Here is a 72,089-nt window from a genome sequence, read left to right as displayed (position 1 = left end):
CTGGCTCAGGGCAGTTGATTTCACTGTTTCATGATGTTTTCATTACAACCTGCTTACCCACCTTTACTGGTTTACGGTACATTCTCAGCCTTTTATGCTCTTAAAATACGTTTCAGGCTTGGAAGAGGCCAAAAGTGCATTTTCTGAAAGTCAACATAGTTTCAAAAAACTGGCTTAGGGCAGTTGATTTCACTGTTTCATGATGTTTTCATTACAACCTGCTTACCCACCTTTACTGGTTTACGGTACATTCTCAGCCTTTTCTGCTCTTAAAATACATTTCAGGCTTGGAAGAGGCCAAAAGTGGATTTTGTGAAAGTCAACATAGTTTCAAGGATGTTCTTCAAAAAACTGGCTCAGGGCAGTTGATTTCATTGTTTCATGATGTTTTCATTAGAACCTGATGCGTACCCACCTTTACTGGTTTAATGTAGTCTTTTATGTTGTTAAAATACGTTTCAGGCTTGAAAGAGGCCAAAAGTGGATTTTGTGAAAGTAAACAGAGTTTCAAAAAACTGGCTTAGGGCAGTGGATTTCACTGTTTCATGATGTTTTCATTACAACCTGCTTACCCACCTTTACTGGTTTACGGTACATTCTCAGCCTTTTCTGCTCTTAAAATACGTTTCAGGCTTGGAAAAGGCCAAAAGTGGATTTTGTGAAAGTAAACATAGTTTCAAGGATGTTCTTCAAAACACTGGCTCAGTCAGTTGATTTCATTGTTTCATGATGTTTTCATTAGAACCTGATGCGTACCTTTACTGGTTTAATGTAGCCTTTTATGTTCTTAAAATACATTTCAGGCTTGGAAGAGGCCAAAAGTGGATTTTGTGAAAGTCAACATAGTTTCAAAGATTTTCTTCAAAAAACTGGCTCAGGGCAGTTGATTTCACTCTTTCATGATGTTTTCATTACAACATGCTTACCCACCTTTGCTGGTTTAATGTAGCCTTTTATGTTCTTAAAATACGTTTCAGGCTTGGAAGAGGCCAAAAGTGGATTTTGTGAAAGTCAACATAGTGTCAAAAAACTGGCTCAGGTCAGTTGATTTCACTGTTTCATGATGTTTTCGATAGAAACTGATTCTTACACACCTTTATTGGTTTACGGTACATTCTCAGCCTTTTATGCTCTTAAAATACGTTTCAGGCTTGGAAGAGGCCAAAAGTGCATTTTCTGAAAGTCAACATAATGTCAAAAAACTGGCTCAGGTCAGTTGATTTCACTGTTTCATGATGTTTTCGATAGAAACTGATTCTTACACACCTTTATTGGTTTACGGTACATTCTCAGCCTTTTCTGCTCTTAAAATACGTTTCAGGCTTGGAAGAGGCCAAAAGTGCATTTTCTGAAAGTCAACATAGTTTCAAAAAACTGGCTCAGGTCAGTTGATTTCACTGTTTCATGATGTTTTCGATAGAAACTGATTCTTACCCACCTTTACTGGTTTACGGTACATTCTCAGCCTTTTCTGCTCTTAAAATACGTTTCAGGCTTGGAAGAGGCCAAAAGTGGATTTTGTGAAAGTAAACATAGTTTCAAGGATGTTCTTCAAAAAACTGGCTCAGGGCAGTTGATTTCATTGTTTCATGATGTTTTCATTAGAACCTGATGCGTACCCACCTTTACTGGTTTAATGTAGCCTTTTATGTTGTTAAAATACGTTTCAGGCTTGAAAGAGGCCAAAAGTGGATTTTGTGAAAGTCAACATAGTTTCAGAAAACTGGCTCAGGGCAGTTGATTTCACTGTTTAATGATGTTTTCATTACAACCTGCTCACCCACCTTTACTGGTTTACCGTACATTCTCAGCCTTTTCTGCTCTTAAAATACATTTCAGGCTTGGAAGAGGCCAAAAGTGGATTTTGTGAAAGTCAACATAGTTTCAAAGATTTTCTTCAAAAAACTGGCTCAGGGCAGTTGATTTCACTCTTTCATGATGTTTTCATTACAACATGCTTACCCACCTTTGCTGGTTTAATGTAGCCTTTTATGTTCTTAAAATACGTTTCAGGCTTGGAAGAGGCGAAAAGTGGATTTTGTGAAAGTCAACATAGTTTCAAGGATGTTCTTCAAAAAACTGGCTCAGGGCAGTTCAGTTTCATGATGTTTTCATTAGAACCTGATGATTACCCACCTTTACTGGTTTACGGTACATTCTCAGCCTTTTCTGCTCTTAAAATACGTTTCAGGCTTGGAAGAGGCCAAAAGTGCATTTTTTGAAAGTAAACATAGTTTCAGAAAACTGGCTCAGGGCAGTTGATTTCACTGTTTCATGATGTTTTCATTACAACCTGCTTACCCACCTTTACTGGTTTACGGTACATTCTCAGCCTTTTATGCTCTTAAAATACGTTTCAGGCTTGGAAGAGGCCAAAAGTGCATTTTCTGAAAGTCAACATAGTTTCAAAAAACTGGCTTAGGGCAGTTGATTTCACCATTTCATTATGTTTTCATTACAACCTGCTTACCCACCTTTACTGGTTTACGGTACATTCTCAGCCTTTTATGCTCTTAAAATACGTTTCAAGCTTGGAAGAGGCCAAAAGTGGATTTTGTGAAAGGCAACATAGTGTCAAAAAACTGGCTCAGGTCAGTTGATTTCACTGTTTCATGATGTTTTCGATAGAAACTGATTCTTACACACCTTTATTGGTTTACGGTACATTCTCAGCCTTTTATGCTCTTAAAATACGTTTCAGGCTTGGAAGAGGCCAAAAGTGCATTTTCTGAAAGTCAACATAGTTTCAAAAAACTGGCTTAAGGCAGTTGATTTCACTGTTTCATGATGTTTTCGATAGAAACTGATTCTTACCCACCTTTACTGGTTTACGGTACATTCTCAGCCTTTTCTGCTCTTAAAATACGTTTGAGGCTTGGAAGAGGCCAAAAGTGGATTTTGTGAAAGTAAACATAGTTTCAGAAAACTGGCTCAGGGCAGTTGATTTCACTGTTTCATGATGTTTTCGATAGAAACTGATTCTTACCCACCTTTACTGGTTTACGGTACATTCTCAGCCTTTTCTGCTCTTAAAATACGTTTCAGGCTTGGAAGAGGCCAAAAGTGGATTTTGTGAAAGTAAACATAGTTTCAAGGATGTTCTTCAAAAAACTGGCTCAGGGCAGTTGATTTCATTGTTTCATGATGTTTTCATTAGAACCTGATGCGTACCCACCTTTACTGGTTTAATGTAGCCTTTTATGTTGTTAAAATACGTTTGAGGCTTGGAAGAGGCCAAAAGTGGATTTTGTGAAAGTAAACATAGTTTCAGAAAACTGGCTCAGGGCAGTTGATTTCACTGTTTCATGATGTTTTCGATAGAAACTGATTCTTACCCACCTTTACTGGTTTACGGTACATTCTCAGCCTTTTCTGCTCTTAAAATACGTTTCAGGCTTGGAAGAGGCCAAAAGTGGATTTTGTGAAAGTAAACATAGTTTCAAGGATGTTCTTCAAAAAACTGGCTCAGGGCAGTTGATTTCATTGTTTCATGATGTTTTCATTAGAACCTGATGCGTACCCACCTTTACTGGTTTAATGTAGCCTTTTATGTTGTTAAAATACGTTTCAGGCTTGAAAGAGGCCAAAAGTGGATTTTGTGAAAGTCAACATAGTTTCAGAAAACTGGCTCAGGGCAGTTGATTTCACTGTTTAATGATGTTTTCATTACAACCTGCTCACCCACCTTTACTGGTTTACCGTACATTCTCAGCCTTTTCTGCTCTTAAAATACATTTCAGGCTTGGAAGAGGCCAAAAGTGGATTTTGTGAAAGTCAACATAGTTTCAAAGATTTTCTTCAAAAAACTGGCTCAGGGCAGTTGATTTCACTCTTTCATGATGTTTTCATTACAACATGCTTACCCACCTTTGCTGGTTTAATGTAGCCTTTTATGTTCTTAAAATACGTTTCAGGCTTGGAAGAGGCGAAAAGTGGATTTTGTGAAAGTCAACATAGTTTCAAGGATGTTCTTCAAAAAACTGGCTCAGGGCAGTTCAGTTTCATGATGTTTTCATTAGAACCTGATGATTACCCACCTTTACTGGTTTACGGTACATTCTCAGCCTTTTCTGCTCTTAAAATACGTTTCAGGCTTGGAAGAGGCCAAAAGTGCATTTTTTGAAAGTAAACATAGTTTCAGAAAACTGGCTCAGGGCAGTTGATTTCACTGTTTCATGATGTTTTCATTACAACCTGCTTACCCACCTTTACTGGTTTACGGTACATTCTCAGCCTTTTATGCTCTTAAAATACGTTTCAGGCTTGGAAGAGGCCAAAAGTGCATTTTCTGAAAGTCAACATAGTTTCAAAAAACTGGCTTAGGGCAGTTGATTTCACCGTTTCATTATGTTTTCATTACAACCTGCTTACCCACCTTTACTGGTTTACGGTACATTCTCAGCCTTTTATGCTCTTAAAATACGTTTCAAGCTTGGAAGAGGCCAAAAGTGGATTTTGTGAAAGTCAACATAGTGTCAAAAACTGGCTCAGGTCAGTTGATTTCACTGTTTCATGATGTTTTCGATAGAAACTGATTCTTACACACCTTTATTGGTTTACGGTACATTCTCAGCCTTTTATGCTCTTAAAATACGTTTCAGGCTTGGAAGAGGCCAAAAGTGCATTTTCTGAAAGTCAACATAGTTTCAAAAAACTGGCTTAAGGCAGTTGATTTCACTGTTTCATGATGTTTTCGATAGAAACTGATTCTTACCCACCTTTACTGGTTTACGGTACATTCTCAGCCTTTTCTGCTCTTAAAATACGTTTGAGGCTTGGAAGAGGCCAAAAGTGGATTTTGTGAAAGTAAACATAGTTTCAGAAAACTGGCTCAGGGCAGTTGATTTCACTGTTTCATGATGTTTTCATTACAACCTGCTTACCCACCTTTACTGGTTTACGGTACATTCTCAGCCTTTTATGCTCTTAAAATACGTTTCAGGCTTGGAAGAGGCCAAAAGTGCATTTTCTGAAAGTCAACATAGTTTCAAAAAACTGGCTTAGGGCAGTTGATTTCACTGTTTCATGATGTTTTCGATAGAAACTGATTCTTACACACCTTTACTGGTTTAATGTAGCCTTTTATGTTGTTAAAATACGTTTCAGGCTTGAAAGAGGCCAAAAGTGGATTTTGTGAAAGTCAACATAGTTTCAAGGATGTTCTTCAAAAAACTGGCTCAGGGCAGTTGATTTCATTGTTTCATGATGTTTTCATTAGAACCTGATGCGTACCCACCTTTACTGGTTTAATGTAGCCTTTTATGTTGTTAAAATACGTTTCAGGCTAGAAAGAGGCCAAAAGTGGATTTTGTGAAAGTAAACAGAGTTTCAAAAAACTGGCTTAGGGCAGTGGATTTCACTTTTTCATGATGTTTTCATTACAACCTGCTTACCCACCTTTACTGGTTTACGGTACATTCTCAGCCTTTTCTGCTCTTAAAATACGTTTCAGGCTTGGAAAAGGCCAAAAGTGGATTTTGTGAAAGTCAACATAGTTTCAGAAAACTGGCTCAGGGCAGTTGATTTCACTGTTTCATGATGTTTTCATTACAACCTGCTTACCCACCTTTACTGGTTTACGGTACATTCTCAGCCTTTTCTGCTCTTAAAATACGTTTCAGGCTTGGAAGAGGCCAAAAGTGGATTTTGTGAAAGTCAACATAGTTTCAAGGATGTTCTTCAAAAAACTGTCTCAGGGCAGTTGATTTCATTGTTTCATGATGTTTTCATTAGAACCTGATGCGTACCCACCTTTACTGGTTTAATGTAGCCTTTTATGTTGTTAAAATACGTTTCAGGCTTGAAAGAGGCCAAAAGTGGATTTTGTGAAAGTAAACAGAGTTTCAAAAAACTGGCTTAGGGCAGTGGATTTCACTGTTTCATGATGTTTTCATTACAACCTGCTTACCCACCTTTACTGGTTTAATGTAGCCTTTTTTGCTCTTAAAATACGTTTCAGGCTTGGAAGAGGCCAAAAGTGCATTTTCTGAAAGTCAACATAGTTTCAAAAAACTGGCTTAGGGCAGTTGATTTCACTGTTTCATGATGTTTTCGATAGAAACTGATTCTTACACACCTTTATTGGTTTACGGTACATTCTTAGCCTGTTATGCTCTTAAAATACGTTTCAGGCTTGGAAGAAAAAAAAAAGTGGATTTTGTGACAGTCAAAATACTTTCAAAGGTTTTCTTCAAAAAACTGGCTCAGGGCAGTTCAGTTTCATGATGTTTTCATTAGAACCTGATGATTACCCACCGTTACTGGTTTACGGTACATTCTCAGCCTTTTATGTTGTTAAAATACGTTTCAGGCTTGAAAGAGGCCAAAAGTGGATTTTGTGAAAGTAAACAGAGTTTCAAAAAACTGGCTTAGGGCAGTGGATTTCACTGTTTCATGATGTTTTCATTACAACCTGCTTACCCACCTTTACTGGTTTATGGTACATTCTCAGCCTTTTCTGCTCTTAAAATACGTTTCAGGCTTGGAAAAGGCCAAAAGTGGATTTTGTGAAAGTAAACATAGTTTCAAGGATGTTCTTCAAAACACTGGCTCAGGGCAGTTGATTTCATTGTTTCATGATGTTTTCATTAGAACCTGATGCGTACCTTTACTGGTTTAATGTAGCCTTTTATGTTCTTAAAATACGTTTCAGGCTTGGAAAAGGCCAAAAGTGGATTTTGTGAAAGTAAACATAGTTTCAAGGATGTTCTTCAAAACACTGGCTCAGGGCAGTTGATTTCACTCTTTCATGATGTTTTCATTACAACATGCTTACCCACCTTTGCTGGTTTAATGTAGTAGCCTTTTATGTTCTTAAAATACGTTTCAGGCTTGGAAGAGGCCAAAAGTGGATTTTGTGAAAGTCAACATAGTTTCAAGGATGTTCTTCAAAAAACTGGCTCAGGGCAGTTGATTTCATTGTTTCATGATGTTTTCATTACAACCTGCTTACCCACCTTTACTGGTTTAATGTAGCCTTTTTTGCTCTTAAAATACGTTTCAGGCTTGGAAGAGGCCAAAAGTGCATTTTCTGAAAGTCAACATAGTTTCAAAAAACTGGCTTAGGGCAGTTGATTTCACTGTTTCATGATGTTTTCGATAGAAACTGATTCTTACACACCTTTATTGGTTTACGGTACATTCTTAGCCTGTTATGCTCTTAAAATACGTTTCAGGCTTGGAAGAAAAAAAAAAGTGGATTTTGTGACAGTCAAAATACTTTCAAAGGTTTTCTTCAAAAAACTGGCTCAGGGCAGTTCAGTTTCATGATGTTTTCATTTGAACCTGATGATTACCCACCGTTACTGGTTTACGGTACATTCTCAGCCTTTTATGCTCTTAAAATACGTTTCAGGCTTGGAAGAGGCCAAAAGTGGATTTTGTGAAAGTCAACATAGTTTCAAGGATGTTCTTCAAAAAACTGGCTCAGGGCAGTTGATTTCATTGTTTCATGATGTTTTCATTACAACCTGCTTACCCACCTTTACTGGTTTACGGTACATTCTCAGCCTTTTCTGCTCTTAAAATACGTTTCAGGCTTGGAAGAGGCCAAAAGTGGATTTTGTGAAAGTCAACATAGTTTCAAGGATGTTCTTCAAAAAACTGGCTCAGGGCAGTTGATTTCATTGTTTCATGATGTTTTCATTAGAACCTGATGCGTATCCACCTTTACTGGTTTAATGTAGCCTTTTATGTTGTTAAAATACATTTCAGGCTTGAAAGAGGCCAAAAGTTGATTTTGTGAAAGTAAACAGAGTTTCAAAAAACTGGCTTAGAGCAGTGGATTTCACTGTTTCATGATGTTTTCATTACAACCTGCTTACCCACCTTTACTGGTTTAATGCAGCCTTTTATGTTCTTAAAATACGTTTCAGGCTTGGAAGAGGCCAAAAGTGGATTTTGTGAAAGTCAACATAGTTTCAAAGATTTTCTTCAAAAAACTGGCTCAGGGCAGTTGATTTCACTCTTTCATGATGTTTTCATTACAACATGCTTACCCACCTTTGCTGGTTTAATGTAGCCTTTTATGTTCTTAAAATACGTTTCAGGCTTGGAAGAGGCCAAAAGTGGATTTTGTGAAAGTCAACATAGTTTCATGGATGTTCTTCAAAACACTGGCTCAGGGCTGTTGATTTCATTGTTTCATGATGTTTTCATTAGAACCTGATGCGTACCTTTACTGGTTTAATGTAGCCTTTTATGTTCTTAAAATACATTTCAGGCTTGGAAGAGGCCAAAAGTGGATTTTGTGAAAGTCAACATAGTTTCAAAGATTTTCTTCAAAAAACTGGCTCAGGGCAGTTGATTTCACTCTTTCATGATGTTTTCATTACAACATGCTTACCCACCTTTGCTGGTTTAATGTAGCCTTTTATGTTCTTAAAATACGTTTCAGGCTTGGAAGAGGCCAAAAGTGGATTTTGTGAAAGTCAACATAGTTTCAAGGATGTTCTTCAAAAAACTGGCTCAGGGCAGTTGATTTCATTGATTCATGATGTTTTCATTACAACCTGCTTACCCACCTTTACTGGTTTAATGTTGCCTTTTTTGCTCTTAAAATACGTTTCAGGCTTGGAAGAGGCCAAAAGTGCATTTTCTGAAAGTCAACATAGTTTCAAAAAACTGGCTTAGGGCAGTTGATTTCACTGTTTCATGATGTTTTCGATAGAAACTGATTCTTACCCACCTTTATTGGTTTACGGTACATTCTTAGCCTGTTATGCTCTTAAAATACGTTTCAGGCTTGGAAGAAAAAAAAAAGTCGATTTTGTGACAGTCAAAATACTTTCAAAGGTTTTCTTCAAAAAACTGGCTCAGGGCAGTTCAGTTTCATGATGTTTTCATTAGAACCTGATGATTACCCACCGTTACTGGTTTACGGTACATTCTCAGCCTTTTATGCTCTTAAAATACGTTTCAGGCTTGGAAGAGGCCAAAAGTGGATTTTGTGAAAGTCAACATAGTTTCAGAAAACTGGCTCAGGGCAGTTGATTTCACTGTTTCATGATGTTTTCGATAGAAACTGATTCTTACACACCTTTATTGGTTCACGGTACATTCTTAGCCTTTTATGCTCTTAAAATACGTTTCAGGCTTGGAAGAAAAAAAAAACGTGGATTTTGTGACAGTCAAAATACATTCAAAGGTTTTCTTCAAAAAACTGGCTCAGGGCAGTTCAGTTTCATGATGTTTTCATTAGAACCTGATGATTACCCACCTCTACTGGTTTACGGTACATTCTCAGCCTTTTATGCTCTTAAAATACGTTTCAGGCACCTTTACTGGTTTAATGTAGCCTTTTATGTTCTTAAAATACGTTTCAGGCTTGGAAGAGGCCAAAAGTGGATTTTGTGAAAGTCAACATAGTTTCAAGGATGTTCTTCAAAAAACTGGCTCAGGGCAGTTGATTTCATTGTTTCATGATGTTTTCATTACAACCTGCTTACCCACCTTTACTGGTTTAATGTAGCCTTTTTTGCTCTTAAAATACGTTTCAGGCTTGGAAGAGGCCAAAAGTGCATTTTCTGAAAGTCAACATAGTTTCAGAAAACTGGCTCAGGGCAGTTGATTTCATTGTTTCATGATGTTTTCATTACAACCTGCTTACCCACCTTTTCTGGTTTACGGTACATTCTCAGCCTTTTATGCTCTTAAAATACGTTTCAGGCTTGGAAGAGGCCAAAAGTGGATTTTGTGAAAGTCAACATAGTTTCAGAAAACTGGCTCAGGGCAGTTGATTTCACTGTTTCATGATGTTTTCATTACAACCTGCTTACCCACCTTTACTGGTTTACGGTACATTCTCAGCCTTTTCTGCTCTTAAAATACGTTTCAGGCTTGGAAGAGGCCAAAAGTGGATTTTGTGAAAGTCAACATAGTTTCAGAAAACTGGCTCAGGGCAGTTGATTTCACTGTTTCATGATGTTTTCATTACAACCTGCTTACCCACCTTTACTGGTTTACGGTACATTCTCAGCCTTTTCTGCTCTTAAAATACGTTTCAGGCTTGGAAAAGGCCAAAAGTGGATTTTGTGAAAGTAAACATAGTTTCAAGGATGTTCTTCAAAACACTGGCTCAGGGCAGTTGATTTCATTGTTTCATGATGTTTTCATTAGAACCTGATGCGTACCTTTACTGGTTTAATGTAGCCTTTTATGTTCTTAAAATACATTTCAGGCTTGGAAGAGGCCAAAAGTGGATTTTGTGAAAGTCAACATAGTTTCAAAGATTTTCTTCAAAAAACTGGCTCAGGGCAGTTGATTTCACTGTTTCATGATGTTTTCGATAGAAACTGATTCTTACACACCTTTATTGGTTTACGGTACATTCTTAGCCTGTTATGCTCTTAAAATACGTTTCAGGCTTGGAAGAAAAAAAAAAGTGGATTTTGTGACAGTCAAAATACTTTCAAAGGTTTTCTTCAAAAAACTGGCTCAGGGCAGTTCAGTTTCATGATGTTTTCATTAGAACCTGATGATTACCCACCGTTACTGGTTTACGGTACATTCTCAGCCTTTTATGCTCTTAAAATACGTTTCAGGCTTGGAAGAGGCCAAAAGTGGATTTTGTGAAAGTCAACATAGTTTCAGAAAACTGGCTCAGGGCAGTTGATTTCACTGTTTCATGATGTTTTCATTACAACCTGCTTACCCACCTTTACTGGTTTACGGTACATTCTCAGCCTTTTCTGCTCTTAAAATACGTTTCAGGCTTGGAAAAGGCCAAAAGTGGATTTTGTGAAAGTAAACATAGTTTCAAGGATGTTCTTCAAAACACTGGCTCAGGGCAGTTGATTTCATTATTTCATGATGTTTTCATTAGAACCTGATGCGTACCTTTACTGGTTTAATGTAGCCTTTTATGTTCTTAAAATACATTTCAGGCTTGGAAGAGGCCAAAAGTGGATTTTGTGAAAGTCAACATAGTTTCAAAGATTTTCTTCAAAAAACTGGCTCAGGGCAGTTGATTTCACTGTTTCATGATGTTTTCATTACAACATGCTTACCCACCTTTGCTGGTTTAATGTAGCCTTTTATGTTCTTAAAATACGTTTCAGGCTTGGAAGAGGCCAAAAGTGGATTTTGTGAAAGTCAACATAGTTTCAAGGATGTTCTTCAAAAAACTGGCTCAGGGCAGTTGATTTCATTGTCTCATGATGTTTTCATTACAACCTGCTTACCCACCTTTGCTGGTTTAATGTAGCCTTTTTTGCTCTTAAAATACGTTTCAGGCTTGGAAGAGGCCAAAAGTGCATTTTCTGAAAGTCAACATAGTTTCAAAAAACTGGCTTAGGGCAGTTGATTTCACTGTTTCATGATGTTTTCATTACAACCTGCTTACCCACCTTTACTGGTTTACGGTACATTCTCAGCCTTTTCTGCTCTTAAAATACGTTTCAGGCTTGGAAGAGGCCAAAAGTGGATTTTGTGAAAGTCAACATAGTTTCAGAAAACTGGCTCAGGGCAGTTGATTTCACTGTTTCATGATGTTTTCATTACAACCTGCTTACCCACCTTTACTGGTTTACGGTACATTCTCAGCCTTTTCTGCTCTTAAAATACGTTTCAGGCTTGGAAAAGGCCAAAAGTGGATTTTGTGAAAGTAAACATAGTTTCAAGGATGTTCTTCAAAACACTGGCTCAGGGCAGTTGATTTCATTGTTTCATGATGTTTTCATTAGAACCTGATGCGTACCTTTACTGGTTTAATGTAGCCTTTTATGTTCTTAAAATACGTTTCAGGCTTGGAAGAGGCCAAAAGTGCATTTTCTGAAAGTCAACATAGTTTCAAAAAACTGGCTTAGGGCAGTTGATTTCACTGTTTCATGATGTTTTCGATAGAAACTGATTCTTACACACCTTTATTGGTTTACGGTACATTCTTAGCCTTTTATGCTCTTAAAATACGTTTCAGGCTTGGAAGAGGCCAAAAGTGGATTTTGTGACAGTCAAAATACTTTCAAAGGTTTTCATCAAAAAACTGGCTCAGGGCAGTTCAGTTTCATGATGTTTTCTTTAGAACCTGATGATTACCCACCTTTACTGGTTTACGGTACATTCTCAGCCTTTTCTGCTCTTAAAATACATTTCAGACTTGGAAGAGGCCAAAAGTGGATTTTGTGAAAGTCAACATAGTTTCAGAAAACTGGCTCAGGGCAGTTGATTTCACTGTTTCATGATGTTTTCATTACAACCTGCTTACCCACCTTTACTGGTTTACGGTACATTCTCAGCCTTTTCTGCTCTTAAAATACATTTCAGACTTGGAAGAGGCCAAAAGTGGATTTTGTGAAAGTCAACATAGTTTCAGAAAACTGGCTCAGGGCAGTTGATTTCACTGTTTCATGATGTTTTCATTACAACCTGCTTACCCACCTTTACTGGTTTACGGTACATTCTCAGCCTTTTCTGCTCTTAAAATACGTTTCAGGCTTGGAAAAGGCCAAAAGTGGATTTTGCGAAAGTAAACATAGTTTCAAGGATGTTCTTCAAAACACTGGCTCAGGGCAGTTGATTTCATTGTTTCATGATGTTTTCATTAGAACCTGATGCGTACCTTTACTGGTTTAATGTAGCCTTTTATGTTCTTAAAATACATTTCAGGCTTGGAAGAGGCCAAAAGTGGATTTTGTGAAAGTCAACATAGTTTCAGAAAACTGGCTGAGGGCAGTTGATTTCACTGTTTCATGATGTTTTCATTACAACCTGCTTACCCACCTTTACTGGTTTACGGTACATTCTCAGCCTTTTCTGCTCTTAAAATACGTTTCAGGCTTGGAAGAGGCCAAAAGTGGATTTTGTGAAAGTCAACATAGTTTCAAGGATGTTCTTCAAAAAACTGTCTCAGGGCAGTTGATTTCATTGTTTCATGATGTTTTCATTAGAACCTGATGATTACCCACCGTTACTGGTTTACGGTACATTCTCAGCCTTTTATGCTCTTAAAATACGTTTCAGGCTTGGAAGAGGCCAAAAGTGGATTTTGTGAAAGTCAACATAGTTTCAGAAAACTGGCTCAGGGCAGTTGATTTCACTGTTTCATGATGTTTTCATTACAACCTGCTTACCCACCTTTACTGGTTTACGGTACATTCTCAGCCTTTTCTGCTCTTAAAATACATTTCAGGCTTGGAAGAGGCCAAAAGTGGATTTTGTGAAAGTCAACATAGTTTGAGAAAACTGGCTCAGGGCAGTTGATTTCACTGTTTCATGATGTTTTCATTACAACCTGCTTACCCACCTTTACTGGTTTACGGTACATTCTCAGCCTTTTCTGCTCTTAAAATACGTTTCAGGCTTGGAAAAGGCCAAAAGTGGATTTTGTGAAAGTAAACATAGTTTCAAAGATTTTCTTCAAAAAACTGGCTCAGGGCAGTTGATTTCATTGTTTCATGATGTTTTCATTACAACCTGCTTACCCACCTTTACTGGTTTAATGTAGCCTTTTTTGCTCTTAAAATACGTTTCAGGCTTGGAAGAGGCCAAAAGTGCATTTTCTGAAAGTCAACATAGTTTCAAAAAACTGGCTTAGGGCAGTTGATTTCACTGTTTCATGATGTTTTCGATAGAAACTGATTCTTACACACCTTTATTGGTTTACGGTACATTCTTAGCCTGTTATGCTCTTAAAATACGTTTCAGGCTTGGAAGAGGCCAAAAGTGGATTTTGTGACAGTCAAAATACTTTCAAAGGTTTTCATCAAAAAACTGGCTCAGGGCAGTTCAGTTTCATGATGTTTTCATTAGAACCTGATGATTACCCACCTTTACTGGTTTACGGTACATTCTCAGCCTTTTCTGCTCTTAAAATACATTTCAGACTTGGAAGAGGCCAAAAGTGGATTTTGTGAAAGTCAACATAGTTTCAGAAAACTGGCTCAGGGCAGTTGATTTCACTGTTTCATGATGTTTTCATTACAACCTGCTTACCCACCTTTACTGGTTTACGGTACATTCTCAGCCTTTTCTGCTCTTAAAATACGTTTCAGGCTTGGAAAAGGCCAAAAGTGGATTTTGTGAAAGTAAACATAGTTTCAAGGATGTTCTTCAAAACACTGGCTCAGGGCAGTTGATTTCATTGTTTCATGATGTTTTCATTAGAACCTGATGCGTACCTTTACTGGTTTAATGTAGCCTTTTATGTTCTTAAAATACATTTCAGGCTTGGAAGAGGCCAAAAGTGGATTTTGTGAAAGTCAACATAGTTTCAGAAAACTGGCTCAGGGCAGTTGATTTCACTGTTTCATGATGTTTTCATTACAACCTGCTTACCCACCTTTACTGGTTTACGGTACATTCTCAGCCTTTTCTGCTCTTAAAATACATTTCAGGCTTGGAAGAGGCCAAAAGTGGATTTTGTGAAAGTCAACATAGTTTCAAAGATTTTCTTCAAAAAACTGGCTCAGGGCAGTTGATTTCACTCTTTCATGATGTTTTCATTACAACATGCTTACCCACCTTTGCTGGTTTAATGTAGCCTTTTATGTTCTTAAAATACGTTTCAGGCTTGGAAGAGGCCAAAAGTGGATTTTGTGACAGTCAAAATACTTTCAAAGGTTTTCATCAAAAAACTGGCTCAGGGCAGTTCAGTTTCATGATGTTTTCTTTAGAACCTGATGATTACCCACCTTTACTGGTTTACGGTACATTCTCAGCCTTTTCTGCTCTTAAAATACATTTCAGACTTGGAAGAGGCCAAAAGTGGATTTTGTGAAAGTCAACATAGTTTCAGAAAACTGGCTCAGGGCAGTTGATTTCACTGTTTCATGATGTTTTCATTACAACCTGCTTACCCACCTTTACTGGTTTACGGTACATTCTCAGCCTTTTCTGCTCTTAAAATACGTTTCAGGCTTGGAAAAGGCCAAAAGTGGATTTTGTGAAAGTAAACATAGTTTCAAGGATGTTCTTCAAAACACTGGCTCAGGGCAGTTGATTTCATTGTTTCATGATGTTTTCATTAGAACCTGATGCGTACCTTTGCTGGTTTAATGTAGCCTTTTATGTTCTTAAAATACGTTTCAGGCTTGGAAGAGGCCAAAAGTGGATTTTGTGACAGTCAAAATACTTTCAAAGGTTTTCATCAAAAAACTGGCTCAGGGCAGTTCAGTTTCATGATGTTTTCTTTAGAACCTGATGATTACCCACCTTTACTGGTTTACGGTACATTCTCAGCCTTTTCTGCTCTTAAAATACATTTCAGACTTGGAAGAGGCCAAAAGTGGATTTTGTGAAAGTCAACATAGTTTCAGAAAACTGGCTCAGGGCAGTTGATTTCACTGTTTCATGATGTTTTCATTACAACCTGCTTACCCACCTTTACTGGTTTACGGTACATTCTCAGCCTTTTCTGCTCTTAAAATACGTTTCAGGCTTGGAAAAGGCCAAAAGTGGATTTTGTGAAAGTAAACATAGTTTCAAGGATGTTCTTCAAAACACTGGCTCAGGGCAGTTGATTTCATTGTTTCATGATGTTTTCATTAGAACCTGATGCGTACCTTTACTGGTTTAATGTAGCCTTTTATGTTCTTAAAATACATTTCAGGCTTGGAAGAGGCCAAAAGTGGATTTTGTGAAAGTCAACATAGTTTCAAAGATTTTCTTCAAAAAACTGGCTCAGGGCAGTTGATTTCACTCTTTCATGATGTTTTCATTACAACATGCTTACCCACCTTTGCTGGTTTAATGTAGCCTTTTATGTTCTTAAAATACGTTTCAGGCTTGGAAGAGGCCAAAAGTGGATTTTGTGAAAGTCAACATAGTTTCAAGGATGTTCTTCAAAAAACTGGCTCAGGGCAGTTGATTTCATTGTCTCATGATGTTTTCATTACAACCTGCTTACCCACCTTTACTGGTTTAATGTAGCCTTTTTTGCTCTTAAAATACGTTTCAGGCTTGGAAGAGGCCAAAAGTGCATTTTCTGAAAGTCAACATAGTTTCAAAAAACTGGCTTAGGGCAGTTGATTTCACTGTTTCATGATGTTTTCGATAGAAACTGATTCTTACACACCTTTATTGGTTTACGGTACATTCTTAGCCTGTTATGCTCTTAAAATACGTTTCAGGCTTGGAAGAAAAAAAAAAGTGGATTTTGTGACAGTCAAAATACTTTCAAAGGTTTTCTTCAAAAAACTGGCTCAGGGCAGTTCAGTTTCATGATGTTTTCATTAGAACCTGATGATTACCCACCGTTACTGGTTTACGGTACATTCTCAGCCTTTTATGCTCTTAAAATACGTTTCAGGCTTGGAAGAGGCCAAAAGTGGATTTTGTGAAAGTCAACATAGTTTCAAGGATGTTCTTCAAAAAACTGGCTCAGGGCAGTTGATTTCATTGTTTCATGATGTTTTCATTAGAACCTGATGCGTACCCATCTTTACTGGTTTAATGTAGCCTTTTATGCTCTTAAAATACGTTTCAGGCTTGGAAGAGGCCAAAACTGGATTTTGTGAAAGTCAACATAGTTTCAGAAAACTGGCTCAGGGCAGTTGATTTCACTGTTTCATGATGTTTTCATTACAACCTGCTTACCCACCTTTACTGGTTTACGGTACATTCTCAGCCTTTTCTGCTCTTAAAATACGTTTCAGGCTTGGAAGAGGCCAAAAGTGGATTTTGTGAAAGTCAACATAGTTTCAAGGATGTTCTTCAAAAAACTGGCTCAGGGCAGTTGATTTCATTGTTTCATGATGTTTTCATTAGAACCTGATGCGTACCCACCTTTACTGGTTTAATGTAGCCTTTTATGCTCTTAAAATACGTTTCAGGCTTGGAAGAGGCCAAAAGTGGATTTTGTGAAAGTCAACATAGTTTCAGAAAACTGGCTCAGGGCAGTTGATTTCACTGTTTCATGATGTTTTCATTACAACCTGCTTACCCACCTTTACTGGTTTACGGTACATTCTCAGCCTTTTCTGCTCTTAAAATACGTTTCAGGCTTGGAAGAGGCCAAAAGTGGATTTTGTGAAAGTCAACATAGTTTCAGAAAACTGGCTCAGGGCAGTTGATTTCACTGTTTCATTACAACCTGCTTACCCACCTTTACTGGTTTACGGTACATTCTCAGCCTTTTATGCTCTTAAAATACGTTTCAGGCTTGGAAGAGGCCAAAAGTGCATTTTCTGAAAGTCAACATAGTTTCAAAAAACTGGCTTAGGGCAGTTGATTTCACTGTTTCATGATGTTTTCGATAGAAACTGATTCTTACCCACCTTTACTGGTTTACGGTACATTCTCAGCCTTTTCTGCTCTTAAAATACGTTTCAGGCTTGGAAGAGGCCAAAAGTGGATTTTGTGAAAGTAAACATAGTTTCAAGGATGTTCTTCAAAACACTGGCTCAGGGCAGTTGATTTCATTGTTTCATGATGTTTTCATTAGAACCTGATGCGTACACACCTTTACTGGTTTAATGTAGCCTTTTATGTTGTTAAAATACGTTTCAGGCTTGAAAGAGGCCAAAAGTGGATTTTGTGAAAGTCAACATAGTTTCAGAAAACTGGCTCAGGGCAGTTGATTTCACTGTTTAATGATGTTTTCATTACAACCTGCTCACCCACCTTTACTGGTTTACCGTACATTCTCAGCCTTTTCTGCTCTTAAAATACGTTTCAGGCTTGGAAAAGGCCAAAAGTGGATTTTGTGAAAGTAAACATAGTTTCAAGGATGTTCTTCAAAAAACTGGCTCAGGGCAGTTCAGTTTCATGATGTTTTCATTAGAACCTGATGATTACACACCTTTACTGGTTTACGGTACATTCTCAGCCTTTTCTGCTCTTAAAATACGTTTGAGGCTTGGAAGAGGCCAAAAGTGGATTTTTTGAAAGTAAACATAGTTTCAGAAAACTGGCTCAGGGCAGTTGATTTCACTGTTTCATGATGTTTTCATTACAACCTGCTTACCCACCTTTACTGGTTTACGGTACATTCTCAGCCTTTTATGCTCTTAAAATACGTTTCAGGCTTGGAAGAGGCCAAAAGTGCATTTTCTGAAAGTCAACATAGTTTCAAAAAACTGGCTTAGGGCAGTTGATTTCACCGTTTCATTATGTTTTCATTACAACCTGCTTACCCACCTTTACTGGTTTACGGTACATTCTCAGCCTTTTATGCTCTTAAAATACGTTTCAAGCTTGGAAGAGGCCAAAAGTGGATTTTGTGAAAGTCAACATAGTTTCAAGGATGTTCTTCAAAACACTGGCTCAGGGCAGTTGATTTCATTGTTTCATGATGTTTTCATTAGAACCTGATGCGTACACACCTTTACTGGTTTAATGTAGCCTTTTATGTTGTTAAAATACGTTTCAGGCTTGAAAGAGGCCAAAAGTGGATTTTGTGAAAGTCAACATAGTTTCAGAAAACTGGCTCAGGGCAGTTGATTTCACTGTTTAATGATGTTTTCATTAGAACCTGATGCGTACACACCTTTACTGGTTTAATGTAGCCTTTTATGTTGTTAAAATACGTTTCAGGCTTGAAAGAGGCCAAAAGTGGATTTTGTGAAAGTAAACAGAGTTTCAAAAAGCTGGCTTAGGGCAGTGGATTTCACTGTTTCATGATGTTTTCATTACAACCTGCTTACCCACCTTTACTGGTTTACGGTACATTCTTAGCCTTTTCTGCTCTTAAAATACGTTTCAGGCTTGGAAAAGGCCAAAAGTGGATTTTGTGAAAGTAAACATAGTTTCAAGGATGTTCTTCAAAACACTGGCTCAGTCAGTTGATTTCATTGTTTCATGATGTTTTCATTAGAACCTGATGCGTACCTTTACTGGTTTAATGTAGCCTTTTATGTTCTTAAAATACATTTCAGGCTTGGAAGAGGCCAAAAGTGGATTTTGTGAAAGTCAACATAGTTTCAAAGATTTTCTTCAAAAAACTGGCTCAGGGCAGTTGATTTCACTCTTTCATGATGTTTTCATTACAACATGCTTACCCACCTTTGCTGGTTTAATGTAGCCTTTTATGTTCTTAAAATACGTTTCAGGCTTGGAAGAGGCCAAAAGTGGATTTTGTGAAAGTCAACATAGTTTCAAGGATGTTCTTTAAAAAACTGGCTCAGGGCAGTTGATTTCATTGTTTCATGATGTTTTCATTAGAACCTGATGCGTACCCACCTTTACTGGTTTAATGTAGCCTTTTATGCTCTTAAAATATGTTTCAGGCTTGGAAGAAAAAAAAAAAGTGGATTTTGTGACAGTCAAAATACTTTCAAAGGTTTTCATCAAAAAACTGGCTCAGGGCAGTTCAGTTTCATGATGTTTTCATTAGAACCTGATGATTACCCACCTTTACTGGTTTACGGTACATTCTCAGCCTTTTCTGCTCTTAAAATACATTTCAGACTTGGAAGAGGCCAAAAGTGGATTTTGTGAAAGTCAACATAGTTTCAGAAAACTGGCTCAGGGCAGTTGATTTCACTGTTTCATGATGTTTTCATTACAACCTGCTTACCCACCTTTACTGGTTTACGGTACATTCTCAGCTTTTTCTGCTCTTAAAATACGTTTCAGGCTTGGAAAAGGCCAAAAGTGGATTTTGTGAAAGTCAACATAGTTTCAAAGATTTTCTTCAAAAAACTGGCTCAGGGCAGTTGATTTCACTCTTTCATGATGTTTTCATTACAACATGCTTACCCACCTTTGCTGGTTTAATGTAGCCTTTTATGTTCTTAAAATACGTTTCAGGCTTGGAAGAGGCCAAAAGTGGATTTTGTGAAAGTCAACATAGTTTCAAGGATGTTCTTTAAAAAACTGGCTCAGAGCAGTTGATTTCATTGTTTCATGATGTTTTCATTAGAACCTGATGCGTACCCACCTTTACTGGTTTAATGTAGCCTTTTATGCTCTTAAAATATGTTTCAGGCTTGGAAGAAAAAAAAAAAGTGGATTTTGTGACAGTCAAAATACTTTCAAAGGTTTTCATCAAAAAACTGGCTCAGGGCAGTTCAGTTTCATGATGTTTTCATTAGAACCTGATGCGTACCCACCTTTACTGGTTTAATGTAGCCTTTTATGTTGTTAAAATACGTTTCAGGCTTGAAAGAGGCCAAAAGTGGATTTTGTGAAAGTAAACAGAGTTTCAAAAAACTGGCTTAGGGCAGTGGATTTCACTCTTTCATGATGTTTTCATTACAACCTGCTTACCCACCTTTACTGGTTTACGGTACATTCTCAGCCTTTTATGCTCTTAAAATACGTTTCAGGCTTGGAAGAGGCCAAAAGTGGATTTTGTGAAAGTCAACATAGTTTCAAGGATGTTCTTTAAAAAACTGGCTCAGGGCAGTTGATTTCATTGTTTCATGATGTTTTCATTAGAACCTGATGCGTACCCACCTTTACTGGTTTAATGTAGCCTTTTATGCTCTTAAAATATGTTTCAGGCTTGGAAGAAAAAAAAAAAGTGGATTTTGTGACAGTCAAAATACTTTCAAAGGTTTTCATCAAAAAACTGACTCAGGGCAGTTCAGTTTCATGATGTTTTCATTAGAACCTGATGATTACCCACCTTTTCTGGTTTACGGTACATTCTCAGCCTTTTATGCTCTTAAAATACATTTCAGACTTGGAAGAGGCCAAAAGTGGATTTTGTGAAAGTCAACATAGTTTCAGAAAACTGGCTCAGGGCAGTTGATTTCACTATTTCATGATGTTTTCATTACAACCTGCTTACCCACCTTTACTGGTTTACGGTACATTCTCAGACTTTTCTGCTCTTAAAATACGTTTCAGGCTTGGAAGAGGCCAAAAGTGGATTTTGTGAAAGTCAACATAGTTTCAAGGATGTTCTTCAAAAAACTGGCTCAGGGCAGTTGATTTCATTGTTTCATGATGTTTTCATTAGAACCTGATGCGTACCCACCTTTACTGGTTTAATGTAGCCTTTTATGTTGTTAAAATACGTTTCAGGCTTGAAAGAGGCCAAAAGTGGATTTTGTGAAAGTAAACAGAGTTTCAAAAAACTGGCTTAGGGCAGTGGATTTCACTGTTTCATGATGTTTTCATTACAACCTGCTTACCCACCTTTACTGGTTTAATGTAGCCTTTTATGTTCTTAAAATACGTTTCAGGCTTGGAAGAGGCCAAAAGTGGATTTTGTGAAAGTCAACATAGTTTCAATGATGTTCTTCAAAAAACTGGCTCAGGGCAGTTCAGTTTCATGATGTTTTCATTAGAACCTGATGATTACCCACCGTTACTGGTTTACGGTACATTCTCAGCCTTTTATGCTCTTAAAATACGTTTCAGGCTTGGAAGAGGCCAAAAGTGGATTTTGTGAAAGTCAACATAGTTTCAGAAAACTGGCTCAGGGCAGTTGATTTCACTGTTTCATGATGTTTTCATTACAACCTGCTTACCCACCTTTACTGGTTTACGGTACATTCTCAGCCTTTTCTGCTCTTAAAATACGTTTCAGGCTTGGAAAGAGGCCAAAAGTGGATTTTGTGAAAGTCAACATAGTTTCAAGGATGTTCTTCAAAAAACTGGCTCAGGGCAGTTGATTTCATTGTTTCATGATGTTTTCATTAGAACCTGATGCGTACCCACCTTTACTGGTTTAATGTAGCCTTTTATGCTCTTAAAATATGTTTCAGGCTTGGAAGAAAAAAAAAAAGTGGATTTTGTGACAGTCAAAATACTTTCAAAGGTTTTCATCAAAAAACTGACTCAGGGCAGTTCAGTTTCATGATGTTTTCATTAGAACCTGATGATTACCCACCTTTACTGGTTTACGGTACATTCTCAGACTTTTATGCTCTTAAAATACGTTTCAGGCTTGGAAGAGGCCAAAAGTGGATTTTGTGAAAGTCAACATAGTTTCAAGGATGTTCTTCAAAAAACTGGCTCAGGGCAGTTGATTTCATTGTTTCATGATGTTTTCATTAGAACCTGATGCGTACCCACCTTTACTGGTTTAATGTAGCCTTTTATGTTGTTAAAATACGTTTCAGGCTTGAAAGAGGCCAAAAGTGGATTTTGTGAAAGTAAACAGAGTTTCAAAAAACTGGCTTAGGGCAGTGGATTTCACTCTTTCATGATGTTTTCATTACAACCTGCTTACCCACCTTTACTGGTTTACGGTACATTCTCAGCCTTTTATGCTCTTAAAATACGTTTCAGGCTTGGAAGAGGCCAAAAGTGGATTTTGTGAAAGTCAACATAGTTTCAAGGATGTTCTTCAAAAAACTGGCTCAGGGCAGTTGATTTCATTGTTTCATGATGTTTTCATTAGAACCTGATGCGTACCCACCTTTACTGGTTTAATGTAGCCTTTTATGTTGTTAAAATACGTTTCAGGCTTGAAAGAGGCCAAAAGTGGATTTTGTGAAAGTCAACATAGTTTCAAGGATGTTCTTCAAAAAACTGGCTCAGGGCAGTTGATTTCATTGTTTCATGATGTTTTCATTAGAACCTGATGCGTACCCACCTTTACTGGTTTAATGTAGCCTTTTATGTTGTTAAAATACGTTTCAGGCTTGAAAGAGGCCAAAAGTGGATTTTGTGAAAGTAAACAGAGTTTCAAAAAACTGGCTTAGGGCAGTGGATTTCACTGTTTCATGATGTTTTCATTACAACCTGCTTACCCACCTTTACTGGTTTACGGTACATTCTCAGCCTTTTATGCTCTTAAAATACGTTTCAGGCTTGGAAGAGGCCAAAAGTGGATTTTGTGAAAGTCAACATAGTTTCAAGGATGTTCTTCAAAAAACTGGCTCAGGGCAGTTGATTTCATTGTTTCATGATGTTTTCATTAGAACCTGATGCGTACCCACCTTTACTGGTTTAATGTAGCCTTTTATGTTGTTAAAATACGTTTCAGGCTTGAAAGAGGCCAAAAGTGGATTTTGTGAAAGTCAACATAGTTTCAAGGATGTTCTTCAAAAAACTGGCTCAGGGCAGTTGATTTCATTGTTTCATGATGTTTTCATTAGAACCTGATGCGTACCCACCTTTACTGGTTTAATGTAGCCTTTTATGTTGTTAAAATACGTTTCAGGCTTGAAAGAGGCCAAAAGTGGATTTTGTGAAAGTAAACAGAGTTTCAAAAAACTGGCTTAGGGCAGTGGATTTCACTGTTTCATGATGTTTTCATTACAACCTGCTTACCCACCTTTACTGGTTTACGGTACATTCTCAGCCTTTTATGCTCTTAAAATACGTTTCAGGCTTGGAAGAGGCCAAAAGTGGATTTTGTGAAAGTCAACATAGTTTCAAGGATGTTCTTTAAAAAACTGGCTCAGGGCAGTTGATTTCATTGTTTCATGATGTTTTCATTAGAACCTGATGCGTACCCACCTTTACTGGTTTAATGTAGCCTTTTATGCTCTTAAAATATGTTTCAGGCTTGGAAGAAAAAAAAAAAGTGGATTTTGTGACAGTCAAAATACTTTCAAAGGTTTTCATCAAAAAACTGACTCAGGGCAGTTCAGTTTCATGATGTTTTCATTAGAACCTGATGATTACCCACCTTTACTGGTTTACGGTACATTCTCAGCCTTTTCTGCTCTTAAAATACATTTCAGACTTGGAAGAGGCCAAAAGTGGATTTTGTGAAAGTCAACATAGTTTCAGAAAACTGGCTCAGGGCAGTTGATTTCACTGTTTCATGATGTTTTCATTACAACCTGCTTACCCACCTTTACTGGTTTACGGTACATTCTCAGCCTTTTCTGCTCTTAAAATACGTTTCAGGCTTGGAAGAGGCCAAAAGTGGATTTTGTGAAAGTCAACATAGTTTCAAGGATGTTCTTCAAAAAACTGGCTCAGGGCAGTTGATTTCATTGTTTCATGATGTTTTCATTAGAACCTGATGCGTACCCACCTTTACTGGTTTAATGTAGCCTTTTATGTTGTTAAAATACGTTTCAGGCTTGAAAGAGGCCAAAAGTGGATTTTGTGAAAGTAAACAGAGTTTCAAAAAACTGGCTTAGGGTAGTGGATTTCACTCTTTCATGATGTTTTCATTACAACCTGCTTACCCACCTTTACTGGTTTACGGTACATTCTCAGCCTTTTATGCTCTTAAAATACGTTTCAGGCTTGGAAGAGGCCAAAAGTGGATTTTGTGAAAGTCAACATAGTTTCAAGGATGTTCTTCAAAAAACTGGCTCAGGGCAGTTGATTTCATTGTTTCATGATGTTTTCATTAGAACCTGATGCGTACCCACCTTTACTGGTTTAATGTAGCCTTTTATGTTGTTAAAATACGTTTCAGGCTTGAAAGAGGCCAAAAGTGGATTTTGTGAAAGTCAACATAGTTTCAAGGATGTTCTTCAAAAAACTGGCTCAGGGCAGTTGATTTCATTGTTTCATGATGTTTTCATTAGAACCTGATGCGTACCCACCTTTACTGGTTTAATGTAGCCTTTTATGTTGTTAAAATACGTTTCAGGCTTGAAAGAGGCCAAAAGTGGATTTTGTGAAAGTAAACAGAGTTTCAAAAAACTGGCTCAGGGCAGTTGATTTCATTGTTTCATGATGTTTTCATTAGAACCTGATGCGTACCCACCTTTACTGGTTTAATGTAGCCTTTTATGTTGTTAAAATACGTTTCAGGCTTGAAAGAGGCCAAAAGTGGATTTTGTGAAAGTAAACAGAGTTTCAAAAAACTGGCTTAGGGCAGTGGATTTCACTCTTTCATGATGTTTTCATTACAACCTGCTTACCCACCTTTACTGGTTTACGGTACATTCTCAGCCTTTTATGCTCTTAAAATACGTTTCAGGCTTGGAAGAGGCCAAAAGTGGATTTTGTGAAAGTCAACATAGTTTCAAGGATGTTCTTCAAAAAACTGGCTCAGGGCAGTTGATTTCATTGTTTCATGATGTTTTCATTAGAACCTGATGCGTACCCACCTTTACTGGTTTAATGTAGCCTTTTATGTTGTTAAAATACGTTTCAGGCTTGAAAGAGGCCAAAAGTGGATTTTGTGAAAGTCAACATAGTTTCAAGGATGTTCTTCAAAAAACTGGCTCAGGGCAGTTGATTTCATTGTTTCATGATGTTTTCATTAGAACCTGATGCGTACCCACCTTTACTGGTTTAATGTAGCCTTTTATGTTGTTAAAATACGTTTCAGGCTTGGAAGAAAAAAAAAAAGTGGATTTTGTGACAGTCAAAATACTTTCAAAGGTTTTCATCAAAAAACTGACTCAGGGCAGTTCAGTTTCATGATGTTTTCATTAGAACCTGATGATTACCCACCTTTACTGGTTTACGGTACATTCTCAGCCTTTTCTGCTCTTAAAATACATTTCAGACTTGGAAGAGGCCAAAAGTGGATTTTGTGAAAGTCAACATAGTTTCAAGGATGTTCTTTAAAAAACTGGCTCAGGGCAGTTGATTTCATTGTTTCATGATGTTTTCATTAGAACCTGATGCGTACCCACCTTTACTGGTTTAATGTAGCCTTTTATGCTCTTAAAATATGTTTCAGGCTTGGAAGAAAAAAAAAAAGTGGATTTTGTGACAGTCAAAATACTTTCAAAGGTTTTCATCAAAAAACTGGCTCAGGGCAGTTCAGTTTCATGATGTTTTCATTAGAACCTGATGATTACCCACCTTTACTGGTTTACGGTACATTCTCAGCCTTTTCTGCTCTTAAAATACATTTCAGACTTGGAAGAGGCCAAAAGTGGATTTTGTGAAAGTCAACATAGTTTCAGAAAACTGGCTCAGGGCAGTTGATTTCACTGTTTCATGATGTTTTCATTACAACCTGCTTACCCACCTTTACTGGTTTACGGTACATTCTCAGCCTTTTCTGCTCTTAAAATACGTTTCAGGCTTGGAAGAGGCCAAAAGTGGATTTTGTGAAAGTCAACATAGTTTCAAGGATGTTCTTCAAAAAACTGGCTCAGGGCAGTTGATTTCATTGTTTCATGATGTTTTCATTAGAACCTGATGCGTACCCACCTTTACTGGTTTAATGTAGCCTTTTATGTTGTTAAAATACGTTTCAGGCTTGAAAGAGGCCAAAAGTGGATTTTGTGAAAGTAAACAGAGTTTCAAAAAACTGGCTTAGGGCAGTGGATTTCACTCTTTCATGATGTTTTCATTACAACCTGCTTACCCACCTTTACTGGTTTACGGTACATTCTCAGCCTTTTATGCTCTTAAAATACGTTTCAGGCTTGGAAGAGGCCAAAAGTGGATTTTGTGAAAGTCAACATAGTTTCAAGGATGTTCTTCAAAAAACTGGCTCAGGGCAGTTGATTTCATTGTTTCATGATGTTTTCATTAGAACCTGATGCGTACCCACCTTTACTGGTTTAATGTAGCCTTTTATGCTCTTAAAATATGTTTCAGGCTTGGAAGAAAAAAAAAAAGTGGATTTTGTGACAGTCAAAATACTTTCAAAGGTTTTCATCAAAAAACTGACTCAGGGCAGTTCAGTTTCATGATGTTTTCATTAGAACCTGATGATTACCCACCTTTACTGGTTTACGGTACATTCTCAGCCTTTTCTGCTCTTAAAATACATTTCAGACTTGGAAGAGGCCAAAAGTGGATTTTGTGAAAGTCAACATAGTTTCAGAAAACTGGCTCAGGGCAGTTGATTTCACTGTTTCATGATGTTTTCATTACAACCTGCTTACCCACCTTTACTGGTTTACGGTACATTCTCAGCCTTTTCTGCTCTTAAAATACGTTTCAGGCTTGGAAGAGGCCAAAAGTGGATTTTGTGAAAGTCAACATAGTTTCAAGGATGTTCTTCAAAAAACTGGCTCAGGGCAGTTGATTTCATTGTTTCATGATGTTTTCATTAGAACCTGATGCGTACCCACCTTTACTGGTTTAATGTAGCCTTTTATGTTGTTAAAATACGTTTCAGGCTTGAAAGAGGCCAAAAGTGGATTTTGTGAAAGTAAACAGAGTTTCAAAAAACTGGCTTAGGGCAGTGGATTTCACTCTTTCATGATGTTTTCATTACAACCTGCTTACCCACCTTTACTGGTTTACGGTACATTCTCAGCCTTTTATGCTCTTAAAATACGTTTCAGGCTTGGAAGAGGCCAAAAGTGGATTTTGTGAAAGTCAACATAGTTTCAAGGATGTTCTTCAAAAAACTGGCTCAGGGCAGTTGATTTCATTGTTTCATGATGTTTTCATTAGAACCTGATGCGTACCCACCTTTACTGGTTTAATGTAGCCTTTTATGTTGTTAAAATACGTTTCAGGCTTGAAAGAGGCCAAAAGTGGATTTTGTGAAAGTAAACAGAGTTTCAAAAAACTGGCTTAGGGCAGTGGATTTCACTCTTTCATGATGTTTTCATTACAACCTGCTTACCCACCTTTACTGGTTTACGGTACATTCTCAGCCTTTTCTGCTCTTAAAATACGTTTCAGGCTTGGAAGAGGCCAAAAGTGGATTTTGTGAAAGTCAACATAGTTTCAAGGATGTTCTTCAAAAAACTGGCTCAGGGCAGTTGATTTCATTGTTTCATGATGTTTTCATTAGAACCTGATGCGTACCCACCTTTACTGGTTTAATGTAGCCTTTTATGTTGTTAAAATACGTTTCAGGCTTGAAAGAGGCCAAAAGTGGATTTTGTGAAAGTAAACAGAGTTTCAAAAAACTGGCTTAGGGCAGTGGATTTCACTGTTTCATGATGTTTTCATTACAACCTGCTTACCCACCTTTACTGGTTTAATGTAGCCTTTTATGTTCTTAAAATACGTTTCAGGCTTGGAAGAGGCCAAAAGTGGATTTTGTGAAAGTCAACATAGTTTCAAGGATGTTCTTCAAAAAACTGGCTCAGGGCAGTTCAGTTTCATGATGTTTTCATTAGAACCTGATGATTACCCACCGTTACTGGTTTACGGTACATTCTCAGCCTTTTCTGCTCTTAAAATACATTTCAGGCTTGAAAGAGGCCAAAAGTGGATTTTGTGAAAGTAAACAGAGTTTCAAAAAACTGGCTTAGGGCAGTGGATTTCACTCTTTCATGATGTTTTCATTACAACCTGCTTACCCACCTTTACTGGTTTACGGTACATTCTCAGCCTTTTATGCTCTTAAAATACGTTTCAGGCTTGGAAGAGGCCAAAAGTGGATTTTGTGAAAGTCAACATAGTTTCAAGGATGTTCTTTAAAAAACTGGCTCAGGGCAGTTTATTTCATTGTTTCATGATGTTTTCATTAGAACCTGATGCGTACCCACCTTTACTGGTTTAATGTAGCCTTTTATGTTGTTAAAATACGTTTCAGGCTTGGAAGAAAAAAAAAAAGTGGATTTTGTGACAGTCAAAATACTTTCAAAGGTTTTCATCAAAAAACTGGCTCAGGGCAGTTCAGTTTCATGATGTTTTCATTAGAACCTGATGCGTACCCACCTTTACTGGTTTAATGTAGCCTTTTTTGCTCTTAAAATACGTTTCAGGCTTGGAAGAGGCCAAAAGTGCATTTTCTGAAAGTCAACATAGTTTCAAAAAACTGGCTTAGGGCAGTTGATTTCACTGTTTCATGATGTTTTCGATAGAAACTGATTCTTACACACCTTTATTGGTTTACGGTACATTCTTAGCCTGTTATGCTCTTAAAATACGTTTCAGGCTTGGAAGAGGCCAAAAGTGGATTTTGTGACAGTCAAAATACTTTCAAAGGTTTTCATCAAAAAACTGGCTCAGGGCAGTTCAGTTTCATGATGTTTTCATTAGAACCTGATGATTACCCACCTTTACTGGTTTACGGTACATTCTCAGCCTTTTCTGCTCTTAAAATACATTTCAGACTTGGAAGAGGCCAAAAGTGGATTTTGTGAAAGTCAACATAGTTTCAGAAAACTGGCTCAGGGCAGTTGATTTCACTGTTTCATGATGTTTTCATTACAACCTGCTTACCCACCTTTACTGGTTTACGGTACATTCTCAGCCTTTTCTGCTCTTAAAATACGTTTCAGGCTTGGAAAAGGCCAAAAGTGGATTTTGTGAAAGTAAACATAGTTTCAAGGATGTTCTTCAAAACACTGGCTCAGGGCAGTTGATTTCATTGTTTCATGATGTTTTCATTAGAACCTGATGCGTACCTTTACTGGTTTAATGTAGCCTTTTATGTTCTTAAAATACATTTCAGGCTTGGAAGAGGCCAAAAGTGGATTTTGTGAAAGTCAACATAGTTTCAAAGATTTTCTTCAAAAAACTGGCTCAGGGCAGTTGATTTCACTGTTTCATGATGTTTTCATTACAACATGCTTACCCACCTTTGCTGGTTTAATGTAGCCTTTTATGTTCTTAAAATACGTTTCAGGCTTGGAAGAGGCCAAAAGTGGATTTTGTGAAAGTCAACATAGTTTCAAGGATGTTCTTTAAAAAACTGGCTCAGGGCAGTTTATTTCATTGTTTCATGATGTTTTCATTAGAACCTGATGCGTACCCACCTTTACTGGTTTAATGTAGCCTTTTATGTTGTTAAAATACGTTTCAGGCTTGGAAGAAAAAAAAAAAGTGGATTTTGTGACAGTCAAAATACTTTCAAAGGTTTTCATCAAAAAACTGGCTCAGGGCAGTTCAGTTTCATGATGTTTTCATTAGAACCTGATGCGTACCCACCTTTACTGGTTTAATGTAGCCTTTTTTGCTCTTAAAATACGTTTCAGGCTTGGAAGAGGCCAAAAGTGCATTTTCTGAAAGTCAACATAGTTTCAAAAAACTGGCTTAGGGCAGTTGATTTCACTGTTTCATGATGTTTTCGATAGAAACTGATTCTTACACACCTTTATTGGTTTACGGTACATTCTTAGCCTGTTATGCTCTTAAAATACGTTTCAGGCTTGGAAGAGGCCAAAAGTGGATTTTGTGACAGTCAAAATACTTTCAAAGGTTTTCATCAAAAAACTGGCTCAGGGCAGTTCAGTTTCATGATGTTTTCATTAGAACCTGATGATTACCCACCTTTACTGGTTTACGGTACATTCTCAGCCTTTTCTGCTCTTAAAATACATTTCAGACTTGGAAGAGGCCAAAAGTGGATTTTGTGAAAGTCAACATAGTTTCAGAAAACTGGCTCAGGGCAGTTGATTTCACTGTTTCATGATGTTTTCATTACAACCTGCTTACCCACCTTTACTGGTTTACGGTACATTCTCAGCCTTTTCTGCTCTTAAAATACGTTTCAGGCTTGGAAAAGGCCAAAAGTGGATTTTGTGAAAGTAAACATAGTTTCAAGGATGTTCTTCAAAACACTGGCTCAGGGCAGTTGATTTCATTGTTTCATGATGTTTTCATTAGAACCTGATGCGTACCTTTACTGGTTTAATGTAGCCTTTTATGTTCTTAAAATACATTTCAGGCTTGGAAGAGGCCAAAAGTGGATTTTGTGAAAGTCAACATAGTTTCAAAGATTTTCTTCAAAAAACTGGCTCAGGGCAGTTGATTTCACTGTTTCATGATGTTTTCATTACAACATGCTTACCCACCTTTGCTGGTTTAATGTAGCCTTTTATGTTCTTAAAATACGTTTCAGGCTTGGAAGAGGCCAAAAGTGGATTTTGTGAAAGTCAACATAGTTTCAAGGATGTTCTTCAAAAAACTGGCTCAGGGCAGTTGATTTCATTGTCTCATGATGTTTTCATTACAACCTGCTTACCCACCTTTGCTGGTTTAATGTAGCCTTTTTTGCTCTTAAAATACGTTTCAGGCTTGGAAGAGGCCAAAAGTGCATTTTCTGAAAGTCAACATAGTTTCAAAAAACTGGCTTAGGGCAGTTGATTTCACTGTTTCATGATGTTTTCATTACAACCTGCTTACCCACCTTTACTGGTTTACGGTACATTCTCAGCCTTTTCTGCTCTTAAAATACGTTTCAGGCTTGGAAGAGGCCAAAAGTGGATTTTGTGAAAGTCAACATAGTTTCAGAAAACTGGCTCAGGGCAGTTGATTTCACTGTTTCATGATGTTTTCATTACAACCTGCTTACCCACCTTTACTGGTTTACGGTACATTCTCAGCCTTTTCTGCTCTTAAAATACGTTTCAGGCTTGGAAAAGGCCAAAAGTGGATTTTGTGAAAGTAAACATAGTTTCAAGGATGTTCTTCAAAACACTGGCTCAGGGCAGTTGATTTCATTGTTTCATGATGTTTTCATTAGAACCTGATGCGTACCTTTACTGGTTTAATGTAGCCTTTTATGTTCTTAAAATACGTTTCAGGCTTGGAAGAGGCCAAAAGTGCATTTTCTGAAAGTCAACATAGTTTCAAAAAACTGGCTTAGGGCAGTTGATTTCACTGTTTCATGATGTTTTCGATAGAAACTGATTCTTACACACCTTTATTGGTTTACGGTACATTCTTAGCCTTTTATGCTCTTAAAATACGTTTCAGGCTTGGAAGAGGCCAAAAGTGGATTTTGTGACAGTCAAAATACTTTCAAAGGTTTTCATCAAAAAACTGGCTCAGGGCAGTTCAGTTTCATGATGTTTTCTTTAGAACCTGATGATTACCCACCTTTACTGGTTTACGGTACATTCTCAGCCTTTTCTGCTCTTAAAATACATTTCAGACTTGGAAGAGGCCAAAAGTGGATTTTGTGAAAGTCAACATAGTTTCAGAAAACTGGCTCAGGGCAGTTGATTTCACTGTTTCATGATGTTTTCATTACAACCTGCTTACCCACCTTTACTGGTTTACGGTACATTCTCAGCCTTTTCTGCTCTTAAAATACATTTCAGACTTGGAAGAGGCCAAAAGTGGATTTTGTGAAAGTCAACATAGTTTCAGAAAACTGGCTCAGGGCAGTTGATTTCACTGTTTCATGATGTTTTCATTACAACCTGCTTACCCACCTTTACTGGTTTACGGTACATTCTCAGCCTTTTCTGCTCTTAAAATACGTTTCAGGCTTGGAAAAGGCCAAAAGTGGATTTTGCGAAAGTAAACATAGTTTCAAGGATGTTCTTCAAAACACTGGCTCAGGGCAGTTGATTTCATTGTTTCATGATGTTTTCATTAGAACCTGATGCGTACCTTTACTGGTTTAATGTAGCCTTTTATGTTCTTAAAATACATTTCAGGCTTGGAAGAGGCCAAAAGTGGATTTTGTGAAAGTCAACATAGTTTCAGAAAACTGGCTGAGGGCAGTTGATTTCACTGTTTCATGATGTTTTCATTACAACCTGCTTACCCACCTTTACTGGTTTACGGTACATTCTCAGCCTTTTCTGCTCTTAAAATACGTTTCAGGCTTGGAAGAGGCCAAAAGTGGATTTTGTGAAAGTCAACATAGTTTCAAGGATGTTCTTCAAAAAACTGTCTCAGGGCAGTTGATTTCATTGTTTCATGATGTTTTCATTAGAACCTGATGATTACCCACCGTTACTGGTTTACGGTACATTCTCAGCCTTTTATGCTCTTAAAATACGTTTCAGGCTTGGAAGAGGCCAAAAGTGGATTTTGTGAAAGTCAACATAGTTTCAGAAAACTGGCTCAGGGCAGTTGATTTCACTGTTTCATGATGTTTTCATTACAACCTGCTTACCCACCTTTACTGGTTTACGGTACATTCTCAGCCTTTTCTGCTCTTAAAATACATTTCAGGCTTGGAAGAGGCCAAAAGTGGATTTTGTGAAAGTCAACATAGTTTGAGAAAACTGGCTCAGGGCAGTTGATTTCACTGTTTCATGATGTTTTCATTACAACCTGCTTACCCACCTTTACTGGTTTACGGTACATTCTCAGCCTTTTCTGCTCTTAAAATACGTTTCAGGCTTGGAAAAGGCCAAAAGTGGATTTTGTGAAAGTAAACATAGTTTCAAAGATTTTCTTCAAAAAACTGGCTCAGGGCAGTTGATTTCATTGTTTCATGATGTTTTCATTACAACCTGCTTACCCACCTTTACTGGTTTAATGTAGCCTTTTTTGCTCTTAAAATACGTTTCAGGCTTGGAAGAGGCCAAAAGTGCATTTTCTGAAAGTCAACATAGTTTCAAAAAACTGGCTTAGGGCAGTTGATTTCACTGTTTCATGATGTTTTCGATAGAAACTGATTCTTACACACCTTTATTGGTTTACGGTACATTCTTAGCCTGTTATGCTCTTAAAATACGTTTCAGGCTTGGAAGAGGCCAAAAGTGGATTTTGTGACAGTCAAAATACTTTCAAAGGTTTTCATCAAAAAACTGGCTCAGGGCAGTTCAGTTTCATGATGTTTTCATTAGAACCTGATGATTACCCACCTTTACTGGTTTACGGTACATTCTCAGCCTTTTCTGCTCTTAAAATACATTTCAGACTTGGAAGAGGCCAAAAGTGGATTTTGTGAAAGTCAACATAGTTTCAGAAAACTGGCTCAGGGCAGTTGATTTCACTGTTTCATGATGTTTTCATTACAACCTGCTTACCCACCTTTACTGGTTTACGGTACATTCTCAGCCTTTTCTGCTCTTAAAATACGTTTCAGGCTTGGAAAAGGCCAAAAGTGGATTTTGTGAAAGTAAACATAGTTTCAAGGATGTTCTTCAAAACACTGGCTCAGGGCAGTTGATTTCATTGTTTCATGATGTTTTCATTAGAACCTGATGCGTACCTTTACTGGTTTAATGTAGCCTTTTATGTTCTTAAAATACATTTCAGGCTTGGAAGAGGCCAAAAGTGGATTTTGTGAAAGTCAACATAGTTTCAGAAAACTGGCTCAGGGCAGTTGATTTCACTGTTTCATGATGTTTTCATTACAACCTGCTTACCCACCTTTACTGGTTTACGGTACATTCTCAGCCTTTTCTGCTCTTAAAATACATTTCAGGCTTGGAAGAGGCCAAAAGTGGATTTTGTGAAAGTCAACATAGTTTCAAAGATTTTCTTCAAAAAACTGGCTCAGGGCAGTTGATTTCACTCTTTCATGATGTTTTCATTACAACATGCTTACCCACCTTTGCTGGTTTAATGTAGCCTTTTATGTTCTTAAAATACGTTTCAGGCTTGGAAGAGGCCAAAAGTGGATTTTGTGACAGTCAAAATACTTTCAAAGGTTTTCATCAAAAAACTGGCTCAGGGCAGTTCAGTTTCATGATGTTTTCTTTAGAACCTGATGATTACCCACCTTTACTGGTTTACGGTACATTCTCAGCCTTTTCTGCTCTTAAAATACATTTCAGACTTGGAAGAGGCCAAAAGTGGATTTTGTGAAAGTCAACATAGTTTCAGAAAACTGGCTCAGGGCAGTTGATTTCACTGTTTCATGATGTTTTCATTACAACCTGCTTACCCACCTTTACTGGTTTACGGTACATTCTCAGCCTTTTCTGCTCTTAAAATACGTTTCAGGCTTGGAAAAGGCCAAAAGTGGATTTTGTGAAAGTAAACATAGTTTCAAGGATGTTCTTCAAAACACTGGCTCAGGGCAGTTGATTTCATTGTTTCATGATGTTTTCATTAGAACCTGATGCGTACCTTTACTGGTTTAATGTAGCCTTTTATGTTCTTAAAATACATTTCAGGCTTGGAAGAGGCCAAAAGTGGATTTTGTGAAAGTCAACATAGTTTCAAAGATTTTCTTCAAAAAACTGGCTCAGGGCAGTTGATTTCACTCTTTCATGATGTTTTCATTACAACATGCTTACCCACCTTTGCTGGTTTAATGTAGCCTTTTATGTTCTTAAAATACGTTTCAGGCTTGGAAGAGGCCAAAAGTGGATTTTGTGAAAGTCAACATAGTTTCAAGGATGTTCTTCAAAAAACTGGCTCAGGGCAGTTGATTTCATTGTCTCATGATGTTTTCATTACAACCTGCTTACCCACCTTTACTGGTTTAATGTAGCCTTTTTTGCTCTTAAAATACGTTTCAGGCTTGGAAGAGGCCAAAAGTGCATTTTCTGAAAGTCAACATAGTTTCAAAAAACTGGCTTAGGGCAGTTGATTTCACTGTTTCATGATGTTTTCGATAGAAACTGATTCTTACACACCTTTATTGGTTTACGGTACATTCTTAGCCTGTTATGCTCTTAAAATACGTTTCAGGCTTGGAAGAAAAAAAAAAGTGGATTTTGTGACAGTCAAAATACTTTCAAAGGTTTTCTTCAAAAAACTGGCTCAGGGCAGTTCAGTTTCATGATGTTTTCATTAGAACCTGATGATTACCCACCGTTACTGGTTTACGGTACATTCTCAGCCTTTTATGCTCTTAAAATACGTTTCAGGCTTGGAAGAGGCCAAAAGTGGATTTTGTGAAAGTCAACATAGTTTCAAGGATGTTCTTCAAAAAACTGGCTCAGGGCAGTTGATTTCATTGTTTCATGATGTTTTCATTAGAACCTGATGCGTACCCATCTTTACTGGTTTAATGTAGCCTTTTATGCTCTTAAAATACGTTTCAGGCTTGGAAGAGGCCAAAACTGGATTTTGTGAAAGTCAACATAGTTTCAGAAAACTGGCTCAGGGCAGTTGATTTCACTGTTTCATGATGTTTTCATTACAACCTGCTTACCCACCTTTACTGGTTTACGGTACATTCTCAGCCTTTTCTGCTCTTAAAATACGTTTCAGGCTTGGAAGAGGCCAAAAGTGGATTTTGTGAAAGTCAACATAGTTTCAAGGATGTTCTTCAAAAAACTGGCTCAGGGCAGTTGATTTCATTGTTTCATGATGTTTTCATTAGAACCTGATGCGTACCCACCTTTACTGGTTTAATGTAGCCTTTTATGCTCTTAAAATACGTTTCAGGCTTGGAAGAGGCCAAAAGTGGATTTTGTGAAAGTCAACATAGTTTCAGAAAACTGGCTCAGGGCAGTTGATTTCACTGTTTCATGATGTTTTCATTACAACCTGCTTACCCACCTTTACTGGTTTACGGTACATTCTCAGCCTTTTCTGCTCTTAAAATACGTTTCAGGCTTGGAAGAGGCCAAAAGTGGATTTTGTGAAAGTCAACATAGTTTCAGAAAACTGGCTCAGGGCAGTTGATTTCACTGTTTCATTACAACCTGCTTACCCACCTTTACTGGTTTACGGTACATTCTCAGCCTTTTATGCTCTTAAAATACGTTTCAGGCTTGGAAGAGGCCAAAAGTGCATTTTCTGAAAGTCAACATAGTTTCAAAAAACTGGCTTAGGGCAGTTGATTTCACTGTTTCATGATGTTTTCGATAGAAACTGATTCTTACCCACCTTTACTGGTTTACGGTACATTCTCAGCCTTTTCTGCTCTTAAAATACGTTTCAGGCTTGGAAGAGGCCAAAAGTGGATTTTGTGAAAGTAAACATAGTTTCAAGGATGTTCTTCAAAACACTGGCTCAGGGCAGTTGATTTCATTGTTTCATGATGTTTTCATTAGAACCTGATGCGTACACACCTTTACTGGTTTAATGTAGCCTTTTATGTTGTTAAAATACGTTTCAGGCTTGAAAGAGGCCAAAAGTGGATTTTGTGAAAGTCAACATAGTTTCAGAAAACTGGCTCAGGGCAGTTGATTTCACTGTTTAATGATGTTTTCATTACAACCTGCTCACCCACCTTTACTGGTTTACCGTACATTCTCAGCCTTTTCTGCTCTTAAAATACGTTTCAGGCTTGGAAAAGGCCAAAAGTGGATTTTGTGAAAGTAAACATAGTTTCAAGGATGTTCTTCAAAAAACTGGCTCAGGGCAGTTCAGTTTCATGATGTTTTCATTAGAACCTGATGATTACCCACCTTTACTGGTTTACGGTACATTCTCAGCCTTTTCTGCTCTTAAAATACGTTTGAGGCTTGGAAGAGGCCAAAAGTGGATTTTTTGAAAGTAAACATAGTTTCAGAAAACTGGCTCAGGGCAGTTGATTTCACTGTTTCATGATGTTTTCATTACAACCTGCTTACCCACCTTTACTGGTTTACGGTACATTCTCAGCCTTTTATGCTCTTAAAATACGTTTCAGGCTTGGAAGAGGCCAAAAGTGCATTTTCTGAAAGTCAACATAGTTTCAAAAAACTGGCTTAGGGCAGTTGATTTCACCGTTTCATTATGTTTTCATTACAACCTGCTTACCCACCTTTACTGGTTTACGGTACATTCTCAGCCTTTTATGCTCTTAAAATACGTTTCAAGCTTGGAAGAGGCCAAAAGTGGATTTTGTGAAAGTCAACATAGTTTCAACGATGTTCTTCAAAACACTGGCTCAGGGCAGTTGATTTCATTGTTTCATGATGTTTTCATTAGAACCTGATGCGTACACACCTTTACTGGTTTAATGTAGCCTTTTATGTTGTTAAAATACGTTTCAGGCTTGAAAGAGGCCAAAAGTGGATTTTGTGAAAGTCAACATAGTTTCAGAAAACTGGCTCAGGGCAGTTGATTTCACTGTTTAATGATGTTTTCATTAGAACCTGATGCGTACACACCTTTACTGGTTTAATGTAGCCTTTTATGTTGTTAAAATACGTTTCAGGCTTGAAAGAGGCCAAAAGTGGATTTTGTGAAAGTAAACAGAGTTTCAAAAAGCTGGCTTAGGGCAGTGGATTTCACTGTTTCATGATGTTTTCATTACAACCTGCTTACCCACCTTTACTGGTTTACGGTACATTCTTAGCCTTTTCTGCTCTTAAAATACGTTTCAGGCTTGGAAAAGGCCAAAAGTGGATTTTGTGAAAGTAAACATAGTTTCAAGGATGTTCTTCAAAACACTGGCTCAGTCAGTTGATTTCATTGTTTCATGATGTTTTCATTAGAACCTGATGCGTACCTTTACTGGTTTAATGTAGCCTTTTATGTTCTTAAAATACATTTCAGGCTTGGAAGAGGCCAAAAGTGGATTTTGTGAAAGTCAACATAGTTTCAAAGATTTTCTTCAAAAAACTGGCTCAGGGCAGTTGATTTCACTCTTTCATGATGTTTTCATTACAACATGCTTACCCACCTTTGCTGGTTTAATGTAGCCTTTTATGTTCTTAAAATACGTTTCAGGCTTGGAAGAGGCCAAAAGTGGATTTTGTGAAAGTCAACATAGTTTCAAGGATGTTCTTTAAAAAACTGGCTCAGGGCAGTTGATTTCATTGTTTCATGATGTTTTCATTAGAACCTGATGCGTACCCACCTTTACTGGTTTAATGTAGCCTTTTATGCTCTTAAAATATGTTTCAGGCTTGGAAGAAAAAAAAAAAGTGGATTTTGTGACAGTCAAAATACTTTCAAAGGTTTTCATCAAAAAACTGGCTCAGGGCAGTTCAGTTTCATGATGTTTTCATTAGAACCTGATGATTACCCACCTTTACTGGTTTACGGTACATTCTCAGCCTTTTCTGCTCTTAAAATACATTTCAGACTTGGAAGAGGCCAAAAGTGGATTTTGTGAAAGTCAACATAGTTTCAGAAAACTGGCTCAGGGCAGTTGATTTCACTGTTTCATGATGTTTTCATTACAACCTGCTTACCCACCTTTACTGGTTTACGGTACATTCTCAGCTTTTTCTGCTCTTAAAATACGTTTCAGGCTTGGAAAAGGCCAAAAGTGGATTTTGTGAAAGTCAACATAGTTTCAAAGATTTTCTTCAAAAAACTGGCTCAGGGCAGTTGATTTCACTCTTTCATGATGTTTTCATTACAACATGCTTACCCACCTTTGCTGGTTTAATGTAGCCTTTTATGTTCTTAAAATACGTTTCAGGCTTGGAAGAGGCCAAAAGTGGATTTTGTGAAAGTCAACATAGTTTCAAGGATGTTCTTTAAAAAACTGGCTCAGAGCAGTTGATTTCATTGTTTCATGATGTTTTCATTAGAACCTGATGCGTACCCACCTTTACTGGTTTAATGTAGCCTTTTATGCTCTTAAAATATGTTTCAGGCTTGGAAGAAAAAAAAAAAGTGGATTTTGTGACAGTCAAAATACTTTCAAAGGTTTTCATCAAAAAACTGGCTCAGGGCAGTTCAGTTTCATGATGTTTTCATTAGAACCTGATGCGTACCCACCTTTACTGGTTTAATGTAGCCTTTTATGTTGTTAAAATACGTTTCAGGCTTGAAAGAGGCCAAAAGTGGATTTTGTGAAAGTAAACAGAGTTTCAAAAAACTGGCTTAGGGCAGTGGATTTCACTCTTTCATGATGTTTTCATTACAACCTGCTTACCCACCTTTACTGGTTTACGGTACATTCTCAGCCTTTTATGCTCTTAAAATACGTTTCAGGCTTGGAAGAGGCCAAAAGTGGATTTTGTGAAAGTCAACATAGTTTCAAGGATGTTCTTTAAAAAACTGGCTCAGGGCAGTTGATTTCATTGTTTCATGATGTTTTCATTAGAACCTGATGCGTACCCACCTTTACTGGTTTAATGTAGCCTTTTATGCTCTTAAAATATGTTTCAGGCTTGGAAGAAAAAAAAAAAGTGGATTTTGTGACAGTCAAAATACTTTCAAAGGTTTTCATCAAAAAACTGACTCAGGGCAGTTCAGTTTCATGATGTTTTCATTAGAACCTGATGATTACCCACCTTTACTGGTTTACGGTACATTCTCAGCCTTTTATGCTCTTAAAATACATTTCAGACTTGGAAGAGGCCAAAAGTGGATTTTGTGAAAGTCAACATAGTTTCAGAAAACTGGCTCAGGGCAGTTGATTTCACTATTTCATGATGTTTTCATTACAACCTGCTTACCCACCTTTACTGGTTTACGGTACATTCTCAGCCTTTTCTGCTCTTAAAATACGTTTCAGGCTTGGAAGAGGCCAAAAGTGGATTTTGTGAAAGTCAACATAGTTTCAAGGATGTTCTTCAAAAAACTGGCTCAGGGCAGTTGATTTCATTGTTTCATGATGTTTTCATTAGAACCTGATGCGTACCCACCTTTACTGGTTTAATGTAGCCTTTTATGTTGTTAAAATACGTTTCAGGCTTGAAAGAGGCCAAAAGTGGATTTTGTGAAAGTAAACAGAGTTTCAAAAAACTGGCTTAGGGCAGTGGATTTCACTGTTTCATGATGTTTTCATTACAACCTGCTTACCCACCTTTACTGGTTTAATGTAGCCTTTTATGTTCTTAAAATACGTTTCAGGCTTGGAAGAGGCCAAAAGTGGATTTTGTGAAAGTCAACATAGTTTCAATGATGTTCTTCAAAAAACTGGCTCAGGGCAGTTCAGTTTCATGATGTTTTCATTAGAACCTGATGATTACCCACCGTTACTGGTTTACGGTACATTCTCAGCCTTTTATGCTCTTAAAATACGTTTCAGGCTTGGAAGAGGCCAAAAGTGGATTTTGTGAAAGTCAACATAGTTTCAGAAAACTGGCTCAGGGCAGTTGATTTCACTGTTTCATGATGTTTTCATTACAACCTGCTTACCCACCTTTACTGGTTTACGGTACATTCTCAGCCTTTTCTGCTCTTAAAATACGTTTCAGGCTTGGAAAGAGGCCAAAAGTGGATTTTGTGAAAGTCAACATAGTTTCAAGGATGTTCTTCAAAAAACTGGCTCAGGGCAGTTGATTTCATTGTTTCATGATGTTTTCATTAGAACCTGATGCGTACCCACCTTTACTGGTTTAATGTAGCCTTTTATGCTCTTAAAATATGTTTCAGGCTTGGAAGAAAAAAAAAAAGTGGATTTTGTGACAGTCAAAATACTTTCAAAGGTTTTCATCAAAAAACTGACTCAGGGCAGTTCAGTTTCATGATGTTTTCATTAGAACCTGATGATTACCCACCTTTACTGGTTTACGGTACATTCTCAGACTTTTATGCTCTTAAAATACGTTTCAGGCTTGGAAGAGGCCAAAAGTGGATTTTGTGAAAGTCAACATAGTTTCAAGGATGTTCTTCAAAAAACTGGCTCAGGGCAGTTGATTTCATTGTTTCATGATGTTTTCATTAGAACCTGATGCGTACCCACCTTTACTGGTTTAATGTAGCCTTTTATGTTGTTAAAATACGTTTCAGGCTTGAAAGAGGCCAAAAGTGGATTTTGTGAAAGTAAACAGAGTTTCAAAAAACTGGCTTAGGGCAGTGGATTTCACTCTTTCATGATGTTTTCATTACAACCTGCTTACCCACCTTTACTGGTTTACGGTACATTCTCAGCCTTTTATGCTCTTAAAATACGTTTCAGGCTTGGAAGAGGCCAAAAGTGGATTTTGTGAAAGTCAACATAGTTTCAAGGATGTTCTTCAAAAAACTGGCTCAGGGCAGTTGATTTCATTGTTTCATGATGTTTTCATTAGAACCTGATGCGTACCCACCTTTACTGGTTTAATGTAGCCTTTTATGTTGTTAAAATACGTTTCAGGCTTGAAAGAGGCCAAAAGTGGATTTTGTGAAAGTCAACATAGTTTCAAGGATGTTCTTCAAAAAACTGGCTCAGGGCAGTTGATTTCATTGTTTCATGATGTTTTCATTAGAACCTGATGCGTACCCACCTTTACTGGTTTAATGTAGCCTTTTATGTTGTTAAAATACGTTTCAGGCTTGAAAGAGGCCAAAAGTGGATTTTGTGAAAGTCAACATAGTTTCAAGGATGTTCTTCAAAAAACTGGCTCAGGGCAGTTGATTTCATTGTTTCATGATGTTTTCATTAGAACCTGATGCGTACCCACCTTTACTGGTTTAATGTAGCCTTTTATGTTGTTAAAATACGTTTCAGGCTTGAAAGAGGCCAAAAGTGGATTTTGTGAAAGTAAACAGAGTTTCAAAAAACTGGCTTAGGGCAGTGGATTTCACTGTTTCATGATGTTTTCATTACAACCTGCTTACCCACCTTTACTGGTTTACGGTACATTCTCAGCCTTTTATGCTCTTAAAATACGTTTCAGGCTTGGAAGAGGCCAAAAGTGGATTTTGTGAAAGTCAACATAGTTTCAAGGATGTTCTTCAAAAAACTGGCTCAGGGCAGTTGATTTCATTGTTTCATGATGTTTTCATTAGAACCTGATGCGTACCCACCTTTACTGGTTTAATGTAGCCTTTTATGTTGTTAAAATACGTTTCAGGCTTGAAAGAGGCCAAAAGTGGATTTTGTGAAAGTCAACATAGTTTCAAGGATGTTCTTCAAAAAACTGGCTCAGGGCAGTTGATTTCATTGTTTCATGATGTTTTCATTAGAACCTGATGCGTACCCACCTTTACTGGTTTAATGTAGCCTTTTATGTTGTTAAAATACGTTTCAGGCTTGAAAGAGGCCAAAAGTGGATTTTGTGAAAGTAAACAGAGTTTCAAAAAACTGGCTTAGGGCAGTGGATTTCACTGTTTCATGATGTTTTCATTACAACCTGCTTACCCACCTTTACTGGTTTACGGTACATTCTCAGCCTTTTATGCTCTTAAAATACGTTTCAGGCTTGGAAGAGGCCAAAAGTGGATTTTGTGAAAGTCAACATAGTTTCAAGGATGTTCTTTAAAAAACTGGCTCAGGGCAGTTGATTTCATTGTTTCATGATGTTTTCATTAGAACCTGATGCGTACCCACCTTTACTGGTTTAATGTAGCCTTTTATGCTCTTAAAATATGTTTCAGGCTTGGAAGAAAAAAAAAAAGTGGATTTTGTGACAGTCAAAATACTTTCAAAGGTTTTCATCAAAAAACTGACTCAGGGCAGTTCAGTTTCATGATGTTTTCATTAGAACCTGATGATTACCCACCTTTACTGGTTTACGGTACATTCTCAGCCTTTTCTGCTCTTAAAATACATTTCAGACTTGGAAGAGGCCAAAAGTGGATTTTGTGAAAGTCAACATAGTTTCAGAAAACTGGCTCAGGGCAGTTGATTTCACTGTTTCATGATGTTTTCATTACAACCTGCTTACCCACCTTTACTGGTTTACGGTACATTCTCAGCCTTTTCTGCTCTTAAAATACGTTTCAGGCTTGGAAGAGGCCAAAAGTGGATTTTGTGAAAGTCAACATAGTTTCAAGGATGTTCTTCAAAAAACTGGCTCAGGGCAGTTGATTTCATTGTTTCATGATGTTTTCATTAGAACCTGATGCGTACCCACCTTTACTGGTTTAATGTAGCCTTTTATGTTGTTAAAATACGTTTCAGGCTTGAAAGAGGCCAAAAGTGGATTTTGTGAAAGTAAACAGAGTTTCAAAAAACTGGCTTAGGGTAGTGGATTTCACTCTTTCATGATGTTTTCATTACAACCTGCTTACCCACCTTTACTGGTTTACGGTACATTCTCAGCCTTTTATGCTCTTAAAATACGTTTCAGGCTTGGAAGAGGCCAAAAGTGGATTTTGTGAAAGTCAACATAGTTTCAAGGATGTTCTTCAAAAAACTGGCTCAGGGCAGTTGATTTCATTGTTTCATGATGTTTTCATTAGAACCTGATGCGTACCCACCTTTACTGGTTTAATGTAGCCTTTTATGTTGTTAAAATACGTTTCAGGCTTGAAAGAGGCCAAAAGTGGATTTTGTGAAAGTCAACATAGTTTCAAGGATGTTCTTCAAAAAACTGGCTCAGGGCAGTTGATTTCATTGTTTCATGATGTTTTCATTAGAACCTGATGCGTACCCACCTTTACTGGTTTAATGTAGCCTTTTATGTTGTTAAAATACGTTTCAGGCTTGAAAGAGGCCAAAAGTGGATTTTGTGAAAGTAAACAGAGTTTCAAAAAACTGGCTCAGGGCAGTTGATTTCATTGTTTCATGATGTTTTCATTAGAACCTGATGCGTACCCACCTTTACTGGTTTAATGTAGCCTTTTATGTTGTTAAAATACGTTTCAGGCTTGAAAGAGGCCAAAAGTGGATTTTGTGAAAGTAAACAGAGTTTCAAAAAACTGGCTTAGGGCAGTGGATTTCACTCTTTCATGATGTTTTCATTACAACCTGCTTACCCACCTTTACTGGTTTACGGTACATTCTCAGCCTTTTATGCTCTTAAAATACGTTTCAGGCTTGGAAGAGGCCAAAAGTGGATTTTGTGAAAGTCAACATAGTTTCAAGGATGTTCTTCAAAAAACTGGCTCAGGGCAGTTGATTTCATTGTTTCATGATGTTTTCATTAGAACCTGATGCGTACCCACCTTTACTGGTTTAATGTAGCCTTTTATGTTGTTAAAATACGTTTCAGGCTTGAAAGAGGCCAAAAGTGGATTTTGTGAAAGTCAACATAGTTTCAAGGATGTTCTTCAAAAAACTGGCTCAGGGCAGTTGATTTCATTGTTTCATGATGTTTTCATTAGAACCTGATGCGTACCCACCTTTACTGGTTTAATGTAGCCTTTTATGTTGTTAAAATACGTTTCAGGCTTGGAAGAAAAAAAAAAAGTGGATTTTGTGACAGTCAAAATACTTTCAAAGGTTTTCATCAAAAAACTGACTCAGGGCAGTTCAGTTTCATGATGTTTTCATTAGAACCTGATGATTACCCACCTTTACTGGTTTACGGTACATTCTCAGCCTTTTCTGCTCTTAAAATACATTTCAGACTTGGAAGAGGCCAAAAGTGGATTTTGTGAAAGTCAACATAGTTTCAAGGATGTTCTTTAAAAAACTGGCTCAGGGCAGTTGATTTCATTGTTTCATGATGTTTTCATTAGAACCTGATGCGTACCCACCTTTACTGGTTTAATGTAGCCTTTTATGCTCTTAAAATATGTTTCAGGCTTGGAAGAAAAAAAAAAAGTGGATTTTGTGACAGTCAAAATACTTTCAAAGGTTTTCATCAAAAAACTGGCTCAGGGCAGTTCAGTTTCATGATGTTTTCATTAGAACCTGATGATTACCCACCTTTACTGGTTTACGGTACATTCTCAGCCTTTTCTGCTCTTAAAATACATTTCAGACTTGGAAGAGGCCAAAAGTGGATTTTGTGAAAGTCAACATAGTTTCAGAAAACTGGCTCAGGGCAGTTGATTTCACTGTTTCATGATGTTTTCATTACAACCTGCTTACCCACCTTTACTGGTTTACGGTACATTCTCAGCCTTTTCTGCTCTTAAAATACGTTTCAGGCTTGGAAGAGGCCAAAAGTGGATTTTGTGAAAGTCAACATAGTTTCAAGGATGTTCTTCAAAAAACTGGCTCAGGGCAGTTGATTTCATTGTTTCATGATGTTTTCATTAGAACCTGATGCGTACCCACCTTTACTGGTTTAATGTAGCCTTTTATGTTGTTAAAATACGTTTCAGGCTTGAAAGAGGCCAAAAGTGGATTTTGTGAAAGTAAACAGAGTTTCAAAAAACTGGCTTAGGGCAGTGGATTTCACTCTTTCATGATGTTTTCATTACAACCTGCTTACCCACCTTTACTGGTTTACGGTACATTCTCAGCCTTTTATGCTCTTAAAATACGTTTCAGGCTTGGAAGAGGCCAAAAGTGGATTTTGTGAAAGTCAACATAGTTTCAAGGATGTTCTTCAAAAAACTGGCTCAGGGCAGTTGATTTCATTGTTTCATGATGTTTTCATTAGAACCTGATGCGTACCCACCTTTACTGGTTTAATGTAGCCTTTTATGCTCTTAAAATATGTTTCAGGCTTGGAAGAAAAAAAAAAAGTGGATTTTGTGACAGTCAAAATACTTTCAAAGGTTTTCATCAAAAAACTGACTCAGGGCAGTTCAGTTTCATGATGTTTTCATTAGAACCTGATGATTACCCACCTTTACTGGTTTACGGTACATTCTCAGCCTTTTCTGCTCTTAAAATACATTTCAGACTTGGAAGAGGCCAAAAGTGGATTTTGTGAAAGTCAACATAGTTTCAGAAAACTGGCTCAGGGCAGTTGATTTCACTGTTTCATGATGTTTTCATTACAACCTGCTTACCCACCTTTACTGGTTTACGGTACATTCTCAGCCTTTTCTGCTCTTAAAATACGTTTCAGGCTTGGAAGAGGCCAAAAGTGGATTTTGTGAAAGTGAACATAGTTTCAAGGATGTTCTTCAAAAAACTGGCTCAGGGCAGTTGATTTCATTGTTTCATGATGTTTTCATTAGAACCTGATGCGTACCCACCTTTACTGGTTTAATGTAGCCTTTTATGTTGTTAAAATACGTTTCAGGCTTGAAAGAGGCCAAAAGTGGATTTTGTGAAAGTAAACAGAGTTTCAAAAAACTGGCTTAGGGCAGTGGATTTCACTCTTTCATGATGTTTTCATTACAACCTGCTTACCCACCTTTACTGGTTTACGGTACATTCTCAGCCTTTTATGCTCTTAAAATACGTTTCAGGCTTGGAAGAGGCCAAAAGTGGATTTTGTGAAAGTCAACATAGTTTCAAGGATGTTCTTCAAAAAACTGGCTCAGGGCAGTTGATTTCATTGTTTCATGATGTTTTCATTAGAACCTGATGCGTACCCACCTTTACTGGTTTAATGTAGCCTTTTATGTTGTTAAAATACGTTTCAGGCTTGAAAGAGGCCAAAAGTGGATTTTGTGAAAGTAAACAGAGTTTCAAAAAACTGGCTTAGGGCAGTGGATTTCACTCTTTCATGATGTTTTCATTACAACCTGCTTACCCACCTTTACTGGTTTACGGTACATTCTCAGCCTTTTCTGCTCTTAAAATACGTTTCAGGCTTGGAAGAGGCCAAAAGTGGATTTTGTGAAAGTCAACATAGTTTCAAGGATGTTCTTCAAAAAACTGGCTCAGGGCAGTTGATTTCATTGTTTCATGATGTTTTCATTAGAACCTGATGCGTACCCACCTTTACTGGTTTAATGTAGCCTTTTATGTTGTTAAAATACGTTTCAGGCTTGAAAGAGGCCAAAAGTGGATTTTGTGAAAGTAAACAGAGTTTCAAAAAACTGGCTTAGGGCAGTGGATTTCACTGTTTCATGATGTTTTCATTACAACCTGCTTACCCACCTTTACTGGTTTAATGTAGCCTTTTATGTTCTTAAAATACGTTTCAGGCTTGGAAGAGGCCAAAAGTGGATTTTGTGAAAGTCAACATAGTTTCAAGGATGTTCTTCAAAAAACTGGCTCAGGGCAGTTCAGTTTCATGATGTTTTCATTAGAACCTGATGATTACCCACCGTTACTGGTTTACGGTACATTCTCAGCCTTTTCTGCTCTTAAAATACATTTCAGGCTTGAAAGAGGCCAAAAGTGGATTTTGTGAAAGTCAACATAGTTTCAAGGATGTTCTTTAAAAAACTGGCTCAGGGCAGTTTATTTCATTGTTTCATGATGTTTTCATTAGAACCTGATGCGTACCCACCTTTACTGGTTTAATGTAGCCTTTTATGTTGTTAAAATACGTTTCAGGCTTGGAAGAAAAAAAAAAAGTGGATTTTGTGACAGTCAAAATACTTTCAAAGGTTTTCATCAAAAAACTGACTCAGGGCAGTTCAGTTTCATGATGTTTTCATTAGAACCTGATGATTACCCACCTTTACTGGTTTACGGTACATTCTCAGCCTTTTCTGCTCTTAAAATACATTTCAGACTTGGAAGAGGCCAAAAGTGGATTTTGTGAAAGTCAACATAGTTTCAAGGATGTTCTTCAAAAAACTGGCTCAGGGCAGTTGATTTCATTGTTTCATGATGTTTTCATTAGAACCTGATGCGTACCCACCTTTACTGGTTTAATGTAGCCTTTTATGTTGTTAAAATACGTTTCAGGCTTGAAAGAGGCCAAAAGTGGATTTTGTGAAAGTAAACAGAGTTTCAAAAAACTGGCTTAGGGCAGTGGATTTCATTGTTTCATGATGTTTTCATTAGAACCTGATGCGTACCCACCTTTACTGGTTTAATGTAGCCTTTTATGCTCTTAAAATATGTTTCAGGCTTGGAAGAAAAAAAAAAAGTGGATTTTGTGACAGTCAAAATACTTTCAAAGGTTTTCATCAAAAAACTGACTCAGGGCAGTTCAGTTTCATGATGTTTTCATTAGAACCTGATGCGTACCCACCTTTACTGGTTTAATGTAGCCTTTTTTGCTCTTAAAATACGTTTCAGGCTTGGAAGAGGCCAAAAGTGCATTTTCTGAAAGTCAACATAGTTTCAAAAAACTGGCTTAGGGCAGTTGATTTCACTGTTTCATGATGTTTTCGATAGAAACTGATTCTTACACACCTTTATTGGTTTACGGTACATTCTTAGCCTGTTATGCTCTTAAAATACGTTTCAGGCTTGGAAGAAAAAAAAAAGTGGATTTTGTGACAGTCAAAATACTTTCAAAGGTTTTCTTCAAAAAACTGGCTCAGGGCAGTTCAGTTTCATGATGTTTTCATTAGAACCTGATGATTACCCACCTTTACTGGTTTACGGTACATTCTCAGCCTTTTCTGCTCTTAAAATACATTTCAGACTTGGAAGAGGCCAAAAGTGGATTTTGTGAAAGTCAACATAGTTTCAGAAAACTGGCTCAGGGCAGTTGATTTCACTGTTTCATGATGTTTTCATTACAACCTGCTTACCCACCTTTACTGGTTTACGGTACATTCTCAGCCTTTTCTGCTCTTAAAATACGTTTCAGGCTTGGAAGAGGCCAAAAGTGGATTTTGTGAAAGTCAACATAGTTTCAAAGATTTTCTTCAAAAAACTTCCTCAAGACAGTTGATTTCACAGTCTGATGTCATGTTTATGAATATCTGCAGCTTTCAGCACTTTCCTGCCTAGAGATGCATTTTCACTTTTTATGCGCTTAAAAGACGTTTCAGGCAGAGAGGAGGCCAAAAGTTGATTTTGTGAAAGTAAGCATAGTTTCAAAGATTTTCTTCAAAAAACTACGTCAGCACAGTTGATTTCACAGTCTGATGTCATGTTCATGAATATCTGCAGCTTTCAGCACTTTCCTGTTTAGAGATGCATTTTCACTTTTTATGCTCTTAAAAGACGTTTCAGGCAGAGAGGAGGCCAAAAGTTGATTTTGTGAAAGTAAGCATAGTTTCAAAGATTTTCTTCAAAAAACTTCCTCAAGACAGTTGATTTCACAGTCTGATGTCATGTTCATGAATATCTGCAGCTTTCAGCACTTTCCTGCCTAGAGATGCATTTTCACTTTTTATGCTCTTAAAAGACGTTTCAGGCAGAGAGGAGGCCAAAAGTTGATTTTGTGAAAGTAAGCATAGTTTCAAAGATTTTCTTCAAAAAACTTCCTCAAGACAGTTGATTTCACAGTCTGATGTCATGTTCATGAATATCTGCAGCTTTCAGCACTTTCCTGCCTAGAGATGCATTTTCACTTTTTATGCTCTTAAAAGACGTTTCAGGCAGAGAGGAGGCCAAAAGTTGATTTTGTGAAAGTAAGCATAGTTTCAAAGATTTTCTTCAAAAAACTACGTCAGCACAGTTGATTTCACAGTCTGATGTCATGTTCATGAATATCTGCAGCTTTCAGCACTTTCCTGCCTAGAGATGCATTTTCACTTTTTATGCTCTTAAAAGACGTTTCAGGCAGAGAGGAGGCCAAAAGTTGATTTTGTGAAAGTAAGCATAGTTTCAAAGATTTTCTTCAAAAAACTTCCTCAAGACAGTTGATTTCACAGTCTGATGTCATGTTCATGAATATCTGCAGCTTTCAGCACTTTCCTGCCTAGAGATGCATTTTCACTTTTTATGCTCTTAAAAGACGTTTCAGGCAGAGAGGAGGCCAAAAGTTGATTTTGTGAAAGTAAGCATAGTTTCAAAGATTTTCTTCAAAAAACTTCCTCAAGACAGTTGATTTCACAGTCTGATGTCATGTTCATGAATATCTGCAGCTTTCAGCACTTTCCTGCCTAGAGATGCATTTTCACTTTTTATGCTCTTAAAAGACGTTTCAGGCAGAGAGGAGGCCAAAAGTTGATTTTGTGAAAGTAAGCATAGTTTCAAAGATTTTCTTCAAAAAACTTCCTCAAGACAGTTGATTTCACAGTCTGATGTCATGTTCATGAATATCTGCAGCTTTCAGCACTTTCCTGTTTAGAGATGCATTTTCACTTTTTATGTCTTAAAAGACGTTTCAGGCAGAGAGGAGGCCAAAAGTTGATTTTGTGAAAGTAAGCATAGTTTCAAAGATTTTCTTCAAAAAACTACGTCAGCACAGTTGATTTCACAGTCTGATGTCATGTTCATGAATATCTGCAGCTTTCAGCACTTTCCTGTTTAGAGATGCATTTTCACTTTTTATGCTCTTAAAAGACGTTTCAGGCAGAGAGGAGGCCAAAAGTTGATTTTGTGAAAGTAAGCATAGTTTCAAAGATTTTCTTCAAAAAACTTCCTCAAGACAGTTGATTTCACAGTCTGATGTCATGTTCATGAATATCTGCAGCTTTCAGCACTTTCCTGTTTAGAGATGCATTTTCACTTTGTATGCTCTTAAAAGACGTTTCAGGCAGAGAGGAGGCCAAAAGTTGATTTTGTGAAAGTAAGCATAGTTTCAAAGATTTTCTTCAAAAAACTTCCTCAAGACAGTTGATTTCACAGTCTGATGTCATGTTCATGAATATCTGCAGCTTTCAGCACTTTCCTGCCTAGAGATGCATTTTCACTTTTTATGCTCTTAAAAGACGTTTCAGGCAGAGAGGAGGCCAAAAGTTGATTTTGTGAAAGTAAGCATAGTTTCAAAGATTTTCTTCAAAAAACTACGTCAGCACAGTTGATTTCACAGTCTGATGTCATGTTCATGAATATCTGCAGCTTTCAGCACTTTCCTGCCTAGAGATGCATTTTCACTTTTTATGCTCTTAAAAGACGTTTCAGGCAGAGAGGAGGCCAAAAGTTGATTTTGTGAAAGTAAGCATAGTTTCAAAGATTTTCTTCAAAAAACTTCCTCAAGACAGTTGATTTCACAGTCTGATGTCATGTTCATGAATATCTGCAGCTTTCAGCACTTTCCTGCCTAGAGATGCATTTTCACTTTTTATGCTCTTAAAAGACGTTTCAGGCAGAGAGGAGGCCAAAAGTTGATTTTGTGAAAGTAAGCATAGTTTCAAAGATTTTCTTCAAAAAACTTCCTCAAGACAGTTGATTTCACAGTCTGATGTCATGTTCATGAATATCTGCAGCTTTCAGCACTTTCCTGCCTAGAGATGCATTTTCACTTTTTATGCTCTTAAAAGACGTTTCAGGCAGAGAGGAGGCCAAAAGTTGATTTTGTGAAAGTAAGCATAGTTTCAAAGATTTTCTTCAAAAAACTTCCTCAAGACAGTTGATTTCACAGTCTGATGTCATGTTCATGAATATCTGCAGCTTTCAGCACTTTCCTGTTTAGAGATGCATTTTCACTTTTTATGTCTTAAAAGACGTTTCAGGCAGAGAGGAGGCCAAAAGTTGATTTTGTGAAAGTAAGCATAGTTTCAAAGATTTTCTTCAAAAAACTACGTCAGCACAGTTGATTTCACAGTCTGATGTCATGTTCATGAATATCTGCAGCTTTCAGCACTTTCCTGTTTAGAGATGCATTTTCACTTTTTATGCTCTTAAAAGACGTTTCAGGCAGAGAGGAGGCCAAAAGTTGATTTTGTGAAAGTAAGCATAGTTTCAAAGATTTTCTTCAAAAAACTTCCTCAAGACAGTTGATTTCACAGTCTGATGTCATGTTCATGAATATCTGCAGCTTTCAGCACTTTCCTGTTTAGAGATGCATTTTCACTTTGTATGCTCTTAAAAGACGTTTCAGGCAGAGAGGAGGCCAAAAGTTGATTTTGTGAAAGTAAGCATAGTTTCAAAGATTTTCTTCAAAAAACTTCCTCAAGACAGTTGATTTCACAGTCTGATGTCATGTTCATGAATATCTGCAGCTTTCAGCACTTTCCTGCCTAGAGATGCATTTTCACTTTTTATGCTCTTAAAAGACGTTTCAGGCAGAGAGGAGGCCAAAAGTTGATTTTGTGAAAGTAAGCATAGTTTCAAAGATTTTCTTCAAAAAACTACGTCAGCACAGTTGATTTCACAGTCTGATGTCATGTTCATGAATATCTGCAGCTTTCAGCACTTTCCTGCCTAGAGATGCATTTTCACTTTTTATGCTCTTAAAAGACGTTTCAGGCAGAGAGGAGGCCAAAAGTTGATTTTGTGAAAGTAAGCATAGTTTCAAAGATTTTCTTCAAAAAACTACGTCAGCACAGTTGATTTCACAGTCTGATGTCATGTTCATGAATATCTGCAGCTTTCAGCACTTTCCTGTTTAGAGATGCATTTTCACTTTTTATGCTCTTAAAAGACGTTTCAGGCAGAGAGGAGGCCAAAAGTTGATTTTGTGAAAGTAAGCATAGTTTCAAAGATTTTCTTCAAAAAACTTCCTCAAGACAGTTGATTTCACAGTCTGATGTCATGTTCATGAATATCTGCAGCTTTCAGCACTTTCCTGCCTAGAGATGCATTTTCACTTTTTATGCTCTTAAAAGACGTTTCAGGCAGAGAGGAGGCCAAAAGTTGATTTTGTGAAAGTAAGCATAGTTTCAAAGATTTTCTTCAAAAAACTTCCTCAAGACAGTTGATTTCACAGTCTGATGTCATGTTCATGAATATCTGCAGCTTTCAGCACTTTCCTGCCTAGAGATGCATTTTCACTTTTTATGCTCTTAAAAGACGTTTCAGGCAGAGAGGAGGCCAAAAGTTGATTTTGTGAAAGTAAGCATAGTTTCAAAGATTTTCTTCAAAAAACTACGTCAGCACAGTTGATTTCACAGTCTGATGTCATGTTCATGAATATCTGCAGCTTTCAGCACTTTCCTGTTTAGAGATGCATTTTCACTTTTTATGCTCTTAAAAGACGTTTCAGGCAGAGAGGAGGCCAAAAGTTGATTTTGTGAAAGTAAGCATAGTTTCAAAGATTTTCTTCAAAAAACTACGTCAGCACAGTTGATTTCACAGTCTGATGTCATGTTCATGAATATCTGCAGCTTTCAGCACTTTCCTGTTTAGAGATGCATTTTCACTTTTTATGCTCTTAAAAGACGTTTCAGGCAGAGAGGAGGCCAAAAGTTGATTTTGTGAAAGTAAGCATAGTTTCAAAGATTTTCTTCAAAAAACTTCCTCAAGACAGTTGATTTCACAGTCTGATGTCATGTTCATGAATATCTGCAGCTTTCAGCACTTTCCTGTTTAGAGATGCATTTTCACTTTTTATGCTCTTAAAAGACGTTTCAGGCAGAGAGGAGGCCAAAAGTTGATTTTGTGAAAGTAAGCATAGTTTCAAAGATTTTCTTCAAAAAACTTCCTCAAGACAGTTGATTTCACAGTCTGATGTCATGTTCATGAATATCTGCAGCTTTCAGCACTTTCCTGCCTAGAGATGCATTTTCACTTTTTATGCTCTTAAAAGACGTTTCAGGCAGAGAGGAGGCCAAAAGTTGATTTTGTGAAAGTAAGCATAGTTTCAAAGATTTTCTTCAAAAAACTACGTCAGCACAGTTGATTTCACAGTCTGATGTCATGTTCATGAATATCTGCAGCTTTCAGCACTTTCCTGCCTAGAGATGCATTTTCACTTTTTATGCTCTTAAAAGACGTTTCAGGCAGAGAGGAGGCCAAAAGTTGATTTTGTGAAAGTAAGCATAGTTTCAAAGATTTTCTTCAAAAAACTACGTCAGCACAGTTGATTTCACAGTCTGATGTCATGTTCATGAATATCTGCAGCTTTCAGCACTTTCCTGTTTAGAGATGCATTTTCACTTTTTATGCTCTTAAAAGACGTTTCAGGCAGAGAGGAGGCCAAAAGTTGATTTTGTGAAAGTAAGCATAGTTTCAAAGATTTTCTTCAAAAAACTTCCTCAAGACAGTTGATTTCACAGTCTGATGTCATGTTCATGAATATCTGCAGCTTTCAGCACTTTCCTGCCTAGAGATGCATTTTCACTTTTTATGCTCTTAAAAGACGTTTCAGGCAGAGAGGAGGCCAAAAGTTGATTTTGTGAAAGTAAGCATAGTTTCAAAGATTTTCTTCAAAAAACTTCCTCAAGACAGTTGATTTCACAGTCTGATGTCATGTTCATGAATATCTGCAGCTTTCAGCACTTTCCTGCCTAGAGATGCATTTTCACTTTTTATGCTCTTAAAAGACGTTTCAGGCAGAGAGGAGGCCAAAAGTTGATTTTGTGAAAGTAAGCATAGTTTCAAAGATTTTCTTCAAAAAACTACGTCAGCACAGTTGATTTCACAGTCTGATGTCATGTTCATGAATATCTGCAGCTTTCAGCACTTTCCTGTTTAGAGATGCATTTTCACTTTTTATGCTCTTAAAAGACGTTTCAGGCAGAGAGGAGGCCAAAAGTTGATTTTGTGAAAGTAAGCATAGTTTCAAAGATTTTCTTCAAAAAACTACGTCAGCACAGTTGATTTCACAGTCTGATGTCATGTTCATGAATATCTGCAGCTTTCAGCACTTTCCTGTTTAGAGATGCATTTTCACTTTTTATGCTCTTAAAAGACGTTTCAGGCAGAGAGGAGGCCAAAAGTTGATTTTGTGAAAGTAAGCATAGTTTCAAAGATTTTCTTCAAAAAACTACGTCAGCACAGTTGATTTCACAGTCTGATGTCATGTTCATGAATATCTGCAGCTTTCAGCACTTTCCTGTTTAGAGATGCATTTTCACTTTTTATGCTCTTAAAAGACGTTTCAGGCAGAGAGGAGGCCAAAAGTTGATTTTGTGAAAGTAAGCATAGTTTCAAAGATTTTCTTCAAAAAACTACGTCAGCACAGTTGATTTCACAGTCTGATGTCATGTTCATGAATATCTGCAGCTTTCAGCACTTTCCTGTTTAGAGATGCATTTTCACTTTTTATGCTCTTAAAAGACGTTTCAGGCAGAGAGGAGGCCAAAAGTTGATTTTGTGAAAGTAAGCATAGTTTCAAAGATTTTCTTCAAAAAACTTCCTCAAGACAGTTGATTTCACAGTCTGATGTCATGTTCATGAATATCTGCAGCTTTCAGCACTTTCCTGTTTAGAGATGCATTTTCACTTTTTATGCTCTTAAAAGACGTTTCAGGCAGAGAGGAGGCCAAAAGTTGATTTTGTGAAAGTAAGCATAGTTTCAAAGATTTTCTTCAAAAAACTTCCTCAAGACAGTTGATTTCACAGTCTGATGTCATGTTCATGAATATCTGCAGCTTTCAGCACTTTCCTGTTTAGAGATGCATTTTCACTTTTTATGCTCTTAAAAGACGTTTCAGGCAGAGAGGAGGCCAAAAGTTGATTTTGTGAAAGTAAGCATAGTTTCAAAGATTTTCTTCAAAAAACTTCCTCAAGACAGTTGATTTCACAGTCTGATGTCATGTTCATGAATATCTGCAGCTTTCAGCACTTTCCTGCCTAGAGATGCATTTTCACTTTTTATGCTCTTAAAAGACGTTTCAGGCAGAGAGGAGGCCAAAAGTTGATTTTGTGAAAGTAAGCATAGTTTCAAAGATTTTCTTCAAAAAACTTCCTCAAGACAGTTGATTTCACAGTCTGATGTCATGTTCATGAATATCTGCAGCTTTCAGCACTTTCCTGCCTAGAGATGCATTTTCACTTTTTATGCTCTTAAAAGACGTTTCAGGCAGAGAGGAGGCCAAAAGTTGATTTTGTGAAAGTAAGCATAGTTTCAAAGATTTTCTTCAAAAAACTTCCTCAAGACAGTTGATTTCACAGTCTGATGTCATGTTCATGAATATCTGCAGCTTTCAGCACTTTCCTGCCTAGAGATGCATTTTCACTTTTTATGCTCTTAAAAGACGTTTCAGGCAGAGAGGAGGCCAAAAGTTGATTTTGTGAAAGTAAGCATAGTTTCAAAGATTTTCTTCAAAAAACTTCCTCAAGACAGTTGATTTCACAGTCTGATGTCATGTTCATGAATATCTGCAGCTTTCAGCACTTTCCTGTTTAGAGATGCATTTTCACTTTTTATGCTCTTAAAAGACGTTTCAGGCAGAGAGGAGGCCAAAAGTTGATTTTGTGAAAGTAAGCATAGTTTCAAAGATTTTCTTCAAAAAACTTCCTCAAGACAGTTGATTTCACAGTCTGATGTCATGTTCATGAATATCTGCAGCTTTCAGCACTTTCCTGCCTAGAGATGCATTTTCACTTTTTATGCTCTTAAAAGACGTTTCAGGCAGAGAGGAGGCCAAAAGTTGATTTTGTGAAAGTAAGCATAGTTTCAAAGATTTTCTTCAAAAAACTTCCTCAAGACAGTTGATTTCACAGTCTGATGTCATGTTCATGAATATCTGCAGCTTTCAGCACTTTCCTGTTTAGAGATGCATTTTCACTTTTTATGCTCTTAAAAGACGTTTCAGGCAGAGAGGAGGCCAAAAGTTGATTTTGTGAAAGTAAGCATAGTTTCAAAGATTTTCTTCAAAAAACTTCCTCAAGACAGTTGATTTCACAGTCTGATGTCATGTTCATGAATATCTGCAGCTTTCAGCACTTTCCTGCCTAGAGATGCATTTTCACTTTTTATGCTCTTAAAAGACGTTTCAGGCAGAGAGGAGGCCAAAAGTTGATTTTGTGAAAGTAAGCATAGTTTCAAAGATTTTCTTCAAAAAACTACGTCAGCACAGTTGATTTCACAGTCTGATGTCATGTTCATGAATATCTGCAGCTTTCAGCACTTTCCTGTTTAGAGATGCATTTTCACTTTTTATGCTCTTAAAAGACGTTTCAGGCAGAGAGGAGGCCAAAAGTTGATTTTGTGAAAGTAAGCATAGTTTCAAAGATTTTCTTCAAAAAACTTCCTCAAGACAGTTGATTTCACAGTCTGATGTCATGTTCATGAATATCTGCAGCTTTCAGCACTTTCCTGCCTAGAGATGCATTTTCACTTTTTATGCTCTTAAAAGACGTTTCAGGCAGAGAGGAGGCCAAAAGTTGATTTTGTGAAAGTAAGCATAGTTTCAAAGATTTTCTTCAAAAAACTTCCTCAAGACAGTTGATTTCACAGTCTGATGTCATGTTCATGAATATCTGCAGCTTTCAGCACTTTCCTGCCTAGAGATGCATTTTCACTTTTTATGCTCTTAAAAGACGTTTCAGGCAGAGAGGAGGCCAAAAGTTGATTTTGTGAAAGTAAGCATAGTTTCAAAGATTTTCTTCAAAAAACTTCCTCAAGACAGTTGATTTCACAGTCTGATGTCATGTTCATGAATATCTGCAGCTTTCAGCACTTTCCTGCCTAGAGATGCATTTTCACTTTTTATGCTCTTAAAAGACGTTTCAGGCAGAGAGGAGGCCAAAAGTTGATTTTGTGAAAGTAAGCATAGTTTCAAAGATTTTCTTCAAAAAACTTCCTCAAGACAGTTGATTTCACAGTCTGATGTCATGTTCATGAATATCTGCAGCTTTCAGCACTTTCCTGTTTAGAGATGCATTTTCACTTTTTATGCTCTTAAAAGACGTTTCAGGCAGAGAGGAGGCCAAAAGTTGATTTTGTGAAAGTAAGCATAGTTTCAAAGATTTTCTTCAAAAAACTTCCTCAAGACAGTTGATTTCACAGTCTGATGTCATGTTCATGAATATCTGCAGCTTTCAGCACTTTCCTGCCTAGAGATGCATTTTCACTTTTTATGCTCTTAAAAGACGTTTCAGGCAGAGAGGAGGCCAAAAGTTGATTTTGTGAAAGTAAGCATAGTTTCAAAGATTTTCTTCAAAAAACTACGTCAGCACAGTTGATTTCACAGTCTGATGTCATGTTCATGAATATCTGCAGCTTTCAGCACTTTCCTGTTTAGAGATGCATTTTCACTTTTTATGCTCTTAAAAGACGTTTCAGGCAGAGAGGAGGCCAAAAGTTGATTTTGTGAAAGTAAGCATAGTTTCAAAGATTTTCTTCAAAAAACTTCCTCAAGACAGTTGATTTCACAGTCTGATGTCATGTTCATGAATATCTGCAGCTTTCAGCACTTTCCTGCCTAGAGATGCATTTTCACTTTTTATGCTCTTAAAAGACGTTTCAGGCAGAGAGGAGGCCAAAAGTTGATTTTGTGAAAGTAAGCATAGTTTCAAAGATTTTCTTCAAAAAACTACGTCAGCACAGTTGATTTCACAGTCTGATGTCATGTTCATGAATATCTGCAGCTTTCAGCACTTTCCTGCCTAGAGATGCATTTTCACTTTTTATGCTCTTAAAAGACGTTTCAGGCAGAGAGGAGGCCAAAAGTTGATTTTGTGAAAGTAAGCATAGTTTCAAAGATTTTCTTCAAAAAACTTCCTCAAGACAGTTGATTTCACAGTCTGATGTCATGTTCATGAATATCTGCAGCTTTCAGCACTTTCCTGTTTAGAGATGCATTTTCACTTTTTATGCTCTTAAAAGACGTTTCAGGCAGAGAGGAGGCCAAAAGTTGATTTTGTGAAAGTAAGCATAGTTTCAAAGATTTTCTTCAAAAAACTTCCTCAAGACAGTTGATTTCACAGTCTGATGTCATGTTCATGAATATCTGCAGCTTTCAGCACTTTCCTGCCTAGAGATGCATTTTCACTTTTTATGCTCTTAAAAGACGTTTCAGGCAGAGAGGAGGCCAAAAGTTGATTTTGTGAAAGTAAGCATAGTTTCAAAGATTTTCTTCAAAAAACTACGTCAGCACAGTTGATTTCACAGTCTGATGTCATGTTCATGAATATCTGCAGCTTTCAGCACTTTCCTGTTTAGAGATGCATTTTCACTTTTTATGCTCTTAAAAGACGTTTCAGGCAGAGAGGAGGCCAAAAGTTGATTTTGTGAAAGTAAGCATAGTTTCAAAGATTTTCTTCAAAAAACTTCCTCAAGACAGTTGATTTCACAGTCTGATGTCATGTTCATGAATATCTGCAGCTTTCAGCACTTTCCTGCCTAGAGATGCATTTTCACTTTTTATGCTCTTAAAAGACGTTTCAGGCAGAGAGGAGGCCAAAAGTTGATTTTGTGAAAGTAAGCATAGTTTCAAAGATTTTCTTCAAAAAACTTCCTCAAGACAGTTGATTTCACAGTCTGATGTCATGTTCATGAATATCTGCAGCTTTCAGCACTTTCCTGCCTAGAGATGCATTTTCACTTTTTATGCTCTTAAAAGACGTTTCAGGCAGAGAGGAGGCCAAAAGTTGATTTTGTGAAAGTAAGCATAGTTTCAAAGATTTTCTTCAAAAAACTTCCTCAAGACAGTTGATTTCACAGTCTGATGTCATGTTCATGAATATCTGCAGCTTTCAGCACTTTCCTGCCTAGAGATGCATTTTCACTTTTTATGCTCTTAAAAGACGTTTCAGGCAGAGAGGAGGCCAAAAGTTGATTTTGTGAAAGTAAGCATAGTTTCAAAGATTTTCTTCAAAACAGTACCTCAGGACAGTCTGATGTCAAGTTCATGAATATCTGCAGCTTTCAGCACTTTACTGGCTAGAGATGCATTTTCACTTTTTATGCTCTTAAAAGACGTTTCAAGCAGAGAGGAGGCCAAAAGTGGATTGTGTGAAAGCAAACAGTTTCAAAGATTTTCTTCAAAAAAGTGGATGTTGTGAAAGTAAACATAGTTTCAAAGATTTTCTTCAAAAAACTGGCTCAGGACAGTTGATTTCACAGTTTCATGATGTTTTCATTAGAAGCTGATGCTTACACATCTTTACTGGTTCAAGGTACAATCTCGGCCTTTTATGCTCTTAAAAGACGTTTCAGGCTTGGAAGAGGCCAAAAGTGGATTTTGTGAAAGTCAACATAGTTTCAGAAAACTGGCTCAGGGCAGTTGATTTCACTGTTTCATGATGTTTTCATTACAACCTGCTTACCCACCTTTACTGGTTTACGGTACATTCTCAGCCTTTTATGCTCTTAAAATACGTTTCAAGCTTGGAAGAGGCCAAAAGTGGATTTTGTGAAAGTCAACATAGTTTCAGAAAACTGGCTCAGGGCAGTTGATTTCACTGTTTCATTACAACCTGCTTACCCACCTTTACTGGTTTACGGTACATTCTCAGCCTTTTATGCTCTTAAAATACGTTTCAAGCTTGGAAGAGGCCAAAAGTGCATTTTCTGAAAGTCAACATAGTTTCAAAAAACTGGCTTAGGGCAGTTGATTTCACTGTTTCATGATGTTTTCGATAGAAACTGATTCTTACCCACCTTTACTGGTTTACGGTACATTCTCAGCCTTTTCTGCTCTTAAAATACGTTTCAGGCTTGGAAGAGGCCAAAAGTGGATTTTGTGAAAGTAAACATAGTTTCAAGGATGTTCTTCAAAAAACTGGCTCAGGGCAGTTCAGTTTCATGATGTTTTCATTAGAACCTGATGATTACCCACCTTTACTGGTTTACGGTATATTCTCAGCCTTTTCTGCTCTTAAAATACGTTTGAGGCTTGGAAGAGGCCAAAAGTGGATTTTGTGAAAGTCAACATAGTGTCAAAAAACTGGCTCAGGTCAGTTGATTTCACTGTTTCATGATGTTTTCGATAGAAACTGATTCTTACCCACCTTTACTGGTTTACGGTACATTCTCAGCCTTTTCTGCTCTTAAAATACATTTCAGGCTTGGAAAAGGCCAAAAGTGGATTTTGTGAAAGTAAACATAGTTTCAAGGATGTTCTTCAAAAAACTGGCTCAGGGCAGTTCAGTTTCATGATGTTTTCATTAGAACCTGATGATTACCCACCTTTACTGGTTTACGGTATATTCTCAGCCTTTTCTGCTCTTAAAATACGTTTGAGGCTTGGAAGAGGCCAAAAGTGGATTTTGTGAAAGTCAACATAGTGTCAAAAAACTGGCTCAGGTCAGTTGATTTCACTGTTTCATGATGTTTTCGATAGAAACTGATTCTTACCCACCTTTACTGGTTTACGGTACATTCTCAGCCTTTTCTGCTCTTAAAATACATTTCAGGCTTGGAAAAGGCCAAAAGTGGATTTTGTGAAAGTAAACATAGTTTCAAGGATGTTCTTCAAAAAACTGGCTCAGGGCAGTTCAGTTTCATGATGTTTTCATTAGAACCTGATGATTACCCACCTTTACTGGTTTACGGTACATTCTCAGCCTTTTCTGCTCTTAAAATACATTTGAGGCTTGGAAGAGGCCAAAAGTGGATTTTGTGAAAGTAAACATAGTTTCAGAAAACTGGCTCAGGGCAGTTGATTTCACTGTTTCATGATGTTTTCATTACAACCTGCTTACCCACCTTTACTGGTTTACGGTACATTCTCAGCCTTTTATGCTCTTAAAATACGTTTCAGGCTTGGAAGAGGTCAAAAGTGCATTTTCTGAAAGTCAACATAGTTTCAAAAAACTGGCTTAGGGCAGTTGATTTCACTGTTTCATGATGTTTTCGATAGAAACTGATTCTTACACACCTTTATTGGTTTACGGTACATTCTTAGCCTGTTATGCTCTTAAAATACGTTTCAGGCTTGGAAGAAAAAAAAAAGTGGATTTTGTGACAGTCAAAATACTTTCAAAGGTTTTCTTCAAAAAACTGTCTCAGGGCAGTTCAGTTTCATGATGTTTTCATTAGAACCTGATGATTACCCACCGTTACTGGTTTACGGTACATTCTCAGCCTTTTATGCTCTTAAAATACGTTTCAGGCTTGGAAGAGGCCAAAAGTGGATTTTGTGAAAGTAAACATAGTTTCAAGGATGTTCTTCAAAACACTGGCTCAGGGCAGTTGATTTCATTGTTTCATGATGTTTTCATTAGAACCTGATGCGTACCTACCTTTACTGGTTTAATGTAGCCTTTTATGTTGTTAAAATACGTTTCAGGCTTGAAAGAGGCCAAAAGTGGATTTTGTGAAAGTAAACATAGTTTTAAAAAACTGGCTTAGGGCAGTGCATTTCACTGTTTCATGATGTTTTCATTACAACCTGCTTACCCACCTTTACTGGTTTACGGTACATTCTCAGCCTTTTATGCTCTTAAAATACGTTTCAAGCTTGGAAGAGGCCAAAAGTGGATTTTGTGAAAGTCAACATAGTTTCAGAAAACTGGCTCAGGGCAGTTGATTTCACTGTTTCATTACAACCTGCTTACCCACCTTTACTGGTTTACGGTACATTCTCAGCCTTTTATGCTCTTAAAATACGTTTCAAGCTTGGAAGAGGCCAAAAGTGCATTTTCTGAAAGTCAACATAGTTTCAAAAAACTGGCTTAGGGCAGTTGATTTCACTGTTTCATGATGTTTTCGATAGAAACTGATTCTTACACACCTTTATTGGTTTACGGTACATTCTTAGCCTGTTATGCTCTTAAAATACGTTTCAGGCTTGGAAGAAAAAAAAAAGTGGATTTTGTGACAGTCAAAATACTTTCAAAGGTTTTCTTCAAAAAACTGGCTCAGGGCAGTTCAGTTTCATGATGTTTTCATTAGAACCTGATGATTACCCACCGTTACTGGTTTACGGTACATTCTCAGCCTTTTATGCTCTTAAAATACGTTTCAGGCTTGGAAGAGGCCAAAAGTGGATTTTGTGAAAGTAAACATAGTTTCAAGGATGTTCTTCAAAACACTGGCTCAGGGCAGTTGATTTCATTGTTTCATGATGTTTTCATTAGAACCTGATGCGTACCTACCTTTACTGGTTTAATGTAGCCTTTTATGTTGTTAAAATACGTTTCAGGCTTGAAAGAGGCCAAAAGTGGATTTTGTGAAAGTAAACATAGTTTTAAAAAACTGGCTTAGGGCAGTGCATTTCACTCTTTCATGATGTTTTCATTACAACCTGCTTACCCACCTTTACTGGTTTACGGTACATTCTCAGCCTTTTATGCTCTTAAAATACGTTTCAAGCTTGGAAGAGGCCAAAAGTGGATTTTGTGAAAGTCAACATAGTTTCAGAAAACTGGCTCAGGGCAGTTGATTTCACTGTTTCATTACAACCTGCTTACCCACCTTTACTGGTTTACGGTACATTCTCAGCCTTTTATGCTCTTAAAATACGTTTCAAGCTTGGAAGAGGCCAAAAGTGCATTTTCTGAAAGTCAACATAGTTTCAAAAAACTGGCTTAGGGCAGTTGATTTCACTGTTTCATGATGTTTTCGATAGAAACTGATTCTTACCCACCTTTACTGGTTTACGGTACATTCTCAGCCTTTTCTGCTCTTAAAATACGTTTGAGGCTTGGAAGAGGCCAAAAGTGGATTTTGTGAAAGTCAACATAGTGTCAAAAAACTGGCTCAGGTCAGTTGATTTCACTGTTTCATGATGTTTTCGATAGAAACTGATTCTTACCCACCTTTACTGGTTTACGGTACATTCTCAGCCTTTTCTGCTCTTAAAATACGTTTCAGGCTTGGAAGAGGCCAAAAGTGGATTTTGTGAAAGTAAACATAGTTTCAGAAAACTGGCTTAGGGCAGTTGATTTCACTGTTTCATGATGTTTTCGATAGAAACTGATTCTTACCCACCTTTACTGGTTTACGGTACATTCTCAGCCTTTTCTGCTCTTAAAATACGTTTGAGGCTTGGAAGAGGCCAAAAGTGGATTTTGTGAAAGTCAACATAGTGTCAAAAAACTGGCTCAGGTCAGTTGATTTCACTGTTTCATGATGTTTTCGATAGAAACTGATTCTTACCCACCTTTACTGGTTTACGGTACATTCTCAGCCTTTTCTGCTCTTAAAATACGTTTCAGGCTTGGAAGAGGCCAAAAGTGGATTTTGTGAAAGTAAACATAGTTTCAAGGATGTTCTTCAAAACACTGGCTCAGGGCAGTTGATTTTATTGTTTCATGATGTTTTCATTAGAACCTGCTCACCCACCTTTACTGGTTTACCGTACATTCTCAGCCTTTTCTGCTCTTAAAATACATTTCAGGCTTGGAAAAGGCCAAAAGTGGATTTTGTGAAAGTAAACATAGTTTCAAGGATGTTCTTCAAAAAACTGGCTCAGGGCAGTTCAGTTTCATGATGTTTTCATTAGAACCTGATGATTACCCACCTTTACTGGTTTACGGTACATTCTCAGCCTTTTCTGCTCTTAAAATACATTTGAGGCTTGGAAGAGGCCAAAAGTGGATTTTGTGAAAGTAAACATAGTTTCAGAAAACTGGCTCAGGGCAGTTGATTTCACTGTTTCATGATGTTTTCATTACAACCTGCTTACCCACCTTTACTGGTTTACGGTACATTCTCAGCCTTTTATGCTCTTAAAATACGTTTCAGGCTTGGAAGAGGCCAAAAGTGCATTTTCTGAAAGTCAACATAGTTTCAAAAAACTGGCTTAGGGCAGTTGATTTCACTGTTTCATGATGTTTTCGATAGAAACTGATTCTTACACACCTTTATTGGTTTACGGTACATTCTTAGCCTGTTATGCTCTTAAAATACGTTTCAGGCTTGGAAGAAAAAAAAAAGTGGATTTTGTGACAGTCAAAATACTTTCAAAGGTTTTCTTCAAAAAACTGGCTCAGGGCAGTTCAGTTTCATGATGTTTTCATTAGAACCTGATGATTACCCACCGTTACTGGTTTACGGTACATTCTCAGCCTTTTATGCTCTTAAAATACGTTTCAGGCTTGGAAGAGGCCAAAAGTGGATTTTGTGAAAGTAAACATAGTTTCAAGGATGTTCTTCAAAACACTGGCTCAGGGCAGTTGATTTCATTGTTTCATGATGTTTTCATTAGAACCTGATGCGTACCTACCTTTACTGGTTTAATGTAGCCTTTTATGTTGTTAAAATACGTTTCAGGCTTGAAAGAGGCCAAAAGTGGATTTTGTGAAAGTAAACATAGTTTTAAAAAACTGGCTTAGGGCAGTGCATTTCACTGTTTCATGATGTTTTCATTACAACCTGCTTACCCACCTTTACTGGTTTACGGTACATTCTCAGCCTTTTATGCTCTTAAAATACGTTTCAAGCTTGGAAGAGGCCAAAAGTGGATTTTGTGAAAGTCAACATAGTTTCAGAAAACTGGCTCAGGGCAGTTGATTTCACTGTTTCATTACAACCTGCTTACCCACCTTTACTGGTTTACGGTACATTCTCAGCCTTTTATGCTCTTAAAATACGTTTCAAGCTTGGAAGAGGCCAAAAGTGCATTTTCTGAAAGTCAACATAGTTTCAAAAAACTGGCTTAGGGCAGTTGATTTCACTGTTTCATGATGTTTTCGATAGAAACTGATTCTTACCCACCTTTACTGGTTTACGGTACATTCTCAGCCTTTTCTGCTCTTAAAATACGTTTGAGGCTTGGAAGAGGCCAAAAGTGGATTTTGTGAAAGTCAACATAGTGTCAAAAAACTGGCTCAGGTCAGTTGATTTCACTGTTTCATGATGTTTTCGATAGAAACTGATTCTTACCCACCTTTACTGGTTTACGGTACATTCTCAGCCTTTTCTGCTCTTAAAATACGTTTCAGGCTTGGAAGAGGCCAAAAGTGGATTTTGTGAAAGTAAACATAGTTTCAGAAAACTGGCTTAGGGCAGTTGATTTCACTGTTTCATGATGTTTTCGATAGAAACTGATTCTTACCCACCTTTACTGGTTTACGGTACATTCTCAGCCTTTTCTGCTCTTAAAATACGTTTGAGGCTTGGAAGAGGCCAAAAGTGGATTTTGTGAAAGTCAACATAGTGTCAAAAAACTGGCTCAGGTCAGTTGATTTCACTGTTTCATGATGTTTTCGATAGAAACTGATTCTTACCCACCTTTACTGGTTTACGGTACATTCTCAGCCTTTTCTGCTCTTAAAATACGTTTCAGGCTTGGAAGAGGCCAAAAGTGGATTTTGTGAAAGTAAACATAGTTTCAAGGATGTTCTTCAAAACACTGGCTCAGGGCAGTTGATTTTATTGTTTCATGATGTTTTCATTAGAACCTGCTCACCCACCTTTACTGGTTTACCGTACATTCTCAGCCTTTTCTGCTCTTAAAATACATTTCAGGCTTGGAAAAGGCCAAAAGTGGATTTTGTGAAAGTAAACATAGTTTCAGAAAACTGGCTCAGGGCAGTTGATTTCACTGTTTCATGATGTTTTCATTACAACCTGCTTACCCACCTTTACTGGTTTACGGTACATTCTCAGCCTTTTATGCTCTTAAAATACGTTTCAGGCTTGGAAGAAAAAAAAAAGTGGATTTTGTGACAGTCAAAATACTTTCAAAGGTTTTCTTCAAAAAACTGGCTCAGGGCAGTTCAGTTTCATGATGTTTTCATTAGAACCTGATGATTACCCACCGTTACTGGTTTACGGTACATTCTCAGCCTTTTATGCTCTTAAAATACGTTTCAGGCTTGGAAGAGGCCAAAAGTGGATTTTGTGAAAGTAAACATAGTTTCAAGGATGTTCTTCAAAACACTGGCTCAGGGCAGTTGATTTCATTGTTTCATGATGTTTTCATTAGAACCTGATGCGTACCCACCTTTACTGGTTTAATGTAGCCTTTTATGTTGTTAAAATACGTTTCAGGCTTGAAAGAGGCCAAAAGTGGATTTTGTGAAAGTAAACATAGTTTTAAAAAACTGGCTTAGGGCAGTGCATTTCACTGTTTCATGATGTTTTCATTACAACCTGCTTACCCACCTTTACTGGTTTACGGTACATTCTCAGCCTTTTATGCTCTTAAAATACGTTTCAAGCTTGGAAGAGGCCAAAAGTGGATTTTGTGAAAGTCAACATAGTTTCAGAAAACTGGCTCAGGGCAGTTGATTTCACTGTTTCATTACAACCTGCTTACCCACCTTTACTGGTTTACGGTACATTCTCAGCCTTTTATGCTCTTAAAATACGTTTCAAGCTTGGAAGAGGCCAAAAGTGCATTTTCTGAAAGTCAACATAGTTTCAAAAAACTGGCTTAGGGCAGTTGATTTCACTGTTTCATGATGTTTTCGATAGAAACTGATTCTTACCCACCTTTACTGGTTTACGGTACATTCTCAGCCTTTTCTGCTCTTAAAATACGTTTCAGGCTTGGAAGAGGCCAAAAGTGGATTTTGTGAAAGTAAACATAGTTTCAAGGATGTTCTTCAAAAAACTGGCTCAGGGCAGTTCAGTTTCATGATGTTTTCATTAGAACCTGATGATTACCCACCTTTACTGGTTTACGGTACATTCTCAGCCTTTTCTGCTCTTAAAATACATTTGAGGCTTGGAAGAGGCCAAAAGTGGATTTTGTGAAAGTAAACATAGTTTCAGAAAACTGGCTCAGGGCAGTTGATTTCACTGTTTCATGATGTTTTCATTACAACCTGCTTACCCACCTTTACTGGTTTACGGTACATTCTCAGCCTTTTATGCTCTTAAAATACGTTTCAGGCTTGGAAGAGGCCAAAAGTGCATTTTCTGAAAGTCAACATAGTTTCAAAAAACTGGCTCAGGTCAGTTGATTTCACTGTTTCATGATGTTTTCGATAGAAACTGATTCTTACCCACCTTTACTGGTTTACGGTACATTCTCAGCCTTTTCTGCTCTTAAAATACGTTTCAGGCTTGGAAGAGGCCAAAAGTGGATTTTGTGAAAGTAAACATAGTTTCAAGGATGTTCTTCAAAACACTGGCTCAGGGCAGTTGATTTTATTGTTTCATGATGTTTTCATTAGAACCTGCTCACCCACCTTTACTGGTTTACCGTACATTCTCAGCCTTTTCTGCTCTTAAAATACATTTCAGGCTTGGAAAAGGCCAAAAGTGGATTTTGTGAAAGTAAACATAGTTTCAAGGATGTTCTTCAAAAAACTGGCTCAGGGCAGTTCAGTTTCATGATGTTTTCATTAGAACCTGATGATTACCCACCTTTACTGGTTTACGGTACATTCTCAGCCTTTTCTGCTCTTAAAATACATTTGAGGCTTGGAAGAGGCCAAAAGTGGATTTTGTGAAAGTAAACATAGTTTCAGAAAACTGGCTCAGGGCAGTTGATTTCACTGTTTCATGATGTTTTCGATAGAAACTGATTCTTACACACCTTTATTGGTTTACGGTACATTCTTAGCCTGTTATGCTCTTAAAATACGTTTCAGGCTTGGAAGAAAAAAAAAAGTGGATTTTGTGACAGTCAAAATACTTTCAAAGGTTTTCTTCAAAAAACTGGCTCAGGGCAGTTCAGTTTCATGATGTTTTCATTAGAACCTGATGATTACCCACCGTTACTGGTTTACGGTACATTCTCAGCCTTTTATGCTCTTAAAATACGTTTCAGGCTTGGAAGAGGCCAAAAGTGGATTTTGTGAAAGTAAACATAGTTTCAAGGATGTTCTTCAAAACACTGGCTCAGGGCAGTTGATTTCATTGTTTCATGATGTTTTCATTAGAACCTGATGCGTACCTACCTTTACTGGTTTAATGTAGCCTTTTATGTTGTTAAAATACGTTTCAGGCTTGAAAGAGGCCAAAAGTGGATTTTGTGAAAGTAAACATAGTTTTAAAAAACTGGCTTAGGGCAGTGCATTTCACTGTTTCATGATGTTTTCATTACAACCTGCTTACCCACCTTTACTGGTTTACGGTACATTCTCAGCCTTTTATGCTCTTAAAATACGTTTCAAGCTTGGAAGAGGCCAAAAGTGGATTTTGTGAAAGTCAACATAGTTTCAGAAAACTGGCTCAGGGCAGTTGATTTCACTGTTTCATTACAACCTGCTTACCCACCTTTACTGGTTTACGGTACATTCTCAGCCTTTTATGCTCTTAAAATACGTTTCAAGCTTGGAAGAGGCCAAAAGTGCATTTTCTGAAAGTCAACATAGTTTCAAAAAACTGGCTTAGGGCAGTTGATTTCACTGTTTCATGATGTTTTCGATAGAAACTGATTCTTACCCACCTTTACTGGTTTACGGTACATTCTCAGCCTTTTCTGCTCTTAAAATACGTTTCAGGCTTGGAAGAGGCCAAAAGTGGATTTTGTGAAAGTAAACATAGTTTCAAGGATGTTCTTCAAAAAACTGGCTCAGGGCAGTTCAGTTTCATGATGTTTTCATTAGAACCTGATGATTACCCACCTTTACTGGTTTACGGTATATTCTCAGCCTTTTCTGCTCTTAAAATACGTTTGAGGCTTGGAAGAGGCCAAAAGTGGATTTTGTGAAAGTCAACATAGTGTCAAAAAACTGGCTCAGGTCAGTTGATTTCACTGTTTCATGATGTTTTCGATAGAAACTGATTCTTACCCACCTTTACTGGTTTACGGTACATTCTCAGCCTTTTCTGCTCTTAAAATACGTTTCAGGCTTGGAAGAGGCCAAAAGTGGATTTTGTGAAAGTAAACATAGTTTCAAGGATGTTCTTCAAAACACTGGCTCAGGGCAGTTGATTTTATTGTTTCATGATGTTTTCATTAGAACCTGCTCACCCACCTTTACTGGTTTACCGTACATTCTCAGCCTTTTCTGCTCTTAAAATACATTTCAGGCTTGGAAAAGGCCAAAAGTGGATTTTGTGAAAGTAAACATAGTTTCAAGGATGTTCTTCAAAAAACTGGCTCAGGGCAGTTCAGTTTCATGATGTTTTCATTAGAACCTGATGATTACCCACCTTTACTGGTTTACGGTACATTCTCAGCCTTTTCTGCTCTTAAAATACATTTGAGGCTTGGAAGAGGCCAAAAGTGGATTTTGTGAAAGTAAACATAGTTTCAGAAAACTGGCTCAGGGCAGTTGATTTCACTGTTTCATGATGTTTTCATTACAACCTGCTTACCCACCTTTACTGGTTTACGGTACATTCTCAGCCTTTTATGCTCTTAAAATACGTTTCAGGCTTGGAAGAGGCCAAAAGTGCATTTTCTGAAAGTCAACATAGTTTCAAAAAACTGGCTTAGGGCAGTTGATTTCACTGTTTCATGATGTTTTCGATAGAAACTGATTCTTACACACCTTTATTGGTTTACGGTACATTCTTAGCCTGTTATGCTCTTAAAATACGTTTCAGGCTTGGAAGAAAAAAAAAAGTGGATTTTGTGACAGTCAAAATACTTTCAAAGGTTTTCTTCAAAAAACTGGCTCAGGGCAGTTCAGTTTCATGATGTTTTCATTAGAACCTGATGATTACCCACCGTTACTGGTTTACGGTACATTCTCAGCCTTTTATGCTCTTAAAATACGTTTCAGGCTTGGAAGAGGCCAAAAGTGGATTTTGTGAAAGTAAACATAGTTTCAAGGATGTTCTTCAAAACACTGGCTCAGGGCAGTTGATTTCATTGTTTCATGATGTTTTCATTAGAACCTGATGCGTACCTACCTTTACTGGTTTAATGTAGCCTTTTATGTTGTTAAAATACGTTTCAGGCTTGAAAGAGGCCAAAAGTGGATTTTGTGAAAGTAAACATAGTTTTAAAAAACTGGCTTAGGGCAGTGCATTTCACTGTTTCATGATGTTTTCATTACAACCTGCTTACCCACCTTTACTGGTTTACGGTACATTCTCAGCCTTTTATGCTCTTAAAATACGTTTCAAGCTTGGAAGAGGCCAAAAGTGGATTTTGTGAAAGTCAACATAGTTTCAGAAAACTGGCTCAGGGCAGTTGATTTCACTGTTTCATTACAACCTGCTTACCCACCTTTACTGGTTTACGGTACATTCTCAGCCTTTTATGCTCTTAAAATACGTTTCAAGCTTGGAAGAGGCCAAAAGTGCATTTTCTGAAAGTCAACATAGTTTCAAAAAACTGGCTTAGGGCAGTTGATTTCACTGTTTCATGATGTTTTCGATAGAAACTGATTCTTACCCACCTTTACTGGTTTACGGTACATTCTCAGCCTTTTCTGCTCTTAAAATACGTTTGAGGCTTGGAAGAGGCCAAAAGTGGATTTTGTGAAAGTCAACATAGTGTCAAAAAACTGGCTCAGGTCAGTTGATTTCACTGTTTCATGATGTTTTCGATAGAAACTGATTCTTACACACCTTTATTGGTTTACGGTACATTCTCAGCCTTTTATGCTCTTAAAATACGTTTCAGGCTTGGAAGAGGCCAAAAGTGGATTTTGTGAAAGTAAACATAGTTTCAAGGATGTTCTTCAAAACACTGGCTCAGGGCAGTTGATTTCACTGTTTCATGATGTTTTCGATAGAAACTGATTCTTACACACCTTTATTGGTTTACGGTACATTCTCAGCCTTTTATGCTCTTAAAATACGTTTCAGGCTTGGAAGAGGCCAAAAGTGGATTTTGTGAAAGTAAACATAGTTTCAAGGATGTTCTTCAAAACACTGGCTCAGGGCAGTTGATTTTATTGTTTCATGATGTTTTCATTAGAACCTGCTCACCCACCTTTACTGGTTTACCGTACATTCTCAGCCTTTTCTGCTCTTAAAATACATTTCAGGCTTGGAAAAGGCCAAAAGTGGATTTTGTGAAAGTAAACATAGTTTCAAGGATGTTCTTCAAAAAACTGGCTCAGGGCAGTTCAGTTTCATGATGTTTTCATTAGAACCTGATGATTACCCACCTTTACTGGTTTACGGTACATTCTCAGCCTTTTCTGCTCTTAAAATACATTTGAGGCTTGGAAGAGGCCAAAAGTGGATTTTGTGAAAGTAAACATAGTTTCAGAAAACTGGCTCAGGGCAGTTGATTTCACTGTTTCATGATGTTTTCATTACAACCTGCTTACCCACCTTTACTGGTTTACGGTACATTCTCAGCCTTTTATGCTCTTAAAATACGTTTCAGGCTTGGAAGAGGCCAAAAGTGCATTTTCTGAAAGTCAACATAGTTTCAAAAAACTGGCTTAGGGCAGTTGATTTCACTGTTTCATGATGTTTTCGATAGAAACTGATTCTTACACACCTTTATTGGTTTACGGTACATTCTTAGCCTGTTATGCTCTTAAAATACGTTTCAGGCTTGGAAGAAAAAAAAAAGTGGATTTTGTGACAGTCAAAATACTTTCAAAGGTTTTCTTCAAAAAACTGGCTCAGGGCAGTTCAGTTTCATGATGTTTTCATTAGAACCTGATGATTACCCACCGTTACTGGTTTACGGTACATTCTCAGCCTTTTATGCTCTTAAAATACGTTTCAGGCTTGGAAGAGGCCAAAAGTGGATTTTGTGAAAGTAAACATAGTTTCAAGGATGTTCTTCAAAACACTGGCTCAGGGCAGTTGATTTCATTGTTTCATGATGTTTTCATTAGAACCTGATGCGTACCTACCTTTACTGGTTTAATGTAGCCTTTTATGTTGTTAAAATACGTTTCAGGCTTGAAAGAGGCCAAAAGTGGATTTTGTGAAAGTAAACATAGTTTTAAAAAACTGGCTTAGGGCAGTGCATTTCACTGTTTCATGATGTTTTCATTACAACCTGCTTACCCACCTTTACTGGTTTACGGTACATTCTCAGCCTTTTATGCTCTTAAAATACGTTTCAAGCTTGGAAGAGGCCAAAAGTGGATTTTGTGAAAGTCAACATAGTTTCAGAAAACTGGCTCAGGGCAGTTGATTTCACTGTTTCATTAC

The sequence above is a fragment of the Anarhichas minor genome, unplaced genomic scaffold (assembly GCF_050575085.1).
Source record: "Anarhichas minor isolate MPS153535 unplaced genomic scaffold, ASM5057508v1 ptg000136l, whole genome shotgun sequence".
NCBI classification, from domain to species: Eukaryota; Metazoa; Chordata; class Actinopteri; order Perciformes; family Anarhichadidae; genus Anarhichas; species Anarhichas minor.
Note: the sequence above shows the minus strand (reverse complement) of the source record.